Below are 71178 nucleotides of genomic sequence, written 5' to 3' on the forward strand. Positions count from 1 at the left end.
CAACCCACCTGCTTCTCCATTGGTCTTCACATGGCTAAAAGAACTCTAGATAAATTGAACTTCAATAAAAACAAATAAAACAACAACAACAACAAAAGAGGGCTAGATAGGTCCTTTAGTCTTTTCTTATAAGGGCACTGATCCCATTCCTGAGGACTCCACCCTCATGACCTAATTACCTCCTAAATACAATTGCCCTGGGATTAGCATTTCAATATAAGAATTTGGTGGGGGTGGAACACAAATATTCAGCCTATTAGGTTTATAAGATTTAGAGATTTAAAAAAAAAAAGACTTGTTTAGAGGTTTAGAGTACTTTTGTTTGTCAATTTTCTTCTTTCATCTTTTTAAAAATTGAATGGAAGGGGTGCCTGGGTGGCTCAGTGGTTGAGTGTCTGCCTTCAGCTCAGGTTGTGATCCCAGGATCCTGGGATCAAGTCCCGCATTGGGCTCCCCACAGGGAGCCTACTTCTCCCTTTGCCTCTGTCTGACTCTCTCTCTGTGTCTCTCATGAATATATAAATAAAAATCTTAAAGAATAAAAAAAATTAAAGAAATTGATGTGAAATTTACATAACACAAAATTAACCATGTTAAAGTGAACAATTCAGTAGCAGTATATTTGCAGTGTTGTACAACCACCACCTCTACCTAGTTCCAAAATGTTTTCATCATCCCTAAAGGAAAACCAGCACCCATTAGAATCTGCTCCCCACTCATCCCTGACAATCCCCAATCTGCATTCTATGTCCGAATTTACTCATTCTGAATATTTCAATATCAATGGGATTGTACAATGGTGTTATTCCATTTCAACTCCAACTGTTGCAACACTAACTGGTGTACTACAATTCAGTTTGATATTTAACACTCAGAGTTAGCATCAGAAACTAGAGGTTTATTTTTTTTAATTTTTATTTATTTATTCATGAGAGACACAGAGAGAAAGGCAGAGACATAGGCAGGGGGAGAAGCAGGCTTCATGCAAGGAGCCCGATTCAGGACTCAATCCCAGCACTCTGGGATCAGGCCCTGAGCCAAAGCCAGACGCTCAACCACTGAGCAACCCTAGTGTCCCAGAAACTAGAGGTTTAAAGGCATGGTTTCCACCAATATTGTTTCCACTTCAGACACCAGCCTCAGTATCTGGAGGTCTCCAGGCCACCTACACTCATGAACATGTGGCTACAAATGTAAGGGTTTCCATGATCCCTACATTTGATAATTCACAAGAATGACACAGAATTCAAGAAACCACTATAGTTGCAGTTCCATTTTTATTATAAAGAATGTAGGTAATGGGATGCCCAGTTGGCTCAGTCGATAAAGCATGTTACTCTTGATCTCAGGGTCCTGAGTTCAAGCCCCACATTGGGTCTAGAGATTACTTAAAACAATAAATAAATAAAAAGATGTAGGTCAGTAAGAGCCAAATAGGGAGATATAAAGGGGAAGGGTCCCCAACACAGAGCTGTGCTCTCACTTTTCAAGCACATAAATATATTTACCAACCAGGAAGCTCCATTAAGCTTCAGTCTAGAGGTGTTTTGTTTTGTTTTTAAAGATTTTATTTACTTATTTATGGGAGACACATAGAGAGAGGGGGGCAGAGGCCCAGGCAGAGTGAGAAGCAGGCTCCATGCTGGGAGCCCCATGTAGGACTTGATCCCAGGCCTGGGATTCCAGGATCACACCCTGAACCGAAGGCAGACACTAACTGCTGAGCCTCCCAGGCATCCCAGTCTAGAGTTTTTAATGGAAGTTTGATTATATGGGTTTAATTCATTAAACCACTGGCTACATGATTGGCTCCACTGCCAGCCTCCACCCACACTCCCCTCTTCTCAGGAGTAGGGTTGGCTCAAAGTACCAATTCTCTAATCATGTGGTTGCTCAGGAAATTCCAAGGGTTTTAGAAGTGCAATGTCAGGAACCTGGGACACTGACTAGATAAATTCTTTATTACATAGCAGCTGCCTTTTCATTTTTTAAATAATGTCCTTTAATGCACAAACATTTTTAATCTTGATGAAGTTCAATTTAACTGTTTTTTCTTTTGTTGCTAGTCCTTTTGGTGTCTTATCTAGGAATCCATTGCCAAATCCTAGGTCATAAAGATTTACCCTCATGTTTTTGTATAAGAGTTTTATGGTTTGGAATCTAATACTCAGGTCACTGATGCATTTGCAGTTAATTCTTTTCTGTATAGTATGAGGAAGGATTTCAACTTCATTATTTATTTATTTATTTTTACTTGTGGATATCCAGTTGTTACAACATGATTTGTTGAGGAGACTATTCTTTCTTCATTGAATACTCTTGGCCCTTGTGAAAAATCAGTTGCTTGTAAATGTATGGGTTTATTTCCAGACTTTCAACTCTATTCCATTGGTCTATAGGTCTATCTTTGGTCTAATGTTACAATCTATTGAGTACTATAGCTTTGTAGTAAGTTCTGGAATTAGGAAGTATGAGTCCTCCAAATTTGTTCTTATGTTTTAATACTATTTTTATTTGGGCCTCTTACAAATTCATATGAATTTGAGGATTGGCTTATTCATTTCTGCAAAAAAAGATCTTTGGAATTTTTATGGGGATTACATTGCATCCATAGATTGCTTTCAGTAATATTTCCATCTTAATTATATTAAGCTTTCCAATCCATGAACACCAGAGATTTGCTTGTGAGAATTATAAGTCTGCTGTCATAGATCTTTGCAATGTTTCAGAAAATTAAGCATATCAAGGGATCCCTGGGTGGCGTAGTGGTTTAGCGCCTGCCTTTGGCCCAGGGCGCAATCCTGGAGACCCAGGATTGAATCCCACATCGGGCTCCTGGTGCATGGAGCCTGCTTCTCCCTCTGCCTGTGTCTCTGCCTCTCTCTCTCTCACTGTGTGCCTATCATAAGTAAATAAAAATTAAAAAAAAAATTAAGCATATTAAATATACAAATGTTGCTGGATATATTTAAAGGAATTAAATCAGTCAAGTGTGTAAATAAGGTTGCTTAGGGAAATTCTGATTAACTTATTATTTTTTTACCTTCTCTCTCTTTTTTAAGATTTTATTGATCTTATTAAGAAGCATTAGATTTTTAGAAAATAAAATAACAATGATTGGGAGTTTTTAGCTTAACAATATTAAAAAACTGGATTCAAGAATTTGAAACTTAATAATTTAATATTAAACAAAACACCAGAATCGATCATTATTCTTTTCCAGGCACAAGAGCCCCTCTCTTCTTCAAAAATAAAAAATCTGTTGTCATCTGGAATCTTCTATGTAGAGGAAGGGAAAGTCTCCAGGGTACACATACTTCTTTTTTATTTCTGGTGCATATACTTCTAACATAGCATTATAGCAGCTCTTAGCCCACCAGAGAGAAGTACAAGTACTCAATTAATTTGATAGACTGAATGAATGCAACTGATCTTTCTAAAAAAAATTTATATGAGTATAGTTGACACACAATATTACATTAGTTTCAGGTATACATTATAGTGATTCCACAAGCTTACACATTATGCTATGTTCACCCCCAACTGTAGCTACCATCTGCCACCATATGCTATTACAATATCATTGACTATATTCCTTATGCTGTGCTTTTTATTCCCATAACTTATTCATTCCATAACTGGAAACCTGTATCTCCAACTCTCATTCACCTATTTCACCCATTTCCTCACCTCCTTCCCTTTTGGCAACTACCAGTTCATTCTCTGTACTTACAGGTCTGATTTTTTTTTTTTTTTACAGGTCTGATTTTGCTTTTTATTTGTTTATTCATTTGAGTTTGTTTGTTTTAGATTCCACACATAAGTGAGATCATGTACTATTTGACTTTCTCAGTCTGACTTATTTCACTTAACATACATAATACTGTCTAGGTCCAATCAAGTTGTCACAAATGGCATGAACTCCTCTCCTATGGCTGCATAATATTTGTGACTGATTTACTTTGCCTTTTTTTTAAAGATTTTTATTAATTTATTTGAGAGAGAGAGCCTGTGTGCAAAAGAACATGAGCAAGGGAGAGGAGTAGTGGGAGAGGGAAAAGCAGACTCCCCACTGAGCATGGAGCCTGATGCAGGACTCCATCCCGGGAGTCTGGGATCATGACCTGAGTGGATGGGAGATGCTTAACCGACTGAGCCACCCAGGTGCCCTTACCTTGCTTCTTTGAAAGCACTTAATAGGCACTTGGTAAATACTTGTATATATATGAGTAAATACATGTATAAAATGAACATTTTACATACTAACAAGATTTCAAATATATTCCTCACTTTGTGCTGCAGCATACTGGATTTATCTTTTTAACTTTAGCTTTCTACAGGAACTTTATACATTCTGTACCCTCTTCCGGGAACATTCTTTCATTCTTCTTACAAGTTGTGGCTTCCTGCTTTTGCTCAATCATAACTTCTTTGGGAAGCCTTCTTTGGTTTATTTAATCAGGCCAATCTCTCCTATGATATATTCTTTTTTTCTCCTATGATATGTTCTTCTTCTTCTTCCTATTTTTTTTTTTTTTTTAAGATTTTACTTAGGGCACCTGGGTGGCTCAGATGGTTAAGCATCTGCCTTCAGCTCAGGTCATGATGGGATCAAGCCCCGAGTCAGGGGGGGAGGGGCTGGGGGTTGTCTCTGCTCAGCAGGGAGCCTACTTCTTCCTCTGCCCCTCTGCCTACTCATGCTCTCTCTCTCTCTCTCAATTAAATCTTAGAAAGAATAAAACTTAAAAAATATTTATTTATTTACTGGAGAGAGAGAGAACAAGTAGAGGAAGGAGAAGAGGGAGAGAGAGAATCTCAAACAGACTCCACGCTGAGCATAGAACCCAACATGTCCTTGATCTCACAATCCTGGGATCATGACCCGAACTGAAATCAAGAGTCAGGCACTAAATGGATTCAGCCACCCAGGTGCCCATCTTATAATATATCCTTAAGGAATCTTTTCCTTCCCCAAACCATTTTCAACATAAATAATTTTACAAACTGCTTGTGTCATTCTTTCTGTAATTCCCCCTATATTAGAACTTAGCCCAATGATGGCAGCAGTCTGAGGCTCTGTTTGGAATTATTATTTTTTCATCTAAATCCATCTCAGTGTTTAGAAAATAGAAGTTACCTAATAAATGCCTTTTAAAAATATTTTATTTATTTATTCATAAGAGACACACACACAGAGAGGCAGAGACACAGGCAGAGGGAGAAGCAGGCTCCATGCAGGGAGCCTGATGTGGGACTTGATCCGGGGACTCCAGGATCATGTGCTGAGCTGAAGCCAGACTCTTAACTGTTGAGCCACCCAGGCGTCCCTAATAAATGCTCTTTGAATGAATGAGTGATTGTTAGATATGTAATATGATCCAAAAAAAAAAAAAAAAAAACTGTTTCAGGGAATTACATTAGAAAAAAGCATGGAAAAGTTATCAAGCTATCAAAACAATTAGGTTTAAAAAAAGAAGCTTAGGGCAGCCCCGGTGGCTGGGCGGTTTAGCGCCGCCTTCAGCCCAGGGCAAGATCCTGGAGACACGGGATCGAGTCCCGCGTCAGGCTCCCTGCGTGGAGCTTGCTTCTCCCTCTGCCTGTGTCTCTCTCTCTCTTTCTCCCCTCTGTGTGTTCTAGTGAATAAATAAATAAATAAATCTTAAAAAAAAATAAAAAAAAGAAGCTTAAGGGGCTCCTGGGTGGCCCACTTAGTTAAGTGTCAGCCTTTGGCTCAGGTCATGATTTCGGGGTCCTATGATCAATTTCTGCATTGAGCTCCCTGTTCGCGGGGAGTCTGCTTCTTCCTCTCCCTCTGCCACTATGCTCACAGGTTCGCTCTCTTCTCAAATAAATAAATAATATATTTTTTTTAAAAATAAGCTTAAAATGACATAATTCCCAGAAACACTACTTTCATTTTTTAAAGATTTTATTTATTTATTCATGAGAGACACAGGAAAAAGGCAGAGACATAGGCAGAGGGAGAAGCAGACTCCCTGCTGAGCAGGGAGCTGGATGCAGGGCTTGATCCCAGGACTCTGGGATCATGATCCGAGGCAAAGGCAGACACTTAACCTTCTGAGCCATCCAGGCACTCCTAAAAATGTAATTTTAAATGTGCTGGTAGGCCCAGTTAAAAAGTATAAAGAGATGAAGTTAATTTTAATAATATCCTGTTTTTTTTTTTTTTTTTTAAGATTTATTTATGATAGACAGAGAGAGAGAGAGAGGCAGAGGGAGAAGCAGGCTCCATGCCGGGAGCCTGACGCAGGACTCAATCCTGGGACTCCAGGATCCCTGGGCCAAAGGCAGGTGCCAAACTGCTGAGCCACCCAGGGATCCCCAATAATATCCTGTTGTTAACCCAATACATGAAAAAATTATCATTTCAACATATCATCAATATAAAAATGAGATATTTTTTGTTTTTTAATATACTGTCTGGAATCTAGCATGTATTTTACAGTAACAGCACGTGTTAATTGGAACTCAAATAGCTATGTGTGTCCAGTGGCTGCTGAATTGGACAACACGGTCCTAAATCAGTTTTCTGGTTTTTCTCTGATCTGCTCTGTCCCCATGAGGCTGATTTTGACCTCTAAGCTTGCATCACTCTGCTCTCTTGCCCTTAGGTTTCCTGAGGGCTTTTGGGCAATAGAAGTCACTGTTAAAAGACCAATCTATGGGAAGAGACTAGTCCAGTTACTCCACTTCTAACCATCTGTCCTCTCCTCCCAGCTCCCCCACAAATTGGGTTGCTACACTTCCTCTACCTAAGGCCATAGTGGCCTCTATTCACAGCCATAGCATCTGGCTGCTTCTTGTAATTCTGCTCCCTTCCTTGCTTAGTTGAATCTAAGAGCTGCCACTGGGAGTAACCTCTTCCCAAGTGGGTTTCCTTAGCCCTGTACATAATTATCTCTTCAGTTAACTCTTTGTTGAATGTGCCATCTGCTAGTCCTGCCAGGACAGTCACTGAACCAAGTAGCTAATGAACTATTGTTATGGCCCATGCTCTGATGATTTTCCTTTATACTGGAAGTCAATCATAATATTTAAAGTATACATTTTTTTTTTTAAGATTTTATTTATTTGGGGATCCCTGGGTGGCACAGCGGTTTGGTGCCTGCCTTTGGCCCAGGGCGCGATCCTGGAGACCCGGGATCAAATCCCACGTCAGGCTCCCTGTGCATGGAGCCTGCTTCTCCCTCTGCCTGTGTCTCTGCCTCTCTCTCTCTCTCTCTCTCTCTCTGTGACTATCATAAATTAAATAAATAAATAAATAAATAAATAAATAAATAAATAAATAAATAAGATTTTATTTATTTGTTCATGAGAGACATAGAGAGAGGCAGAGACATAGGCAGAGGGAGAAGCGGGCTCCCTGTGGGGAGCCTGATCCAGAACTTGATCCTAGGACCCCAGGATCACTACCTGAGCCAAAGGCAGATGCTCAACCACTGAGCTACCAGATGCCCCTAAAGTATCCATTCCTAGGGCAGCTCTGGTGGCTCAGTGGTTTAGTGCCACCTTTAGCCCAGGGTGTGATCCTAGAGACTCAGGATCGAGTCCCACATCAGACTCCCTGCATGGGGCCTGCTTCTCCCTCTGCCTGTGTCTCTGCCTCTGTGTGTGTGTGTGTGTCTCTCATGAATAAATAAATAAAATCTTAAAAAATATTTTTTAAAAAAGTATCCATTCTTATACATAGATATTAATGCCTGCACAAAAAAAAAAAAAAAAAAAACCACCCCAAAAAACCCCAAAACAAAACAAAAACTCAGATATTAATGCCTGGCCATCAGTAATTTTTTTCCTAAAAAAAAAAAAAAGTAGTGAATTAGTAAGGAGTGAATTTCAGAATCAGAAGAAAACTCAGTGCCTTGATTCTCAACTTGAGATACTGAGAAGTCTGTTAGTCATTTCCGTATTTGGAATCTTTCTGTTTGCAAGTGACAAGGAAAAAAAAAAAAAAAAACTCCAGTGGCTTAGGCAAATTGGGTGAAGCATTAGGGAATGTATGTTAGGGAATTCCAGAAGTGGAACTGGGTTCAGGGCTTCTTAAATAAGAGTTCCAGGGCTCTTTATTCCCTGTCTTTCAGTTCTCCCCCTTCCTTTAAATTGGATCCACTGCAGGCTGCATCTTCCGTCCTGGAAACAGGTTGGTTGTCCTGGCTCACAAACCCACCAGTCAGAGGAAAGGACCACACCTCTGGTTGACCTAGTAGCAGGGTTATCATTAGCAGTTGACTGGTCTGATTGGATTATTCATCCGTTCCTGAACTAATTGGGGTGCAGGGGGTGCTAAGAACTGGAATGATTTAATTAAATCAGCCACACCTGAATCAATACCATGGTCTACTATGAGAAAGGTAGTTCTTCAAAGGAAATCAAGAGGTGTTTACTACAACACAGGATTCCCCATTCCCTGTCTCTACCAAGAAATACTGATATGGTCATTTTTTTTTTAATTTTTTTTTTTAAATTTATTTATGATAGTCACAGAGAGAGAGAGAGAGAGAGGCAGAGACACAGACAGAGGGAGAAGCAGGCTCCATGCACTGGGAGCCTGATGTGGGATTTGATCCCGGGTCTCCAGGATCGCGCCCTGGGCCAAAGGCAGGCGCCAAACCACTGCGCCACCCAGGGATCCCTGATATGGTCTTTTGAAGCTTCCTGTCATTCTAGGGTCTAGACAAGAGTGGTTGGTGGTTGAATAAATTTAAAGCAACATTAAAATAATCCATAATTTAAATGGATAATTCATTTTGCATGCTATTACCAGAAGATGGAAAGTATGTGTGGATGGCCATAGGAGGTTCAAAATGTATTCTGGAATATACTTGAAGGGATTAAGAGTGCTCCATTGAAGAAAAAAAAGAGTGCTGCATTGAAAGAGGCATGCTATGAATTAACATTATACATACAAACTAAAAAAACAGGAAAAATGGTGGGGAAGAATAGGATACTCTTTGAAAGCAGAATTTTTTGAATAGAGATTGTGAGGTGATTTACATACATACTTTTTTTTAAGTCATTAAATAATTAAACAAATATGTTTCCGTGCTGTATGCCAGATTTGTTTCTAGGCCCCAAGGAGGCAGGAGTGACCACCATAGAGAAAAGCTGAAGTTCCTGTGGGAGGAGACAACACATAATGACCCTGCAAGGCTAGTATTATTATCCCATTTTACAGAAGAAAATAATTCTGAGACAGTTTAAGAGATTTTTCTCAAGACACTTTAGTATTAAGTAGAGGGACTGTGGTAGTCCAAATCCAGGATTGTCTGCCTTCAAAGCCTCTGCTTTGACAGAAGAAGATAACATTTATTTATTTTTATTATTTAAAAAATAATTGTTGAGCCTCAGGGCCTGATCCTGGGGACCTGGATCAAGTCCCACATCAAGTCCCGCATCAAGTCCTGCATCCAGCTCCCTGTGAGGAGCTCTACCCTGCTTCTCCTTCTGCCTATGTCTCTGCCTCTCTCTCATGAATAAATAATAAATAAATAAAATCTTTAAATCCCTGGACCCTGGGATCATGACCCAGCCTAAGGCAGACACTTAACCAACTGAGGCACCCAGGAGCTCCAGAAAATAAAATTTAAAAGAAGAGAAAAGCTTACACAGAGGAGGGGATCAAATCAAGGCAATATACATGAGCCAGAAGAGAAACACATTTACAGGGATCCCTGGGTGGCCCAGTGGTTTGGCGCCTGCCTTTGGCCCAGGGCGCGATCCTGGAGACCCGGGATCGAATCCCACGTCGGGCTCCCGGTGCATGGAGCCTGCTTCTCCCTCTGCCTGTGTCTCTGCCTCTCTCTCTCTCTGTGACTATCATAAATAAATTAAAAAAAAAATAAGAAACACATTTACAGAAGGAAAAAAAAAACGTGAGAAGAGAAAGCGTTTGCTAAAATCCCCCCTCACCTGGGGAAAAAACCCCAGGTAAAGCCAGCACAGATCTTGGCTCAAGAACTGTAGTTCCCATTCCCTCTCTTTCTTTGCCTTTTTTTTTTTTTTTTTTTTTTTTAGATCTTATTTATTTATTCATGAGAGACAGAGAGAGAGGCAGAGACACAGGCAGAGGGAGAAGCGCACTTCATGGAGGGATTCCGACGTGGGACTCAATCCGGGACTCGATCCGGACTCGACTCGCGACTCCAGGGTCGCGCCCTGGGCCGAAGGCAGGTGCCCAACAGCTGAGCCACCCAGGCGTCCCCCCTTTTCCCAGTCTTATGAAATTCCTATTTTCCAGTGAGAAAACTGATGCTCAGAGCGATTACACCTTTTTATTCACCGCTCCCCCCCCCACACACACAGATAAATCTTTTAGAGCCACACTAGGAGATAAGGTTTCTAAAGAAAATATCTGGGAACATTATGTAAATAAATGGCGTATCTTTCACCTTGTGACTGAAAATACAAGGTTGTATTATTATTTTTATTTTTCTTGAGAGACGAAAACTTTAGCAATACGTCAGACAGCACTGAAAGAGGATGGGGGAGTAGGTTTCAGGACACAAAACTTCCCAGCTTAACTGTGTGGCCGAGAGGGAGATCTTCACCGTTTACCCCGAGCCCGGCTGAGCGATTTCCCTCCCGGTAGTTACTTATCCTTGTTCCTAGGGGGAAGCGCAGAACAAAGGAAGGGGTGAGTGGTCTAAGGACCCGAGCTCCCCCCACTCCTCAAGGCACCAACCGCAGCAGCCGGGTGGATGAGAAAGGCTGGAGGTGCGCTTCCAGGCATTTTGTTTGGGGGGCCCAGGATTTAAAGTAATTCTTCAGGAAGTGCCTTTTACTGTTATTTGCTAAAGGTGGGTGTGCAGGGGGCACCTGGGTGGCTCAGCGGTAGAGCCTCGGCCTTCAGCTCAGGGCGTGACCCCGGGGTCCCGGGATGGAGTCCCACATCCGGCTCCCTGCGTGGAGCCTGCTTCCCCCTCTGCCTGGGTCTCTGCCTGTGTGTGTGTGTGTGCGCGCGCGCGCCTCTCATGAATAAATAAAATCTTTAAAAAGTAAATAAAGGTGAGCGTCCAGATAGCCTGACCAGTCTCATTCACCTTTGAGTTTCTATTAGACATGTTGAGTCCGAGCTAAGGACGCCGCCCTTCTGGGCCACATCCCGAGGCTTGGGCGAGAGGCGGGAAAGCAGCCGGGGTAGGCCGACCTCGCAGGATCGGGCTTTTCCACAGTACGGGACGTGGACGAGCAGTGGTGGCAGCCTGGTCACACGCCGCGCGGTGACCTTGGGAGACACTCTGGGCACGTCCGTAAGCGCGAGGGTCTTAGCTCCGGTCTAACCGTTTTCCGGGATGAAGTAATTCATGAATTCAGCTACTATCTAAACCTCATTTGGAGCAAAAGGGCTGTATCGTGCTTGGGAGGGACGACAGTGTAATATGAAAAAGACGAGGGGGAGGCGACTGAGGGGAACTCGTAAGTCAGCCCCGCGTGAACGGACACCCGAGGAAGCCCCGGGCCGCGGGCCCGGGAGGCCGGAGCGCCGCGACGTACGTCCCCGCGCCGCGAGCTGCACCACCGAAGCGCGCTCCCAGCGACCGCGATTCTCGTTTCGTTTGTAGCCGCAACGTCACGATCTCCTCCGCTTCTCATTGGACGAGCCCATTCAATCATGTGACTTCGGCGTAGCGTATAAATACAGGCGAGGAGAAGGCGGTGGTCCGCCATTTCGTGGACGCCAGGTCAGCGAGAGCATCTGCGGGAGCCGGGCGGGAGGGGAGCGGGAAGCGGGAAGCCCCATCCGAGAGTGTGTGGATTTGAGCGTCCGCTTTCTAACCCAAGATCTCGGTAAGCGACTGGCGACTGAAGGAGTGTAGGGGGAAATGGCATTTCAGAGTTGCGCGGTGGGACCGGGCCCAATGGCGGCGCCAGATTGAGACAAAGAGACGCCGCCGCCATTTTGTGACGTTCAGCATGGGGCGGTGGCGGGGGCCCTTGGCCCATGAGAGAACGTACCTCGGCCTCGAAGTGGAGGTGTTAATAATTTTTCCGGGGCGGGAGGTGAATTGAGAAGTGGGATTACCCGAAAATTGAGTGGGGTGGGGGGGGGAGCCGCTAACCGAATTGTACTCCGGGCCGCGGCCTTTCAATTTATGGCGCCTTTTTACCGCCCTCCCCCCACCTCTCCCACGTTTTCTTTGAAAGCTTCAGAAATTATTTTTCCAGTCATTGATCGAGATCGGACCTTTCGATTCATATTACGTGGTTTTTGTAGTCGTCTGTATTTTAATCTTATTTTAATTTTTTACGCATCGGTTTTTTTTTTTTTTAACCGAAGGATCTTCCTTGAGTAGCATTGTTCTTGTAGCAGCTTCCCGTTGGTAGTTAACTCTGAAACTGCTTACGGCTAAGTTTTTTTAAAAACCTATCTCCCGCGATGATTTGGCCTCAGAACTTCTGGGTATAGGGTGGAGTCATGCAGATAGGATGTGTCGAGACTAGATTATTTTAGTTGAGTAAGCCCTGAGTGAGAAAAACGTGCTGTTTATGAGGAGCCCTTAAGCCGGGTTACTGGATTGGCTGTTCTTTGGGATTGAAATTGGTCTACAAGTTGATTAAATCATCCGACTTTTTGAAGATTATCGAATTAAGCCCCTGAAGTGCAGTAAATACGTGCGCTAAGAACCCCACCCGCATCCCCCGTGAAATGAACAGGAGTTTCCTTTATTAAAGAGTGCGACTCCGTGGTATTTAGTACATTCCCAGTGCTATATAACCATCCTGTCTAGTTCCAAAACATTTTTTGTTGCTCCCTGTGGAGACCTGTACCCATTAGGCGGCTGTTCCCCATTTCCCCTGCTCTCCCCTGGACCCTGGGAACCAATTCTCTGTCTTTGGGTTTACCTGTCGGATATTTCATATACGTAGATTATTGATATGAGTGCTTATCTAGAATGTTTTCAGTACTCCTGTTTGAAGCATTTATCAGCACTTTATTCTGAATAATATTCCATTGTATGGGTAATATATTCTGCTTGTCCAGTTTTTCATTTGGCTACTGAGAATAGTGCTGCGGTGAGGTACATTTTTCTAAAAAAAAAAAACTAATATTTGCCTGCTTGAGCAAAGCTAGTTAAGTTTTTGCTTATGGAGACCTATTAGTACCACTTCTCAAGCGGCTCTGCCTTAACTACTTTCTGGTTTTGAGCATTCTCATTTGTTTCTTGTGTCTCCAGGATTTGCTTCTGAGCAAGTTACCCTGCTTTTCTAAGTGATTTATTTTTGAGATTAATTGTAATACTAGATAAAGTCCCTAGTTCAGTGCCCAGATCATAGTAAATGGTCCTAGAGTGTCTCCCCTCCCTTAGCTTTTCAGGGAGGCATTTTTTTTTCCTTAATGTAATTTATGGTGGATTCCTGGTGGATATCAGTGTAGATTAGAGAAATGGGTGGTTTGAGGGTAGTACTTGTTTCATCATCATTTCTTAAGGATCTGTATTTCACTGTGTAGATTATTGACATAAATGATTAATGTTTGGGGTATTTTTATGTTACAGAAATGCATCGTGATTCCTGTCCATTGGACTGCAAGGTTTATGTAGGTAATCTTGGAAACAATGGTAACAAGACTGAATTGGAACGAGCTTTTGGCTATTATGGACCACTCCGAAGTGTGTGGGTTGCTAGAAACCCTCCCGGCTTTGCTTTTGTTGAATTTGAAGATCCCCGAGATGCAGCGGATGCTGTCCGAGAGCTAGATGGAAGGTAATTTGATGACTAATTTATACTGATAAATAACGTGGTTTGTGTTTTTAATGTATAAAGTTCTTAGGATTTGTGGCTTTTAGATGGGTGCTTGCCTGTCGGAAGTTTGTCGTTAGAGACATAAGTCTTTGCTGTAACGAAAAAGCACAACAGTTTTATTCAGGTGACCAGTGAGGTTTAATGGTCAATTCTTGGTGGGTGGGTTTTTGTATCCAAAATGTGATTAAAGCATTTTAATCTATACCTTCCACATGGTGTCCTCTTTTGAATTTTCTCTGAAACCATTGGAAATCAGATATTCAAATAATAATGACCACAAACTTGGCAGCTGGGTGGCTCAGCGGTTTAGCGCCACCTCCAGCCCAGGGCCTGATAATGGAGACCCAGGATCAAGTCCCACATCAGGCTCCCTGCAGGGAGCCTGCTTCTCCCTCTGCCTGTGTCTCATGAATAAATAAATAAATAAAATCTTTTTTAAAATGGCCACAAACTGACGGTTGTAAGTGGATGGTTACATTGGGGTTTATTATAACCTCTTTAATAAATGTGTTTGAAATACTTAGTAAGTGTGGAATATGTAGTTATTTCATTTTGTGTCCTATTACTGGCTGATGAGTAACTCTTAGAGGAACCAGGTGGCTGCCCTTATCCCCCTCCTTCCTGGTCTTTGAAAAACACTGGATTTCATGAGACCAAGGGAAATGATGGATCTTAATCTTTAAGATCCAAAAAGTTAAAGGGTTTAGGATTGGCTTTAAAATTGTATGAAAGGTCATTTATCCAGGCAGGGCAGATCATAGAGACCCATTTTTCCAGGACTCCACTTTTTCCAAATCACTGTCCAAATAATAGTGGTTTATCTAAACAGATGTGTAACAATGAAGAGGTGAGGGAGAACTTTCCCAACTATTCTCAGCTGTAGTTTCCTGTCAATTATTGTGGCCGTTGAAAGGAGATGGTGATGTAAAATGGCCATAATGCTTTGGTTCCCTGCTGTTGCTTGGAGAGAGAGAGAGGAGAAAGACAAGCAAATACAGTTTAAGATTAATAAAAAAGTGGTGGGATCATGAAGTCCCAGCAGGATGTACAGATGAGCTAGTTCTTGGAGTCCAGGGGTTTTCACACTTGAAATGTTGACAACACTGAATTCTGATTAAGACTAACAAAGCATTAAAATGTAAAGAAGTTTTTCTTTATTAGAAATACTTGTTTTGCTGTTAGGATTTTACAGACATTCGTAAGTGTACTTTGCAAAGAAGCTATAAGTAGAAACACTTTGCTTTAATACACCTCTTAGTCTGGCTCTTTTAAGTTTAATATTTCTTTTATTCTTAGAACGCTGTGTGGCTGCCGAGTAAGAGTGGAACTCTCGAATGGTGAAAAGAGAAGTCGAAATCGTGGCCCACCTCCTTCTTGGGGTCGTCGCCCTCGAGATGATTATCGGAGAAGGAGTCCTCCACCTCGGCGCAGGTACTTGAGAGCGTGCTTAGAGGTATTGGTGTAATGGAGTAGCTAATGGGAGCAGGTATTTCTCTTAAAGTTTGTTGGTGGGTTTTAAACTTGGAAGATTGGAGATTTTTACGAAACATTTGCTGGGTGTAGTTTGGGGTATGTGAGTTGTGCTGAGTGTTGGCTTTTGTCTTTAGGTCACTGTTCATGTTGGTAGTCAGTAACTTCTATCTTGGATCTATCTTCTAGTTCATCTTCTAGTTGCATCTTTCCAAGTCTTCCCTTATACTTCAATTAGGCCTTTTTCCATTTCTTGACTCCATAATGACAAACATTACATTCAACTAGCTCTTCACAAAAATGTGTTTTCTACTATTAGCACGATTGTAGTATTTATCAAGCAGGCAGCTGTTGTAATGTTACAACTGGTAAAGTAGAAATCATTCTGAAACTAAAGTCACTGACCGATAAAGGGGGCTACAGAAGTAATCCCAGTCATCTGTTCTTCAAACCCAAATAGGAGAGATTTCAGTTTTTTTGTAATTGAAAAATGGCATCATTCTTGGACCAGGCAGTATTGTCTGGATGCTAACTCCACATCTCCTCAAACCTCCAAAAATAGTTTCTATAAGGACTGAATTTTACCTCTTACAGGTGAGTGAAGTCCTTCTAGGAGATAGGAGTTCAAAATCTTGCCCCTTTTGCTATTTTGAAAAACAAAACAACACACTGTTGCCCATCATAATAAAGAGTATTTGTTAGCTAAATAGATGGTTGTACTGATGGCTTGTTTTTCATTTTTTTTTTGTGCTTTTTGGTCCATCTATTAATAAAAATGAACCCCGTTACAGAGTCACCATCATGTCTCTTCTCACCACCCTCTGAGTCTGCATTAGCCAGTCAACTAGCCCTTTCAGCGTCATGTGACCAGCGCGCCCCATTCAGCTTGGCTGGTGTCGTTTCACATGACCCAGGCATGGCCAGTCGTCAGGTTGCACCGCCCTTTGGTTCCCGAGCATGCTGTTTTCTCTCAGCCTTCTCTCCAACCTTAACCAAATCGGCAGCAGCCACCTCGACCGCCCACACATTCCTGGCCAATCAGCTCAGCTGTTTATTTACCAAATGTCTTCACAACAACTACAGCAGCAGCCTTCGGCTAACAAAAAAGCAGGAAAAATCCACAACACCCCCTTCGCCAACCAACTAAATCCAACGCAACATCTGGCAAAACCTTTTCAGCAAATTCTTCCTGGCCGTCAGTCCGGCAGCCTCACCTCACCATTTCTAGCTTGTTGAAACCCAAAACTAGTAAGTTTTTCCTGCTTATACAGTTTACTGCTGGTTAAAATAAGGAGTAAGCGGCTTAAAGTAATTCTTTTTTCTGGATCAAAGGCTGGCTGTGCATAATTGAATGGTAACGTACATATATATTGCTTGAATAAAACTTTTAAGGGTGATAGGGAACTCATAATGTAACTAGACCTTCAAGTGAAACTTATTTGCATGTGTGAGATGCCAAACTAAAAATTTTAATAACTCTAACAGATTTAGCTTTCCTTTCTAGCAAAAATTTGTTGAATCCTATCACCTTTAAATGGTTTTACTAACAGTTTTCAAAATTTAAATTTTGGGGGTAAAGTGGGCCAAGCTAAGGTAATTTTTATGAACCTAAACACACTCTTAAATGTGACGATCACAAATGCAGTTCTAATGTAGCACTTAATGGCATCAGTATTTACACCTAGCGCGTTTTCACAAAATTACACTATCCACCTGGTACCTAAGTCTTGTCATGGACTTATAGGTTTGCATGGGTTCCAAATACTGGTTTATGGTACTGTTTTTGGAACTACTTGTGGGACTATATTTTGGCGTGGTGTTTGGGTAGTGAAGTTAGTTTGACATGAAGTTTTGCATTGGACAGATCTGCTGTGAAGCATTCTTTGTTAAAGTGAGTCCATGGTTGGAATACCTGCTTTTCACTTGAGCTTTTGGTTCCTTAATCCTTCTGTGCCTTTTTTCTTTTCTGTTTTTTTTCCTGTTTTTTTTTTTAATTTGGTTTTGTTTTATTTTGTTTTTTTGGACGATGGGTGCCAGTTCTTCGGCACGTTCACTGGGCCCAACAGTGAGATTGAAAAGTTGGGAAATGCCTCACGCCATAAATACTAATTGACAATTAGCCTAATTTTCCTGTTTCTGCTTTTAGATCTCCAAGACGGAGAAGCTTCTCCCGCAGCCGGAGCAGGTAAATAGCTCTTTTTTTTTTTTTTTTTTGGCCGTGTTCTCAGAAGTGACAGCATTTCCTGTTCTTAAACTGTTTTCTAAATGGCATGGTTAGTGGTAAAAAAAAAAAAAAAAAAAAAAAACTTTAGCTTTAGTAATGAATCAAGTGGTCTACAGAGTGAGCCAGTGTTGTAGGAATGAGCCAACTTTTAGTTTTTGAAGAGTTCTTAAGAGAGGTTTGTTGTGTATAATTCTAAGTGGGTCCTATTTTTCTTCTGGTTTTAGGTCCCTTTCTAGAGATAGGAGGAGAGAGAGATCACTGTCCCGGGAGAGAAATCACAAGCCGTCCCGATCCTTCTCTAGGTCTCGTAGGTAAGACCTTTAATGACTTAGACTGTTTATAAACTATTAAAAACAGGAATTGGTTATCTTAAACCATTTTGATTATTTTTATTATTTTTCAAAAACAAAAGTCCGATACAGTTGTATTACTGAGTTATGTATGAAACTTTCCTTTTTTTTTTTTTTCTTTTTAGCCGATCTAGGTCAAATGAAAGGAAGTAGAAGACCAGATTACAAGAGGATTGGTGTACAGGAAATAACTTCATTTGACAGGAGTATGTACAGAAAATTCAAGTTTTGTTTGAGACTTCATAAGCTTGGTGCATTTTTAAGATGTTTTAGCTGTTCACATTTGTTTGTCTCTTGGAACAGTGACACATAAAGATGTATTTCTCTATGATTTGAATGGATCATATGAGGCATGTAATACCAAGAATTGTTACTTTACAATGTTCCCTTAAGCAAAATTGAATTTGTTTTGAAGTTCAGTCTTACATTGACTGATAATAAACCTCTAACTCTGCCCAGCTAAAGCTTGACATTTAATATTATGAAAACAAAGCCGGCAGAAATTGAAAGAAGAGTCTCTCACATAGCTGGGCTATATTCTGCAGCTGGAGTTGAAGAAGCAGTCTTTAAAAGCTGGTATGAGCACAAGCCAGCAGGTAAAAATTTAAGCTGCACTGTTAAGCTAGATTAGAGGTTTAAAGAAAAACTAGTTTTCATACTGGGCAGGCGTTGTCCAGTTGGTGTAGAATTGGAAGTTTCAAGAAAGTTAGTTTACCTTTGCTTTTAGGTCATAAGTTTCTTATGTGATTGCTGTATGTGAACACACAGCTCTTTGTAACATTCTCTATTTGGTGATTTGAAACTACTCAAGATACCAGTGTCCTGCCAGTTTAAGGGTACATTGTAGAGCTGAACTTTGAGTTACTGTGCAAGATTTTTTTCATGCTGTCATTTGTAATATGTTTGTGAAAATCCTTGGGATTAAAGTTTTGGTTACAAATTGTTGTTTAACCTGAAAGCCTATTTTTCCTTGCAAAACTAAAATCTGTGAGCTTGGTATCAAGTCCAGGTATAACATTCCTATTGGAAGCCATACTTATATTTTCTTGTAAAGTGCTTTTGAATTAATAAAATATTAGCATAATTGTGTAATAGTCAAACCCACTATTACCATAGTTCTTGTCCCACGGAAATCAGTTGGTTACACAGATCTTAGAAGAAACAATTGAGGCTGAAGGGAATTTTTGGTTGTCACCTAAGTGACTATTCATACTTAACCATATTTTAGGAGTAGGAGCCAGTTCAAAGACCATGATACTCTGTGACCAACATTTTTAAAGTAGAGCAACCCTGGTACATTATAACTGAAAGTGACCCATTAAAAACTTTTATCATTAGCATGAGACTTTTCCACAAAGCTTTAAAAATTGCTTCCATTTTATATAATTTGAGGTGTTGCATGGGAATTCTAAATTGATCCATCATGATGTAAAATTCACTATATGGTTCAAATGTAACAGTGCAGAATTGAACATGGAGGCATGCATAACCTTCCTCTTAGAAATCCAGAGGAGTTGTAATTTCAAATTCTTGTGCAATTAGATTAAATCATAATGCAACAGTCTTGTGGCTTAGTTTCCTTAAATGTTGCTACTTAAAGGTAGTTTTGGATTATGGTGTACTAAGTTTCTTTAATATGAAAGATGAGTCATTGCATTGAGTTCAGTCTAAAGATTTCTAAGGTGTAGGTTCTAAAGAAATTATTTCCAGTGGTCCTTCTTAACCTTTCATGCAGATACCAACAAAGGAGAGTCATTGGTGTCACAAAGTAGAATTATCAGGTTCAATATGAGTGAGCCTTCGAGAAGACATTTTTTAAAGACTGTTGATGTCCTGGGAGCTCTGGCTTTTTGGGCCTTTTTGCTTTTTGGTGGTCTCTCATAGCCTAAAACTATTGTTCAGAACAAGGCTAAAGAGGTCATGGAAGTAATATGCTATATCCATAATCCTACTGTTCTTATAAATGGACATTCATATGAGTGTTTCTGCCAGTATACAACTTGCAGAGTCTTTAAGTTGAAAGGGTTTCTGTGAAAAGATTAGTAGGTTATGGGTATAATGTGGCTTTATGTAGAATTTAAGATAAAGTTGACCTCAGGGAGTTATTCTGAATTACATGCCAAATTTATAATCACTTTAGTAACCAGAAGCCCTAGCAGATTTTTATGACTTGTAAAAAAAAAAAAAAAAGGCTAGAAACTATTAAAATCTTGCACTGCACATTTAGTTTGTGGCTATTAAAAGTTGTGGCTACTGCAGTTTCTAAATTTGTTTCATTAGCCACCTGTCCCTGGATCTCTGAGTTGAGAAGAATACTGAAAGGTCAGTCAAAAACCTGTAGTGTAGTGACTACAGGTAGGTGTTCACTTAGAGATCACTATTAACGCTGGCTGATAATTTTAAGAAAACCGGATTACAGTTTCTGTGCTTTTCCAGAGTAATTCTCTGGTTCTCACTTCATTGTGGGTTACTTCTGACCTTCGTGTCTTAAGCAGAAAGGTTAAGATAAATTAGGGAAAATTATCTACTGTTTATATACTTTCACAGTTCAGTAGATAGCATCTCCCCTTTTAGACTCAGCCATATCTGGATGGGAAGTCCTGAATCCTTATTATAGAGTTAATATGGTTCATATTAGTACAGTGCTTCTTTATCAGGAATGGTATTGATCATAGAAGTTTTTCAAAATATACACAGCCTGATTCCAGGCCTGTGTACCTTAAAAAGTTAACAAGCACTGTTCTATAAAGTTCTTTGGAAGAGTTCTAGGTGATAAACATCCCTGATTAAATAAGACCACTGGTTTAGTACTTTGTTTTAATTTGCTTTTATTTTCAGTCTTGAACATGATTTAGTTGTCAGATCTAGTTGATGGTAATGTCTTCCAGTTATGTATTTTTGTACTAGACTGTTGCCTTCTGGGTTTTTTTTCTTGAGAACATGGAAGATTTTTATAATTAAAGTAGCTGAAGAAAAACTGGGTTGGAGTATATTTCTATCAAAATCTGGTAGTGTTAATCAGTTTTCTATGCCCACACAAATGCTCTTCATCTTATACTAAAGATTCTTTGGAATAATTCAAAGGAATTCAGCTATGCAGCACACTTGTGAGGTTCTGAGGAGATAATTGAAAATTTCTTTTGATAAACCTAATATAACTGGTTGATTTTCGTTTTTTGCTTTATTGGGATTGCAGAAAATCAGGATAATATCAAGATTCATTTAGTATTCTATTTCCTTCAGGTTATTTAGAACACATGACAACAGCCAAAACATTTCCCAGAATAACATGAAATACATGTATGTAGCACTAGAATTTTATGTAGGTCACAGAAAATAGAAGAAAAACTAAACATTGAGTAGTTAACAGGTATGTATTTAGTCTTGAAGTGAAACTTTCTGGAAACATTGTTACTTTCCTAGTCATTTTGAGAGGGCCGGATATGGAGAATATTTATTTACAGAGCAAAAGTTGAGCTTTCCAGAAAAATCTTCTGTATGTGACATTCCCTGCTTTCTATTTTTTAAGTACTCTCTACACCCAACATGAGGCCTCTCAGCCTGGAGTCCACTGGCATGCTCTACCCACTGAGCCAGCCAGGTGCACCTGATTTTCCCTGCTTTAAAAGTTCTATTCACTTGTAAATGGCACCTTTGTTTTTTCGTTATGTATCTCATTCACATTTCATATGGGGCAAGTTAGGATCCTTTAGGGGGTGGTTTTTACTGAACCTGCCCCAAAACTGCAAAGCCAAAGGGGAAAGTTGTTTAATGCTACCCTTTTTTTGGGTGTTAACTATTTGTATTGATCATTTGATTTTTTTTTTTTTTTGGGGTTTTCTTTTTTAGATTTTATTTATTCAGAGAGACACAGAGAGAGAGAGAGGCAGAGACAGGCAGAGGGAGAAGCAGGCTCCATGCAGAGAGCCTGACGCGGGACTCGATCCAGGGTCTCCAGGATCGCGCCCTGGGCCAAAGGCAGGCGCTAAACCGCTGCGCCACCAGGGCTGCCCTGTATTGATCATTTGAAAAAGGGAATGGAAATGATTAATAAAAGAAACTAAGTTAAAAACAGTTTTAAAAGTTCTTGAAAGAATTTTCAGAACTAATTCTTATTTCTTTTAAGCACCTGGTAACTCTTATTCCAACTGGCTCTCTGCCACCAGAATTTCTTTATATAGTTTAAGTTAAAAACCATATTAAGTTTCACTGAGTGGGCTTTATTAATAAGCATTTAAGTAAATTGGAATGTTGATCTGTCATTTGTCACTTTCTCACATGGGTAGTTCATGACACACGGACTTAGTGGAATGAGGTACAGGGATGCACATCACCAGCTTGGTATCTAGAAAATGTAATATTTTGAGTTCAAGTTCAGGACATTGAAACCTAAACCTCACTACTTTCTTCGTGTTCCATCCATTTTAGGTTAGGGTTATTTAAGTGGTGTTAGATGGAGGGCTTTACATCCCATCAGAAAGATTCTTGGACCTGCCTCTGGCCAAGTTATCTCCAGGTCCTGGGATCCAGCCCCACCGCAGGCTCCCTGCTCAGCTGGGATCTGCTTCTCCCTCTACCTCCCGCCCGCCCCCAGCTGTGTGCTCACTCAAAAATTATTTATGCTTTAGACCAAGCTAATAGGGGCAGAGGGGGAATCTCAAGTAGATTCCACATAGCACAGAGCCCGACCCCAAGATGCGGACTCCAGCTGAAATCTGTCACTCAACCCTGAGCCACATAAGTGCCCTTCATAAAATTTTACAAAGTACCGTAATTAGAGAAGTTGAGAGAGCAGTTGAGTGTGTCCCCACACTATAAGGGCTTGGAGGTAAAGCTATGAAGGATTCCTCAAGAATTGGGAGTGGTTGCAGTTGGGATTTTTTTTTTTTTAACTTCAGTTGTACACCAAATAAGTAGGTGTGGGATAACTTGTTTGGCATTAGCCCTGGCAGGACTCCCAGAAGCTGGATGTACCAGATGGCACTAACACCTGGCTCTTGGGTTCCTAGCTGTTTGAAGGGGACAAGAAATTTGGCTGGGCTTGGCAGTCTTGCTTGGACTTGAGTTGGCAGTGGTATAGAACTGTCTATCTGATGTGAAACTGGCTCCCAGGAGTGAGCTTAGGAGGAGAAGCCTGCTCTTTTGTAAGAAGTAGATGGACGCTGATCATTGGAGGCTAGAACTGAAGCTTTGACAGAAGTTGCCTTTTGGAGTGCTGAAAGCTTCAGTGAAGACAGTTGGAGTGGTTAGGAAAGGAAGTTTTGTCTTTGAGCACCAGTCTGCCAAACATTGCAGGGCCTTTTTTCTTATGTGATGTTTAACCACTTGAGAGGTGAATAAACACTGTTAGGGCAGACTCCTCCTACTAAACAAGTAGTGTATTCATAACGCAGGCCAGCCTGGACTCCAAAAGCCTTGTTCTCTGTTTACTACGCTTCAGCTTTCTCAACCCCATCCAAGATGCTATTTCATTGTCATTAAATGATTATCAGGATTTGGGGCCTTTTAATTTTTGTTAAGAAATTTTAATTTTCGTTTTTAAAGTAGGTTCTGGGCAACCCTGGGTGGCTCGGCAGTTTAGTGCCACCTTTAGCCGTGCTGTGATCTGGAGACCCAGGATTGAGTCCCATGTCAGGCTCCGTGGAGGGAGCCTGTATCTCCCTTTGCCTGTGTGTCTGCCTCTCATGTGTGTGTCTGCCTCTCATGTGTGTGTCTCATGAATAAATAAAATCTTAAAAAAAAAAAAAAAAAAGGTTCCTTGCCCAACATGGGGCTTGAACTTAGAATCTCCAGCCTTTTTAGAGGAATTTGTTAAAGTGTTTTTCTAGAAAATTAGGTATGTGTGATGAGCAAGTATTTGCTAGAAATGGTAACCACATGTCCCATTTTTTCATTTTTCCACACCTGGAGGTCTATATACAAAACAGTACATGCTGTCATCTAGGCAGGTACCACCAGCAGTAAGGTAAGACATTTCTTGGCAAAGGCCAGTGTTGTCAGTAGAAGACAAAGCTGTGCTATTGTGGATGGGTTGACATTCTGTATCTGTGTTTATGATTAACCTTGTGAACATGCTTTGGCTACTCCAGTCTCCTGGTCTTAATATCTCTAATTTTAACACAGGAATGTGAGCAACATTGGTGAGTATGGCATTTTAGACAAGAACCAGTAAACTTTGCGGGGGTTTTAGCGAGCTGTTAATAGAGTAAAATGCACACACAATTCCTTTTTTTTTTTTTTTTTAATGGGGTCTTACAGGGAGCTCTGTAGAATTCTGTGGCTAGACAAGGCTGTTGTAAGCTCATGAGAGCACCTTTCTGGTTTGAAGACCAGGTGGCTCAAGTTAGGAGCTTATCCTGCAACTCCTGTTAGTTGCTTGGGAAACAAAGCAGGTATATGTGAGTGATCACTTAGGTTTTGACAGGACTTGCTGATTAAAGCTGTTCATCCCCCAGGAGCTGCAGTCTATTGACCTGGAAGAATGCTCCATTCCTTTCCTCAGATGATTTTGATGAATTCTCAGTAGGTGGATGAAAGGAAAGGTTTTTTACGTACTCTTCACATGCATCATCCAAGACTGGTTCCTGAACCAGGGTCAACTTTTTGGATTGGATAGCAGTCGACAGGAAGAAAATGATTAATGTTAGTTATAGGGGGAATGTGATCATCTTGCTTTATTGAGGGGGAAATCGAAGTACAGAGAAGGCTAGGCAAGTTGAACTAGAATGATGTAACTCAGGTTGCAGGGCCAGGTGTTGGTTCACAGGAAGGGGTCTTAGCATCCCTAGTCCTGGTCCTGTGTAGAAGTGAGAAGGTGGATTTGCCTGAGGTCACAAGGATCCTTTTGGCAGTATGGATATGAGGACTGCTGCAACAGCTGGCTAGTTTTAGGGAGCAGTGTGATGTTAAGGTCTGCAAGGTTCTTGAAGCTTGTAGCCAGGGTCTTAATCCTGGTTTCCTTGCCTCTAGCTCGTGATTTCAGATGAGCTGCATCATCCCTAAGGTTTCATTTTCTCATCTGTAAAACAGGGCTAGCAACAGAAAACACTTCCTGTTAATATCTTGAGACTAGTAATGCAGTGTTACTGTGGTAGGCTCACACTTGCATGCAGTAAATACTCAAGGAATGGCTTTTAAGTGAAATTGATTCCTTTTGGTGCCAGGCAGGTAAGAGTGCCCCCCAATTCAAAAATAAAAGCAAAGCAGTTTTATATTTATTTCTGTATGAAAGTGTCCTGTATGACTGTTAGAAGCCATAAGAAGTCAAATGCTTGAACCTGCTTGAAGCCATTTCATACTTGTCCTACAGGAATTAAGAATGAAGGCCCATGTAGAATTAAGAATGAAGGGACATGTAGATACCAGGATAAAAACTAGAGCCAGGAAGTGATAATAGATCAGACTTAACTTGAATATGGTGAGAGGGGGAAATCACCTTAGTTGAAGTAGCAAAAACGTGCCAAGACAACAGGCTGCTGAACTGGAGAAAGAGGAAGTACAGTGTTCTCACAGATACACTGGGCCTGAACAATAATGTCAAAAATAACTTCCCTATTAGAAGACATGGAGCCGGAGGAGGGGAGTAAATGAGTGCCTGTCACGTGGGGTTATGAGGTTTTAAGTGAATTAATACATGAAATGTGTTCTAAACAGTTCCTGGCACTGAAATACTGTGTATTAAATAGTACATATCCTTTGATAGAAGGAATAAGTGGCTTAAGAAAAATTGAGCAGTCTGAACGCACAGGGCATTCAGTTATTTCTAGACAATGTCTTTATTTAATCATTCTTTCTATAAGGGCCTTATGTGAGCACTTTTAATACTGCATACCTGCAGTCGGCTCAGTCCCACAGACATGGGCAATCCTTTGTGTGCCAGACATCTAGTATGCCTGTCCCCGTACTCTAAAGCCGGTTATGTTCCATGGCTGGTGTGACCGGCATAAAAGCATCAATTCCCCCCAAATCCACTAGGAGGCAGTGCTGGGTCAAATTCTTTGCCTGAGGTCACACATTTACTGCTTAGAATTAGGTCTCCACTGGGACATCTGGGTGGCTCCGTGGTTGAGCATCTGCCTTTGGCTCAGGTCGTGATCCCCGGGCCCTAGGATCGAGTCCCACATCGGGCTCCCTACAGGGAGCCTTCTTCCCCATCTGCCTATGTCTCTGCCTCTCTGTCTCTCATGAATAAATCAAATCTTTGTTAAAAAACAAATTAGGTCTCCATGGACTCCAAAGTCCCTTCAACTGTAACAATATTGACCATAATAAAGATTATAGAATAGTTAGCATCTTTGAACTCGTGTGTCAGCATTTTGCTAAGTGTTTTTAGATAGACCTACCACCAGCTCCCTTAAACCTCCTCACTTGAGGGAGGTGCTGCTGTCTCATTTTGCAGATGAAACAGGCTTAGGTCCAAGACCCCTGTGAAATGTGTAGATGAGGTTGTTTGTACTTGAGCTAAGTGCTGAAGAGTGGGATTTGGACATAACTGGCTTATAAAGAAAGCCTCATGCATAAAAGCAAAAGGAAATTTCAAGGTTGTATGTGGATTGGCAAGTTTAAGACCCTATGAATCAGTTCAGGGTTAGAATGGGAGATTAGTGGAAAGTCAGCTAGAGGAGAGTTTAGAGGTTATCGGGGATGGTGATTTTCAAAGTTGAAAACTAGCCAAACCTATTTTGGGGATGAAATCTGAGGAAATACATAAAACAATTTAAATGGCATTACTATAAGAAGTTCTAGGGATGCCTGGGTGGCTCAGTGGTTGGTCCCCAGGGTCCTGGGATCAAGTCCCACATCGGGCTCCCTGCGTGGGGAACCTGCTTCTGCCTCTGTGTGTGTCTCTCATGAATAAAAAAAAAGCTAATTTCTAGTAGATAATAATAGCTCATAAAGTTAGGAAAAATGTTTGATAAATGCAGCCTTAGATTGACCTTCAACCCAATTTTTCCCTTATTTTCTTTGTAGAGAAGTAAATGCAAATGGTTACATTCTTTAATGCCTCATGTTGCAGTTCCAGAAGTGACAGGATAGGAAGGTCTACACTAACATAACCTAAGAACCCAGATTTAATACGCATATGATTGAATGGGTTATTATGTTTAAAAAAGTAAGTTGTTTAACATGTATATATTTTAAGCACACGTCCGCGACTCCTGCAGCACAGCTGAGGCTTCCTTGTGCGCCCACAGCCTGACTCTGCAGATGAAGAGCCCCAAGTGAAGGTTTGGGGGAGCACTGGTCACTCCGATTCACGGAGCTCAGCTGGAGCCATCTCCTGCACTCAGCCTCCTGACACGTGGCCCAGGGCTCCTCAGAGTGACCAGTCATGACGTCTTGTGTGGCAGGGTGCCGCAGCCTGGCTGTTGAACTCCTGCCCCAAGAGGGCTCTGGCCGCTCGCCCATCTCCCTGGCAGATAAGCCTCAGACGGAGAGCAAACAGTATGCGGCTCCAGGAGTCCCTGCAGATCTGATTCAGCCGTGGTTTGTGCCCCTGCCGGCCCCACGGCTGTCCTCTGCTCCTCTGTTCTTTTGTATCACTTCCCTTGCTGTGGCCAGATTGGAACTCTTTTTTTTTTTTTTTTTTTTCCTTTTTTTCCAAGCTTATATTTAGTACTCTAAACCCAACATGGGGTTCCAACCACAACTCCATGATCAAGAGCACCCATTCTAACTGGGTCAGCCAGGCACCCCCAGATTGGAAGTCTGGAGCAACAGGCAGACACCTGTGTGAGAATGGTGCCAGCTCTTTGAAGGAGGGTTTTTCGGGCCACAGAGGCCTTGTTGGCTCTGTTCCTCTGGGCGGCTCAGGGCACGGCCCCATCAGCCTTGGTTTCAGTATCAGGGTGGGGCAGCGTGAAGGGTGGGGCACTGTGTTACCAGGGCGCAGACACCCTGGCAACAGGTGGTGGCTCGGAAGCTCGGGAGAACAGGTGGGCAGCCTTTTGGGGTTTCAAAAACACCATTTATCAGTATTTGCCTTTTATTTATTTTTTAAGATTTTATTTATGAGAGGCACAGACACAGACGGAGGAAGAAGCAGCCTCCATGCAGGGAGCCCGACGTGGGACTCGATCCCAGGACTCCAGCATCACACCCTGGGCTGAAGGCAGGTGCTAAACCGCCGAACGACCGGGGATCTCAGTATTTGACTTTTAAAAGAAGCAGTCTGCTTAGAAATGGCAGGACGTTTAGAGATTTAACTTGCTCTTTTTTTTTTTTTTTTTCCAGAAAAACATGCATATTAAACGATTATAAGGAGAGGGTTTCTTTTTATTTTTTTTAGAGAGGGAGAGAGGAAGGGGAGGGGCAGAGGGAGAGAATCTTCAGCAGGCTCCACACTCCACACAGACGGGGCACGACACTGGGCTTGGTCCCATGACCCTGAGATGATTTGTGTTGAAATCAAGAGTTGGACACTAAACTGCCTGAGCCACTCAGGCGCCCCTTAGGAGATGTTTGTTTCTTTTTTTTTTTTTTTTCCATTTTTTAAAAAATTTATTTATTTATGATAGCACACACAGAGAGAGAGAGGCAGAGACACAGGCAGAGGGAGAAGCAGGCTCCATGCACCGGGAGCCCGATGTGGGACTCGATCCCGGGACTCCAGGATCACGCCCTGGGCCAAAGGCAGGCACCAAACCGCTGCGCCACCCAGGGATCCCGGAGATGTTTCTTAACACAGTATAATTAACATTTTTGTTATTGCAGTGAATGCAGTGTTATTGCACTGCAGAGAATGCAGTGTTAGTCCTGAAGAGAGGGAGAATACAATATGCAAGCAGTGTTTTTATGCAGAAGCAAATATTTTAGCAGTAAATTCCCACGCAGAAGCCTTTGATGGAGCATGAGGCTGTTACTTAATCTGGTCTTAACAGGGAGCAGGGCCCCAGAAGTGGGTTTCCAGAGTGTCGCTCTGATGGGGAGGGCTTTTCACACAGGTTCTGTGGTCATGTTGCAGGAGAGGGAGAAGGTTCTGCTTTTCCCAGAGCTGGAGGTCTGACCTTGATAATACTGTCGCACATTTGAACACTCACTCCTGGGGCGCGCCACCGGGGCCTCATGACGGCCAAACCTTTGACTGCGTGGGGAACCCAGTCTTTGCAGCTGAGAAGGGGAAGCCACAGGGCTTCCATTCCAGGCGTGTTGAGACAAACCTGAGGTAACCACGTGTAAAGCATCAAGTGTGCCTGGTGCAGAGGCTCCGAAAGTTGCCAAACTCAGCATTTTCCTTCACTTCGGCTCTCTTCTGTCCTCTTTAATTACATTTAATTCAAAGGTAACCCATGACCATGGTAGAAAAATTAGAGAACACATATAAACAACAAAAAAAAGTGAACCCAAAAGCTTCTGGTTTTTATAATTTTTTTTAATCCTGTTTTATTTTGTGTGCCTGGAGTGGGAAGTTTCTTCATTTGTGTTTAGAGAGGTGATAATCATGGCCCCACTTTGCAAATGAGGAAACTGAATTCCAGAAAGAGGAAGTGCTCTCCCCAAGGTCACGAAGATATAGGAAGGTTAAGCTGATTTTTGTAACTCTGGGCTTCTGAGTCCAAGCCCAGCACTTGTGTGTCTGGACCAGGAGGGGCCTCGGAGGTGGCTCTCAGATACCTGTGCCCAAACTCTCATGTGTGAGGGGAGCTGTGTCCTTGACAACACATTTCCCTTGGGACCACTTGAGGCACTTAACATTCCCCACTGGAGACAAACTCCTGATTCTTGGCCCCTAGAGTCCCAGGAATGGGTGGGTTGTTAAAACCCAATTACGTGGGGTTTTTAGGCCTCCATTTTGCTTTCCCACGTTTTGCATTGTCCTCAGGCCTGCTAGCACGAAAGTGCTGTCCTGAGCTTCTCCCTCACTTTATTATTTTTTAAAAAGATTTTATTTATTCATGAGAGACACAGAGAAGCAGAGACATAGGCAGAGGGAGAAAGAAGCAGGCTTGCTGGGGGGAGCCTGATGCCGGACTCCATCCCAGGACCTCGGGATCATGACCTGAGCCAAAGACGCTCAACCACTGAGCCACCCAGGTGCCCCTGTCTCTCACTTTAAAGGGTGCTCTGTACTCTGTGTTTGCTTTTTTCTGGCCTTCTTTTCTAGTTGGCAGTCTTGGGGTTCCCAGTAAATATTTCCATTGTTTGCTAAGGGAAACAGACACTGTTTTAATGGCTGAGGTAACAAATATGCATTGTTTCAATGGTTAAAATTGTGCATTGAGGTGGAGGTCAAGTGGAATGCGGGCATATTGGTTCCTGAAGCCCACTATCATAATGCTCAAGAATGCCAAAAAGATAAAGACATCACCCCATGAACCCCAATTGCGTGATGATTCTATGTTATCACCTGTGCCATAGGCCCTGCCCTTACGCTGATCCGAATCAGATTGAGGAGCCCTGAGGGTCAGGTGAAGGATGACAAGAGCCCTTTATATACTCGGTTTGCCCATCTGTAGGAGAGGGCAGTTGGGCTAGAGGCAGCATTTACCTCACGTGGTGGCCTGCGCCCCCTTGATGCCTACCTGGGAGCAGAAGGACCACACTGTTGTTCATCTGAGCTCTGACTCAGCCTCATCCACTGCTTCAGGCAGAGGTGGTGCTTGATGGGTTGCCACAATAGGACCAGCAGGCAGCCCACAAGGTCCTGTCCAGCATTCACATCCTAGGATCTGGGAACTCCAAAAAAAAAGAATAAGGTGGTTTCTTTGTAAGGATGGCAGGTCAAGGCAGTCATCTTCCTGGAGGGGGAAGAAAAATGTTAAATGCATATAGTGGGTGACAATTCAACCAAGGCCACATCAGGCTATAACAAGGATTTTGTTCTATGAGGATAAAGCAACTGTTAGTATTTGGTCAAGATTGAAGAGTCTCTTAAAACTTAGTCCTCATACAACCTTGTTAAGATTTACTGTACCCATTGTACAGATCCATGGAAGTGCAAGCTCAGAAAAGGGATACAATTTAGCCTAGAGGAAATGGCACAGCCAGAACTAGAACCCAGGGCCTGACTCCTCAGACCTGTGCTCTTCCAGCACATTTCAGCCAACGGGGGAAGCAGGCCTGATATTGGGATTCAGGGGGGCTCAGAGGCCTCTTGGCTAATGTGAATGCCCCTGAAAACCCCAGAGGGAAGCATGTTCTTACTCAGAGAGGGTCACGGTGTCGGAGAAGGATGCCGATGAAGGCCGAAGACCACCAGGGCCAGCAGTTGTCTCCACAGTGGCCCCTAGGTCACCTCGCATCACTCAGGTCAGTAGCAAGAAAGTTTTACATAACACCCTCAGTTTGCACATTGGGGATTGACGACCTGCGGCTGCCTGTGGTGGGAAGGGCACAGCATTCAGAGTCTGGAGATCTCAGTTTGGCTCCTGGCAATACTATTATGCAAGCCTGGGCAAATTACTTTGCTCCTTGAACCTTGGTCTTGTCATCTGTAAAATGGAACTAATTATACCACTTCATAGGGTTATTATAGGGTTTAAATAAAAAGAGCAATAATTTGCTGAACGCTTAGTAGGTGCCAGGCACTGTTCACCTGTATTAAACTCACTGAATCTTCACAGCAAATCTCAGAGAGGAGATGCTATTACTACCTCCAGTTTAGGAACGAAAAGTAATTTGCCCAATGTTGCATAGCAAGTAAGGAAGCTGGAATTGGAACATAGATACTCTGGCTGCAGAAGTGTAGGTGTTCAGTAGGGATCTTTTTTTTTTTTTTAAGATTTTATTTATTCATAAGAGACACAGAGACAGAGGCAGAGACACAGGCAGAGGGAGAAGCAGGCTCCGTGCAGGGAGCCCGATGTGGGGCTTGATCCCTAGTCTCCAGGATCAGGCCCTGGGCTGAAGGCAGCACTAAACCTCTGACCTACCTGGGCTGCCCCTCAGTAGGGATCTTTGATAAATACATTCTATGGCTGGTGAATCCTGGACAACAGCTTTTGTTTCCTCTTCTTTTTAAAAATTATTTGAGAGGAGTGCGTGAGCACAAGTTGGGTGGGGAGGGGCAGAGGGAGAGGGAGAAGCAGACTCCCCACCGAGCAGGAAGCCCGATGCGGGGCTTGATCCCAGGACCCTGAGATCATGATCTAAGCCAAAGACAGATGTTTAACCAACTGAGCCACCCAGGCACCCCTGGACAATAGCTTTCAAAGACTATTTAAGGTAGATGGAACATTAGAAGAGCCCTAGGTTACCCTGTTTATTCAATGTGGAACCCAGGGGTCAGAGAGTGAAAAACCTGCCAAAAGTCTGGTAGGTCTGGCAGACGCGAGTGAGGCCCCAGGCCTCCTGACAGCCATGCCTAATCAGGGGGCCTATGGCTCACAGTCCTGACGTTCTGTTTTAGGAAACACAACTCAGAAAGTGCATTCACTTCCACTATCATTAATGCAGAGTCTCAATGAACTCTTAAGGTGCCACCACCCTCCCACACCATGTGTCCATTAACCCTGTCCCAGGACACATGAAATAACACATGTCTCAAATGGTAGTAAAAGAATACGGCACTATGCAGTGCTCAGTGGTAATGGCTACAGAACCCTGCATTCTAGAACACATACACCTAGAAAGATACTAGAATGACTGCCTATGGGGCAGGGGACTGGGAGGGACCCACAGGGTACAGGGGAACACATAAAACCAGGGGACTATCCAGGACCAATGTTGACTGTGTGGCATAGCCTAGGGAATAGTTAACTCATCCCACTGCACCAAAGGGCCAAAAATCAAACTGAGTAGAACTAAGAAACCTAATGAAATCACTTTGCCCGAAACATGTCAGCTCTGGGCTCAAGGAGGTAAGGTGGGGACACCTCCTGGGCTGCCTCACACAGGCAGAGGCCTGGAAGAGTGTCAAAGGGAGAGTCAGTCACACCTACCTCTGAGGCAGAACGTCCACAACCCCACGGAAGGAGTGAAGAGCAGCACGTTAGTGTCAGAGGTCACATGGTCACCTGCCATCTCACCTTCCTCACCGAGGTTTAGCCAGATCCAGATTCACTGTTAGGATGGTTCTGAGGATGTCAGGAAGACGTGGATCTAAGCCAACAATCCCCTGATTGTCTGACGACTGTAGTCTCTGCTGCCATAGGGTCCTGCTGCACACCTACCTGTCTCCTGTGCCAACGGAGTGTGCCTGTGAGCATCAGGCGAAGGAAGAGGCAGGTTTCACCGCTCAGCTTGCCCATCTGTAGTCGGGGGACAGTTGGATGGAGACCTCCCTTAAGAGCCCACCTGGCTCCCTCTCTGCCTGTGGCTCTGCCTCTCTCTGTCTCTCATGAATAAAAAAAAAAAAAATTTTTTTTAAGGGACGCCTTTGGCTCAGGGTGTGATCCTGGGATCCCGGGATCGAGTCCCACATCGGGCTCCCTACGTGGGGCCTGCTTCTCCCTCTGCCCGTGTATCTGCTTCTCTCTGTCTCTCATGAATAAATAAATAAAATCTTTTAAAAAGAAAAAACAGAGCCCACCTGGCTGCGGGCACCTACCTATAGGGAGAGCTGGGGGCTCCCTCCCCACCCCAGCCTCCGCGCGGAGCCTGCGGTTCCGGGATCAGGCCGCCAGGTGGCAGCATGGGGGAAGAAAGCGGGGTCCCGACTCCCCGCTGAGGACGCCCGCGTCTGCCCGCGGACCCAAGGAGGGTCCACCGAGGTCCTTCGAGAGTGGCTCATTGTCACACATGAACTGACTTTCTAGAAAGTAAATCACTAACCACCGCCGAGGGGGTGACTGCGCGCGCGTCTACGTGGGAAGGTCTGGATGCGGATGCGTGTTGTGCGCGTGAGGGTGACAGGAGACTTGGTGGACGTGAGCGAAGGTGCGGGAAGGGGGAAGCAGCAGCTCAGGTGTCGCCAGCCAGGCGGGGAGGAAGCCATAAAACCTGGGCGATGTCCTCCTTATCGGAGAGCCCTGCTCCTGGATGGAGAAGGGGAGAGTGCAAAGTTCACAGAGATAGTAGCGACCGGCTAATGGAGGCGTGGGCGTGGAGCAGGCCCGTGGTGCTGCAGGGGGGAGGTGGCGAGAGCCACCAGCGGGCCGGAGGGGCTGCCGCAGCCAGGGACTCCGGGGGGGACTCTGGGCCCAGCAGGATCACGTTCCAACCAGCCCAGCTTTTTTTTTTTTTTTTTTTTTAATTCATGAGAGACCCAGAGAAAGGCAAGCAGACACAGGCAGAGGGAGAAGCAGGCTCCACGCAGGGAGCCCGACCCGGGGCTCGATCCCGGGACCCCAGGATCACACCCCGGGCTGAAGGCGGCGCTAAGCCGCTGCGCCACCCCGGCTGCGTAGCCCAGCTCTTTTCCAGTTCCCCAAGAGAGCCCAGCCTCTTGCACAGAGACAGTCTGTCCTGCCTTCCTGGCCGGGTGTGAGGATTAAGAGAGCCGTGGGTGTGATGCACGTAGAAGGCCCCCGTACGCGTTGAGCGTGTGTCTTTTGGTTGTGGAGAAAACCCGAGAGCATGCTCATCAAGAAGGCCCTTGTAGGGCCCGGCCCCTACCTGCCCCTCGTAAGGTCGGGCCCCTGTCCTCCGCCCATCCCAGCCCCCCAGACACGACCTTTCTCATGGTGGAATGGGCCTCGTTAGAAAGTGGTTGCAAGTGCCTGTCTCTGGGGAAGGGGAGTTTTCAGGGTCAAGCCTGCCTGGAGGCGACGGTTAGGCCAACACCTTCCAGATCAAACCTCAGCTCTGACACTGCCCCCTCCAGGCACCTTAGAGTACTGACTCACGCTTAGTCTTGTTCAAGTTGGCCCTTGTTTTCTCTCCTCTTTATTAAGGACTGGGTGGGGAGCATCTGGTGTCATCAGGGATTACTTTGAAACTACCGCCTCACTTTGGGAAACTGGCTTGAGTCAACTGGTCACCATGGAATTTCTTTTTTTAGTGCATAAACAGCCAAGTTCGAAGCAGCTGTTACCCCATCCAGGGCGGAAAGCAGCCTGTTGGTGTGGAGCTGCCTGGCTCATATTTCTTGGGCAAACAGATGCCATGTCTCTCAACTCACCAGTTAGGAAGCCCAGAAACTGTGGTTTGGAGACCACATGTCTAGTTATGTCTAGTTATTCAGGTGGCTTCACCCGGGAAGCCCTCTCTGAATGTCAAAGCTACAAGATAAAGGACATGTATAGCAGCTGGGTGCTTCCCTTCCTAGGGGCCACCCCAGGAGGCAGTGAGTGCTAAGTGCCAAGTCAGTGAGGAAACTTTGTTTTGGAGCCAAAGCATAAAAAGCCCCCAACCGCAAACCACTGAGCTTTTTGGTGAGTGCTTATTTTGTGCAGGTTCTGAGCCCAGGGAGGGCCTCTGAGGGGAGAGGAACCAGGAGCTGGAAATTCAAAGTAGTAGGAAGAATTACACTGGATGGGTAAGGCCCTTCAAGAGGTGGGAACAGCATGAACAAAGGCATGGAAATAGGAATGTGTATATATATATATATATATACATATATATATATATACACATGTGTAATGAAGAGTTTGCTGGAACAAAGTTTACAACAATAAAGATTTATTTACTTATTTTAGAGAAGGGGGAGGGGCAGAGGACGAAGAAGAGATTCCTCAAGCAGACTCCCTGCTGAGCAAGGAGGTAGAGGCTCAATCCCAGGACCCTGAGATCATGACCTGAGCCTAAACCAGGAGCTGGTTGCTTAACTGACAGAGCCACCCAGGCGCCCCAGCAAGAAATAAACCCAACACACATTAACTGGGTGTCTTCTGTGTGCTCACAACTATTCAAATCACCAGGATGAAGTCGGTGAACAAAAGTCCCTCCTCTGTGGACTAGTATAACAGATATACATAATAAATATTATTTGTTATAATAATAAATGCAAACGATAAATATAAATAACAATGTAAATAATGATGGCTCACATTTATTGAGAGTTTACTACATGCCCTTTCTGTTTTGTTTTTTAAAGGATTTTATTTATTCATGAGAGACACACAGAGAAAGAGAGGCAGAGACATAGGCAGAGGGAGAAGCAGGCTCCCTGGGGGGAGCCCAATGTGGGACTCGATCCCGGGATCGGGGGATCATGACTTGAGCCAAAGGCAGATGCTCAACCACTGAGCCACCCAGGTGCCCTGCACTGTGCTGTTTTGAGTACCTTATATTTATTTATTCATTTTTAAAATTTTTATTTATTTGAGAGAGAGACAGAGACAGAGAGCATGAGCAGGGGGGGAGAAGAAGGCTCCCCACTAAGCAAGGAGCCTCATATGGGGCTTGATCCCAAGACCCCCAGGATCATAAGGCAGATTCTCAAACTGACTGAGCCAGTGAGGCATGCCTTATTTACTCATTTAATCCTCAAAACACCCACATAAAGGAAGCCTGGGTCTTGTCTCTAGTCCATGGATGAGGAAGCTTAGGCACAGAGCTGTAAGGGCGGAATTCAAACGCAGAGCTGGGGCTCTGACTGTCACACAGCACTACTCTGGTAGTCTCAGTAAGAAGGGGTGAAAGGTCAGGTTGCCAAGTAATGTGGACTGGTCTGGAGGGTGGCAAAGGCCAGGCAGGGGAGTGGGGATCCAATGCTTTCAGAAGATTAATCTGGGGGTGTGTGTGGAGTCAATTGGGGTTCAGAAAGCAGCACAACCTCCTGGCCTTACTGAAGAGCGGGGGAGGAGTGAAGAGAGGAATCAGATAGGGCTTGGAGCATTCTTCAGGCCTCACCTTGCCTGGAATTAATGAACTTGGCAGATCCCTCCCCATCCCAGGACTGATTGACAGTTTACCGTGGATTATTTTTATTAGTATTAATTGCAATTCATGAGGGAGGAGAGGTCCATTGTGGTGGGTGGAGCCCTGAGCACACAAGGAGGAGCTCCAAAGGTCTCCCAGGCTGGGCCTGAAGACTGGATGATTTGCAGCATCCAGACTCCTTCCCAGCAAATTCCCATCAGCCAATCCCCAAGCTCAGTGTTCAGGTGAGGGGCGGACCGGCTCCCACTCCCCGCATCTGTGCTGCCCTCCCAGCCCTGCCCTGCAGGACCCCTCTAGTTTCTTCATCCGAACACCGGCCCCATACTGGTGGGCAGCCTGTTGGTCCTGTGCATACTGGGACCCCCGCTTCCGTCGGGGGTGCCCTCCTGCTCTTGTCTTGCTTCCTGCCCACTCCGGACTCGGAAAGCACAAGCCAGCTCCCTGTTTCAACCTCTTCCAGTTTTGTTGTTGTTGTTGTTGTTTTTAGATTTTATTTATTTATTCATGAGAGACACACAGAGGCAGAGACACAGGCAGAGGGAGAAGCAGGCTCCTCGCAGGGAGCCCGATGTGGGACTCGATCCCGGGACCCCAGGATCATGCCCTGAGCCGAAGGCCTATCCTCCACCGCTGAGCCCCCCAGGCGCCCCCAATCCCTTCGAGTTTCATCCACGTTTCCTCGGCAAGATCCCACTGTGGCTTCAGTAAAGGCAGCCAGCTTGAGTCCCTGGCTGCCAGCGCCCCTGCCCACAGCTGCGAGGGCGCCCCGTTGGCCAGGGGCGGCGCCAAGCCTTCCCCTCGCTGTCTTCAGCCCCAGGGAAAGGCCCTTCTCCTGAAACCCCAGAGGGGCTTGGACTCTCAGGCACTGGCCCCCTGCACAGCGGGGTCCCTGTCCTCTCACGGTAGTGTCCCTCTTGCCCCTACCTTCTCCCTCCCTAACTTTCCTCACACCCTCGGCACCCTCAAAGCCAAGGCCCACAAGGCCCACATGCCCCCGAGGGCGGTAGGGGCCAGGCCTCAGGTCTCCCCTGCCCCGGCAGCCTTGTTAGGAACGCACCTTAGGATCGCCCTTTAAGAACGTCCTGGGCCTGGCAGGGCCCTTGAGGGCTGGGGATTCCCGCCCGGGAATTTCTCCAATATCCTACCAGCTGTTTCTGCTCTTTCAGTGGTTTTATTATTTTCCTTTCTGTTCCAACCTCTCCTTTCGCTTTCAGTACGGCAGGTCAGGCCAAATGGCGGTGGAGGGTGGGGACCTGGCATCTGCGGAGGCCGGAGCTGTGGCCGGGCCAGCTGTGCCAAGGGAGGGGATGGGATGAAGAAGGAAACAGGGAAGTGAGAGCAGCAGCAGGGCGGCCTCCTGTCTTCCTGGGGATCTGCACGTCACTGAGCTCTGGGCACACGGCCTCGTCTTCTTCTGGCCCCCAGTGAAAATGCACATCTGCCCTTTGGGACAGTGACACATTAACCCAGTGACACCAATCCGCCAGTCAGATGTGCTCGCTGCTGCCTGGGGAGGAGCATCCAAGGAGAGGGGCGCGCAGGACACATGGTTGTGAAGAGGGTAGGAAGGGCCGGGGACTTGAGCACGTGCCTGGGGATGTGCCTTGGCACCTCTGAGCAGCAAGGAGGTGCCAGGCAGCCAGGGATTCGGGCAATAGCCGTGTACCCCTGCCTAGGAGGACTTTTTTTTTCCCCACTGCATGATTAGACTCTAAGAGGGTGGGATCGGGTGACTAGGGTCCCTTGGCGAGCTCATTTCCCTGGTGTGATGTTGGCAGCACATCGCAGTACCTGCCCGTGTCATTGGATCTCCATGGGTCCACCGGGCAACTTCCTGATGGGACAGGCCTCCCGCTTCAGATAAGGATGAAACTCAGCTGCGTGTAACAGAAGATTGAACCAAGTGGCTTAAATAAGAGAAGCTTTCTTTTCCTGTCATGCAATGGAACTGTGGAGGCAGATGATCCTGAGCATTTTAAAAGCAAGACTAAAGGAATAGATAGCCAGGTACCCGTCATCTTCCTGACTCTACTTCTAGGCATTTTCCCAAGCAGGCAGCTCATTCCACTTGGAGCTTGATTGATGCACCCAGTGTGGGCTTCCTTCCCTCCCTGTCTCACGTCCCCATGGTCCCACGAGTCTCCTGAGCTCCCCTTCCAAGTCCTTGTTTTGGGGTCTGCATCTGCAGGGACCCCAGCCAGAATACTAAATTTTTGAGTGCTTACTGCATGTGAGGCATTCTCTCATTTCCTCCTCAACCCTAAGTGATGGGATTCAATGGTTAAGCCCGATTTTAGGGATGAAGTCATAACTTGCCCAGGGTCACTGACCATTGGGGCCAAGACTCAAAACAGGCTGATCTTTTTTTTTTTTTTAAGATTTTATTTATTTACTTGAGAGACAGAAGGAACCAGGGGAGGAGCAGAGGGAGAGGGAGAAGCAGACTCCCTGCTGAGTAAGGAGCCCAATGTGGACTCGATCCCAGGACCCTGAGATCATGACCTGAACTGAAGGCTGGAGCTTAACTGACTGAGCCACCTAGGCACCCCAGGCCAATCATTTTGTGCTTATTTCCTTGGGATGGGTTCCTCAACCAGAATCATGGGTCAGAGAGTGCACATTTTCAGGCTTTTGACCTGTTTTGCCAAACTGCCTCTGACTAAAGTCAAGTCCAAGTGCTCCTCTCAACCAGCAGTGTGGGGATCCCTCACTTCTCATGTCCTCACTGCCAAGGGCTCCCGAGTCTTTCCAACCCAGCTCCTGTGAGGGCATTCCTCCCACATTTGACTTTTTTTTTTTTTTCAATTCAGAAGGATTAAGTTTTTTAAGAGTGGGAGAGAGAGTAAGAGAGAGGCGGGGGGAGGGGCGGAGGGAGAGGGAGAGAGACTCTTAAGCAGGTTCCACGTACTTCGGGGAGCCCCATGTGGGGCTCGATCTCACAATCCCAAGACGATGACCTGAGCCAAAATCAAGAGTCTATGGCTTCACTGACTCAGCCACCCAGGTGCCCCTAGAAAGCATTAATATTAACAAGCCTGTTAGCCTTATGCTAACAGACAGGCAGCATGTGTCTGTGAGTTGAACTGAAAAGGGATGGAGCCAAGTTCCTGACCCGAGCAGAAGAGTCGCTTCCTGCCTGCCCCTCAGCTTTCCTGGGAGGGCAGGTTATGCCCATCTCCCCGCCCTGGAGCCTAGAGCCGGTGGGCGGAGGTGTGCGGGTGGGCATACAGGAAGAAGAGGGAAGGATCGAGGAGGGAAGGGCCCCTGGGGAGGGAGTCTTTGATTGCACAGCCTTGGACTCCTCCAGAACATTCCTTTTCTTAACAGAAATACTGGTGAGCGGAGGGTGGCAGTACCCCAGCCCCCATCTCATCCCCTTAGATGTTTGAAGAGCCAACCAGCCACTCCCCAACCTAGGCGTGCCAAATGCCTGAGGGTGGCAGGCAGGCATGCAGGCAGCTGGAGGGAGACACAGGAATCCCTCCCTCCCCAGCGTGTGAACACGGTTCAGATGTCCTCGCTTGGCTCTAGTTTCGGGCTGTGCCTGCCTGACCTCTTTCCAATAAAACTCTCCTACTGGGCTTTATAGTATCCCAAACACGTTCACATCGGGGAACTCCTTTGATCCTTCCACTACCTTAAAATTATCCCCATTTTACAGATGGGGAAGCTGAGGCTCTGATTAAAATGATGGTTCAAAGTAGTACGCTATCGCTCAAGATTTCTGTCGCCTTACCGACTAATGGTCACAAAATAGTAGTGATGACAATGTCCATTCAAAATTATCACACGCAGGTACTGTGTGAGGCTCTTTGCCTTAGGAAGGTTGTTTTCCGGTCTTCACAAAACCCTCTCAGGTGAGTAGTCACCTGCCTCTGGCAGAGCTGGGATTTGAACCTGCGATGTCCAACTCCAGAGCCAGGGCTTCTCAAAGTGTGGTCCCCAGACCAGGATCTTGTAAGACATGCGCATTCTCAGGCCCCATCCCAGACCTATGTTCTGGATCCTGGGCCGGAGCCTGGCAGGCTTGGGTTTAACATGCCCTCCAGGTAATTCTGATGCACTCTCATATTTGAGAATTGCCGTCCTAATACATTCCTTTAACTCAGTGCATTTCAACCCTGACTGCACAGTAGAATCACTTGGGAACTTTAATAAATACCAATGCTGTGCCAGACCAGAATCTCTGGGGTGGGGCTCCGGCATGAGTATTATTAGAAGCTCCCCATGTGCACTCCTCAGCCTTTGATATGTGCCGGGGTAGGTGGGCCCTGGGAGGCTCCACATTTTACCAGAAGGTTCTAGAGTAGAGTTAACAGGGCAGCCTGTTCCAGAAAATCCTGGAGGGAATGAAGGAAGACTTGGAGTCCAGGAAGGAGAGACTTTGGGGGCTCAGCACCTCCTTCAGATGACTCCATGCAGGCCCAGGAAGCCTGCAGCCCTGCTGGGGCCCAGAGCGCCGCAACTGTTTGTCTTGGCCTTTGCCCAAGCAGGCGGTTCTGTGTGGAGCTGCAGCTCTTTTGTTTGTGTGGTTTAACTGTTGGCCCAGTTTTTCCAGGGCTGATTAGATATCCCTGTGAGCAGTATAACCACTCTGGGGGTCCACAGGATTCCCGAAAAGGGGCCAGAGTGGCAGTTTCCCCTTAGAGCCCAAGCAAGGTGGGGTCTGGGGAGCAGTCTCCTGCTTCTAACTATATGACTCTGAGCCTCAGGTTCAAGGATGCAAGAGTTTATCAGTCAGGGTCCATCCAGGAGACAGAAAACACACCAGTGCTTTTCCCAGAGAGAACCTAATATGAAAAATTATTAATTAGGTTCTGAGGGATTGAAAAGACAGAGAGAGAATGCTGGAGGGTCCCAGGGTCCCAAGCACAAGAAGCAGTAGGGTTTCCTTGGGGCCTGAGGAACAAAGAGAAAAGTTTGCAAACTTTAGCAGCATGGAGGACCTTTTCCAGAGCTGAAAGTCAGATGTCTGGGGAGGAGATGCAAGCTGGGAAACCATGAGGCTGGTTCCACAAGTGTTAGAGAAAAAGCAAAGCTGGAATTGGGCTCATCGCTCTTCTTGGAATGAACTGCTGTCATCAGGTGGAAAAAGCCTTGCTCGGGTCAGATGTTGGGGCAGCTGGGTTTCTGGTTGCCTAACTTCTCTCTACCTCTGTGGACCCTCCCTCTTCACCTCAGGCTCACTCTCTCATCTCTCAGTTTACTTCTTTTCAGGACCAATCCCAAACGTTGCTGATTCAAACAATGAACATTTACTGAACAGCTATTATGGCCCCGGATCTGTGGACTGGATGCCTGAGATGTAGCAATATTTAGTAATAGTAATAGCACCCACATTCACCGGAGTGCTTACCTGCCTGGCCCTGCTTTAAGCATCTCCCTCCCATACAGTAACTCATTTCTAGTGCCCTCATCTTACAGATGGGGAAACTGAGGCACAGAGCCACTTGGTAACTTGCCTAAGGTGATTATTTAGCTTGTGAGTGGCAGAGCCTGAATATGAATCCAGTCAGTGGGATTCCACTACCCGCATTCTTCACCAAGTCACCTCATCACCTCAAGTCCTAGAGAGCTAGACATGTGCAGTCAGCTGACTGCAGCACAGGTACAGAATGCCACATGGGGGGCCTCCCAGAGGTGGGAACTCATTTCACCCATTCATTCAAATAAATCTGTAGATTGGGGTGTAATGATGAGCAAAAACATTCTACCTGCTGTTGGGAAGCTTTTAGTGAACACACAGATGTTAATCAGATTTTCACACCCCAAAAAGTTAGCTCCCAAACACAGGTTCCCTTTGCTATAAAAATTGTAATCAGAGATTTGTTGCAAATGTAAAAATGAGAGGGCCACTTCATGGAGAATGTGATGATGGGGCTGGGGCAGAAAAGATGAATGGGAGTTAATCAGATAAAGAACAGAAAGAAGGGTGGTCCAGGCAGAGGGAACAGCATGTGCAAAGCCTCTGAGACATGGGGGCAGGGAGGAATACAAAGACAATGAGAACTGTAAGTCAGGCCCTTGAACTCTGACCAGCCGACCATGGCCAGCGCTCCCAGGCATGGAGCCCACCTGCTGGGACCCCCACCACTCCAGTTTGGGGTCCTATGGCCAACCCTTCCTGCATCACGCTGAAGGCTGGCCATCGCCCAGTTGTGTGGGTACCAGCCTCTGTCCACTTCAAGTAACAGGCTAGCCTCAGGGGCCTCTGGAGGGAGGTCTGAAAAAGCACCAAAGCTGGAAGTTGGTCAAGAAACCAACAGGGACAGTCCTGTTGGATAGGGAGGGGGCACATCCCCAGGGAGTCTGTGAAGAGTGAGTGAATGGGGGCGCCATCCATATAAATGACCTCTGTAAAAAGAAGCCTGGGCAGCTGGAGGCTCGAATGAAAGGTGATGGCTCCCTCCCACAGCCACCAGAGTCTCTACTGGGGGTCTTGGAGCACTCAGCTCATACCACTTAACTCCTACTCCTTGACTAGGTGGGGAGGCAATGATTAAGCCCATTTTATAGGGCAGCGTAAGAAAAGGCAAGGCCAGAGAGGAAGGAAAGCTTGAGCTTGGGGCTGCTTCTCAGCCTGACCCTTTCGGGAGGGAGCTGGGCCTTTAAGAATGAGATTCTGAGAAGCCATGCAGAGGTTTCAGGCGAGATCCAGAGGCTCTGGGATAAGCAGGCAAGACTCTAGCTCCCTAATGGGTCAGAAAGGGGGCCAGACAGACGAGAGCAGAGGGAGACACACTTCCTGTCCCCAGGGCCCTCTCTGCCCTGTTTACAGAAAACAAAGTGCCTTTGGCTGACTCTGGACTGGTTTCCCTGAAGCAATTAGAGCAACCACTGTTCCTGGTCCTCCTCCCCCTCCTGTGCCATCTGAGGGAGCGGCTGTCAGCCCAACTGGGGGCCCCATGCTGGCATCTGTTGGGATCTGCAGGCCTGGGACCCCCACAATCCTCCACCCCCACCCCAGGCAGCACTGAATGTTGCCTAAAGCCGTCCAAGTTTCCATGGGCCCAACCTAATAGAGACTAACTGAAGGCTGTGTCATCCTCATCTCTGGGAATATCTGATGGGAAGGCACATCATTGAATGGGCTCCTCTGGTTCCCAATAGGAAAGCAAGCCCCTCCCTTCCTGACTCCCCTTGCCTGCCTGAGGTAGGTCTTTCAGCAGAACCATCTGACCAGAGGCCCTGAACAAAGACAATTTGAATTCTCTGAGCCTCCCTTCAGGGCAAGGGTGAGGGCATATGCTGGAATCCCCCTGCTGTGCCTTGTTGGGTTGGGGGGCCCTACGGGATGGCACCACCCATCTGCCCTACAGACTAGGCCCTGAGGCTACTGGAAGACAGGGGAACCACCTGACAGCATGACAAGGGCCAGGGCCTAGGGTCTTGGGCAGAGGCTCATTTGCTAACAGAGGAGCAGCCCTCATTCATTTGTGAGGGTCCCCTGAACACCTGACATCATCTTTCCTACCAGCCTGATGTATTGCTTAGGTGGCAGAGGCGGCTTCTTTCTCCCTCCTCTACTTTGCTCCCACCAACTAGCAAGAGTCCGTTGTTAAATATTCAGGAATTCTGTGAGCTGATTGTTAAGCAGAGCCATTACTGAAAATTAAATTATGTAAACCAGTGTTTCTCAACCGTTTGCTCATTATTGCCTACTAAACAGCCTTTCCAGGCATTTCCCCCCTTAATATCCTACCACCCTACCCATAAAAATTTAATGTCACAGACAAGCTGTTTATGCACTGAATGTATAACTGTACTTTTATTTTATTTATTTATTTTTAAAGATTTTTATTTATCCATTTAAGAGAGAGAGAGTGAAAGAAAGCATGAGCAGTGGGGAGAGGGAGAAGCAGGCTCGACCCCAGGATCCTGGGATCATGACCTGAGCCAAAGGCAGACGCTCACCGACTGAGCCACCCAGATGCCCCTATCTATACTTTATACATAAAAAGAGTAAGATTGTTTCTGGCCTCCACCAAGAACCCATTTTCAACCCTGTTGTGAATGCAGGATATAAACTCACAATTAAAAAATTCATATTAAAAACAAAAGTAATATATACTCAAAACTCATCACTTCCTAGTTATTTTACTATAATTTTTAAATTTTTGATTCTCTCAAAGTTATTGATATATCTTTTTTTTTTTTTTTTTTTTTTTTTTTTTCCTGGAAAGCTGGTTGCTCAACATTTACCAGCAAACCACCAGGCAGGTCTTTTAGCAAAATAACAAACACTTCGAGAAGTGATCGATTTTAATTTTTTAAGATTATATTTATTTATTCATGAGAGACACAGAGACATAGGCAGAGGGAGAAGCAGGCTCCCTTCAAGAAGCCTGATGTGGGGCTTGATCCCAGGACCCCGGGATCACAACCTGAGCTGAAGGCAGAAGCTCAGTCACTGAGCCACCCAGGTGCCCCAGAGAGGTGATCGTTTTTAGTCTAAGAAAGATCAGTTTATCTAGAAAAACCTCACTTGAAGAATCATGGGAGGACCTGGAGAATTTAGTGGATGCCAGGAGAAGGGGGAGAGAAGCCCGAAGACGGAAACAAACCTCTGATGCTAACTCTATAGTGGCTGCAGTGTATGTCTGGGTGAAAAGTCTAAAAGGGAGGAAATGTGTGTGTAATCCACACCCTCAAGCTCCAGGAGTGTTTGTGATTAGCAATTGCTTGCTTCTACCTCAGGTGTGGTGCACACCTTGACCCCCTGTTAGAGGTCAGGGGCATAACCCTGAGCCTCCCCCGCCCCCCACTGTCCCATCTCCTCCCCATGTCCAGTCTAGAGTGTTCTGTAAATACCTGAATTGAATCTTGGCTCCAAGGGGAGCACCGAGAAAGCCACAGTGTGGCCTGGTCTGAGGACAGGGAGGACACGGGACATTCAGACACAGACGCACACGGTGCAAGCTTCACTCCCGTCCCCTCTGAGTGCCCTCGCCATGAAACAGGAGAACAGCCTGAGTTCTCAGGAGGGCCTTCCAGCTCAGCGCCTCAGCCTGGAAAGCCGTCTCCTCTCCCTCCCTCTGGACAAGGCTGCTAGGTCCCTCCCGCCCAGGCACTGCCTCTCGTCACCCTCCAGCCTCCTTCATCTCCCTTCTGATGCAGGCAGCCTTAGAATGCTCAGCCTGGCTCCATCTGCTTCTTGGAAGAAAGGCCACACATGAGAAGGTGGCCTGGGAACTCAATGCTCTGCCATTACTTGTCATCTGGCAGACCCCTGTCTCAACACCAGCTCCCTGTTTTTAACACAGTACAAGGGGTGCCTGGGTGGCTCAGTGGTTTAGCGCCTGCCTTTGGCCCAGGGCGTGATCCTGGAGACTCGAGATCGAGTCCTACGTCAGGCTCCCTGCATGGAGCCTGCTTCTCCCTCTGCCTGTGTCTCTGTCTCTCTCTCTCTCTCTGTGTCTCTCGTGAATAAATAAAATCTTTTTAAAAAAAAGAAGAAGAAAAGAAAGAAAGAGAAAAGCCAGGGGCAGCTTAGAGAGGGGTGGGGGTGGGGACTGGGCCCTCAGGGGAGGACCTGAGTGAGCAGAGTCACTTTGCCAGGCCAATGGCCTTTGGCTCCCTTGGGTTCTTTCCTGTCTGCGTCCTGGAACAAGTGACATGACTGCGCGGGGCCTCTGTTTCCCCAACTAACCAAACTCACAGGTGCTGCGGAGATTACCAGGGAACCAAAGAACCTGCAGGTACACACCCACTGAGGTAAGAGGCAGTTTCTTACTTTATCATTTCATTCTGGTCTGTCTGCCGGAGTAGGCAGATTGTTTCTTTGTCTGCTATACGTCAGGAGAAAGGAATGAGGAATGCCCGTGCCCCTCAGCCCGCGGGAATCCCTGGCTGGGGGTGGGCCAGGGGCTGGGGGTGGGGGACATCCAGAAAGGCATTTCAGAAGCTAAATCCCAAGGAGAGCCTCTCTTCAGGATTTTATGCAGATAAAGCCAAATTCTGGTAAACTCTTAAGAGTTTCCAAAGGTGAGTCAGTGTCCCCAGAGGTCAGGAGGAGTAGCCTGACAGAGGGGTCTGGCCCTCCCTACTCTGGCTGGGTTCCCGGGAACATGGCCTGCAAGTCCTGAGTCACTGCTAGTGGCCATCCTGGGCCCCCAGGAGCGTGGGCTGGGACAGAACTCCCCTCCCCGCCAGGCAGTCCCGTCCCTCAGCCAGGCCCCTTCTCTGCGCAGCACACCTCTCTTCTCTGGGCCAATACCTTTCTGAAATGCATGTTGGCAAACCTACTTCCAAGCAGAAAACTTGGACGTGAGTGGAATATCTGGAATTCCTGGAGGATTTATAGCCCAGCAACTGGGACACGTGTGGGTAGTTGACCCCAGCCCTTCCCCAGCTCTGACCCTGCCTCCAGCTCTGGCAGCCGGCTCCCTTCTCTGGCCCCAGAGCCCCATGTCGGTCACCTGGCCTGCATCCCCCGGTTCAGAGCAGACAGTGCTGGATGCACTTCCTCCCTCCGCAGCTCTGCCTCAAACTCTCTGTGCGACCGCGGACAGTCCACCTCCCCTCTCCAGACCTCGGCTTTCTCACCGTAAAACAGACAGGCTAATCAGAGGCGGGTTACTGCTAGACTGTTCGGGAAGAGTCAGACCTTCCCCTGTTGTCTGTCTAAAATTCTAGGAAACGGAGACCGTGCTGGTTTTCTCCCTAAACAGAGATGAGCCCCTGTGTTCCTGGGGATAGAGCGGGAGCTTCTGAACTGTCAGACCAGCTTCCGGGGCTGGGAATCTTCTGTGGGACAGGAGGCAGCATCCCCCTGCGCCCCCACCAGCAGGGCGCGGGCTCCGGGCTGCACAGGGTGTGCTCAAGGCCAGGGCCCAGAGGAGGGAACTTCTGCCTCGGGCTGTCCTCCCTGGCTATACTCCTTTCTCCTCCTCCACCTCCGTGCAGACACCCCTCCCTTGTGCTGGGGATGTCCACTATCCTGGGCTGATCGGAGGGACCCCCAACCTTTACCCACTCAGATCTGTCCCCAGAAAGTTGCTGTCACCCGCCACTCCCACTCCCCCCGCCCCCCGCAGCCTGTCACCCACCTGGCCAGCTGTCCTTTGTGAGTCAGGAGACCAACAGATATTCAGGCCCTGTGGCTTGGAATTTTACTTGGTAAAATTAATCCGCGGGACACCGGGGTGGCCCAGGGCCTGATCCTGGAGTCCTGGGATAGAGTCCCACGTTGGGCTCCCTGCAGGGAGCCTGCTTCTCCCTCTGCCTGTGTTTCTGCCTCTCTCTCTGTGTCCCTCGTGAATAAATAAATAAATAAATAAATAAATAAATAAATAAATAAACAAAATCTTAAAAAAAAAAAATTTTCAAAAGAGTTGCCCTCAAATGTTCTTCCTCCTCTGTGAAACCTGTCCTGCCCACTGCCCCGGTTCCCATGCCTCTCCCCACTTCCTCCAACAGCAGACATTCAATTACTTAATCATTTACCCATTCAAGTGCATTGAGTGCCAGCTACCTCCCTGGTGCTCTGCTGGGTGCTGGGGATGAGGAGAGCAAAACCAGACCCAGCTCCCCCTCTGTGGGGGTTTAGGGGCCACTGGGCATGGGCAAGGGCTCTTCTTACATATTCCTTCCTCTTGCCCCGCCCCAGCCCTGCCTGTAGCCCCAGCCCAGCTCCCCAGGACAGCACCCTGTCTCACACATCTCTGTAGCTCAGCACCCAGCAAGTGCCCAACATCTAACAGGCCTTCTGTATATTGCAGATTACATTTGAGTACCCTGAAGGGAGATTGGTTTGTCCCTGAAGTTGGTCCTGACTCTGTTATTTAGGGATAACAGAGGATAGGGAAAGTAATTAAGACTAGACACTGGGTTAAATCATATGTTGCCTGCTGCCCAGAGGGTGCAGTTTGGCTACAGCTATCAAAACTAGAAAATGCATCTACTTTTGGGCTCAGCAGTTCCACTGCACCGAGCTTATTGGACAGATGGATGCTCACACATGAGAAATCATACAGATACAGTGTCTGCCCCTGAAGTATTGTTTGCAACAGATTGGCCACAACTTAAATGTTCATCACCTGCTTGATACATTGTGTTAAGCCCATATGGAGCACAATCCTATGCAGTGTGGGAAAAAAGAAAAAAAAAGAATAAAGAGGCTGACTCTATTTTCTTATTTAATTTTTAAATAAGCTCTACACCCAGAGTGGGTCTCGAATTCACAGCCCTGAAATCAAGGGTTGCATGCTCTACTGACTGAGCCAGCCAGGTGCCCTGAAGAGCTTTCTCTGGATATAAATAGGAAGACCTGAGAAAGGTGTAGAAAGCTGAGAAAGAGTTTAGTAGTTTATTTAGTGTAAAAGCTGGAGTGATGGGGAAGGAATGCATTTAAATATACATATTTTGGGAGGCACCTGGGTGGCTCAGTGGTTGAGGGTCTGCCTTCGGCTCAGGGTGTGATCCCGGGGTCCTGGGTTGGAGTCCCACATCGGGCTCCCCACAGGGAGCCTCCTTCTCCCTCTGCCTATGTCTCTGCCTCTCTGTGTCTCTCATGATTAAATAAGTAAAATCTTTAATATATATATATATATATACACATATTTTTTCAATATACATCGAAGGGTCCTCAGGCAGGAGTCATAGGAAACAGGTAACAGCGAGCACCATGGCAGGGAAAATAGGCAAGTGGGGAACAAGATGGGAAGAGATCTTTCCACTGATTAGTCTTCAAATCCTTTTTTATAAAGATTTTATTAATTTATTTGAGAGAAAGCATGCATGCATGCACTACTGGGGGGAGGGGCAGAAGAAGAGGGGCAGATGGAGAGAGGGAAGGAGAAGGAGAGAATCTCAAATAGGCTCTCTGCTGAGCCCCTGTAGTAGGGCCTGATCTAATCACCTTGAGGTCATGACCTGAGCTGAAACCAAGAGCTGGACACTCAACCCACTGAGCCAACCAGGCACCCCTGCCTTTGAATCTTTTGAATATTGTACTATCTAAATATGTGACCTGTTAAAAATTAAAATACATTATAAAGACTATAAGGTAACATGGAAAAAAAGTTTGTAGGACAGGTGGGAAAAAAGCTAAAGAAAACTCCCAAGCCCTATATTCAGTAGGGTTATAAATGGGTGGTAAAATAAATGCAGGTTAAAATTCCCATCTGTAGGGATGCGTGGGTGGCTCAGCGGTTGAGCGTCTGCCTTTGGCTCAGGGCGTGATCCCCGGTCCTGGGATCGAGTCCTGCATCGGGCTCCTTGCAAGGAGCCTTCTCCCTCTGCCTGTGTCTCTGCCTCTCTCTGTGTATCTCTCGTGAATAAATTAATAAAATCTTAAAAAATTTTTTCCATCCATAGAAGAAACAGTCTGGGTAATTTTTATTTCCTTCCTTTTTTTTTTTGGAATTTTCCTCACAAATTTCTATAATAAACATATCTTGTTTTATTATTAGAAAAAAAAACTGAAAAAAAAGAAGAAAAACCTGTGACAAAAGAAAATAGATATTTGCTAAGAGAATTGTGAATTCTGTATAATCTCAATTATGGAAACAAGGTTGAAAGAAACTGGAAGGAAATATGCAAAATGTTCACAGTGGTTGTCATGAGATATTAGGTAATTTTTAAACATGATAATATTTTTGTATTATTTTCATGACGAAAGGAATTTAGGAAGGAAGTGAGGGAGGGAGGGAGAGAGGAAGGGTATCTAGTGGAAGAGAGTTCTTCAAAATAACAGTTGTGTTAGGGTAGTAAGATTATGAGTCATTTTTGTTGTTTTGTTCAGTTTTCCAAACTTTTCATTATGTGGTTTTGTTGTTATTTTAGCAGGAACGGAACCCTCATTGCTGTAGAGTGGGATTTTCCTCCCCAAGGCCCTGCTGACTTGTGCTAAGGGGCTAGAGTTTTCTAATTGCTTGCTATTCACCCCAAGTCACAAAGCAAGGGTTTGCTCTGGATGGTGGGAGATTGCTACCGGTGGACATGTTGCTGGGGGGGGGGGGGGGGGGGGGGAAGAGAGAGAGAAAGAGAGAGAGAGAATCAGAGCACCTTGCACCTTTGGATCCTTTAAATATCTTAGTTGGCAAACATTTAAGGAACTCTGACTGCTAGGCTTGGTGCTGGGAGTATAGGGTACCAACACCCAGTCCCTTGCCCTTCCTGGGCTCTAGGCTCTTTATGGCATCCAGGATGTTTCAGGCAGATAGAACAGGGGTCCTCAAGAAGAACCTCCTCTGATCTTACCAGGCCTTGTAGGCAGTATCAGACTTGGACAATGGACAAAATTAGGCCTACAATTAGTCCTGATCAAGGGTTGGACCCTCACTAGTCCTAAACTGCCTTGCCACAGTGAGACACTTGTCTTCGCAGAATCTTATAATCTACTAGACATGATAAAGCAAACTGCCCAGCAAAGATTGTGGTAATCCAAACTGGAGAGACCTGGATTCTGATTCTGGGTCTGCTGTCAACCAGCTATGGGATCTTGGGTGGGTAATTTCACTTTATGAGCCTCAGTGTCCTTATCTGCAAAACGGGGAGAATCATAATAATAATGAATAGTACCTGCCCTGACTACCTCCCAGAGTTCTTGTGAGGATCAAGTGACATAATGTATATAAAAGCACTTAAGGGGGCAGCCCCGGTGGCACAGCGGTTTAGCGCCGCCTGCAGCTCAGGGTGTGATCCTGGAGACCCTGGATCGAGTCCCACGTCAGGCTCTCTTCATGGAGCCTGCTTCTCCCTCTGCCTGTGTCTGCCTCTCTCTCTCTCTCTCTCTGTCTCTATGAATAAATAAATAAAATATTTTAAAAAAAAAAAAAAAAAAAAAAGCACTTAAGGGCAGCCCGGGTGGCTCAGTGGTTTTGCGCTGCCTTCGGCCCAGGGCATGATCCTGGAGTCCTGGGATCGAGTCCCACGTCGGGCTCCCTGCATGGAGCCTGCTTCTCCCTCTGCCTGTGTCTCTGCCTCTCTCTCTGTGTCTCTCATGAATAAATAAATAATTTTTTTTTAAAAAGCACTTTAAAAGTATAAAGGTTGGGGGTGCCTGGGTGGCTCAGTTAGTTGAGTGTCTGCCTTCAGCTTGGGTCAGGTTCCTGGGGTCTGGGGATCAAGCCCCATGTCAGGCTTCCTGCTCAGCGGGGAGTCTGCTTCTTCTTCTTCCTCTGCCCCTCCCCTGCCTGTGTTTTCTCTCTCTGTGTCCCTCTCAAATAAGTAAAGTCTTTAAAAAAAAATAAAGTATAAAGGATGTCCACTGATGAATGGATACACAAAATATGGAATAGCGATACAACAGAATACTATTCAATCTTAAAAATTACCAAAGTACTGATACATGACAACATGGATGAACCTCAAAAACACTATGCTCTGAGGCACCTGAGTAGCTCAGTCAGTTGAGTGTCTGACTCTTGGTTTGGCTCAGTTTATGATCTCAGGGTATGTGCTCAGCAGGGAGTCTGCTTGAAGATTCTCTCCTTCTGCCTTGCCCCCCACTCATGACACACAAGCATGTGCACTCCTGATCTCTCTCTCTCTCAAATAAATACAAAAATCTTGGGGAAAAAAAAACCCCACATATCATGCTCAGTGAAAGAAGCCAGACACTAAAGGCCACATATTATATAATTCCACTTATGTGAAATATCCACAATAAGCAAATACACAGAGAAAGAAAGATTAATCGTTGCCAGTGGCTGGGGGAGGGAGTGGTGTAGAGTGTCTGCTTGTTTTTTTTTTTTTTTTTAAGATTTTATTTATTTATTCAGGAGAGACACAGAGGGAGGCAGAGACACAGGCAGAGGGAGAAGCAGGCTCCATGCAGAGAACCCAATGCGGGATTTGATCCCAGGTCCTCAGGATCATGCCCTGAGCCAAAGGCAGACACTCAATCACTGAGCCACTCAGGTGTCCCAAGAGTGCCTACTTAATGGGTACAGGGTGTCCTTCTGAAAAGATGAAAATGTTCTGGAACTAGGTAGAGGTGATGGTTGCACAACACCGTGAATGTACTAAATGCCACTGAATCATACACTTAAGTGCCTCAAACAGTAAATTTTATGTTACAATTATTTTACCACAGTTTTTTAAAACTTAAAAATGGGGGGGGGGGCACCTGGGTGGCTCAGAGGTTGAGCATCTGCCTTCATGCCCGGAACATGATCCTGGAGTCTCAGGATCGAGTCCCGCATTGGTCCCGCATTGGGCTCCTGCAAGGAGCCTGCTTCTCCTTTTTTTTTTTTTTTTTTAATTTGTATTTATTTATGATAGTCACAGAGAGAGAGAGAGAGAGAGAGAGAGAGAGGCAGAGACACAGGCAGAGCGAGAAGCAGGCTTCATGCACCGGGAGCCCGACGTGGGATTCGATCCCGGGTCTCCAGGATCGCGCCCTGGGCCAAAGGCAGGCGCCCGCTGCGCCACCCAGGGATCCCCCTTGCTTCTCCTTCTGCCTATGTCTCTGCCTCTCTCTCTGTGTTTCTCTCATGAATAAATAAATAAATATCTTTATAAAACCCTTAAAAGCTGTATAAACGATTCAAATCTGAATTTATCATAGTTATTATTTTCATAATTAGTAATCAAACAGATTTGATGTCCCGAATTTCAGAGTTTTGCATCTGAACCAGAGTAGGGTGAGAAGCGACTAGAAAAAACAAAAAGAAAAAAAGGAAACCCCCTTCGCATTGTGCAGAGCCTCAGGGACATGAACCATTCAGTCCAGGAGTGGTATGACCAGCGGGGAAACCCAGAATGCCAAGGCCAGAGGAGCACAATGATCTGGGAATTTCAAAATCCATCTGCGTGGGCTCAGCCTTTAATTTGGTGGCTGTGCTGTCACTGAGGAAAGATTTATCCCAGCCTCCTGCACCCCAAACTGTTTCCCAGCCAGACTGGAAGAGTGCATTCTGGTTCCTGCTCTGAGGACCAAGGGCAGCTTCCCGGAGGTAAAGGGGCCCAAACCTGGCTTAGTGCCCAAGGGACCCCAGATCCGCAGGCTGAAAGCCTGAGAGACTGTCCGGAGAAGACTTCTTGATGACATCGATGTGACACTTTGACGATGTGATGTGTTGTTAACAAGCACAACGATTCACTGATGGGACACTCAGATGTGCAAACACTCAGATGTGTTTCTTTTTTTGTTGTTACTGATTTAATCGGCCTCAGAAGCCCCACCTCAGGGAATGGGGGGCAGCCAGCAAGGGAGGGGACACCTTGCCAGTTAGGCACCTTGGTCTGCTTCCATTTAAACAGCACCTAACAGATATATATTCAGTCTCCTCATTAACAGGGGCACTTCTGCTCTCCTTCCACCCCCCCCACCCTGCCCCATGCCACCTTGGGAAAGGGTCAGCAGGCACACAGGAAACCCACTGCTTCTCCTGCCCCTTTGCTTCTCCTCCCCCCACAATGCACTGGAGTTCCAGGGGCAGACACACTCTCTCTGCCAGGGGTTCCCGAGTTTCTCTGACAAGAACCGGTACTTGGGTACTGGTTTAAAATGCCCATTCTGGGGATCCCTGGGTGGCGCAGCGGTTTGGCGCCTGCCTTTGGCCCAGGGCGCGATCCTGGAGACCCGGGATCGAATCCCACATCGGGCTTCCGGTGCATGGAGCCTGCTTCTCCCTCTGCCTGTGTCTCTGCCTCTCTCTCTCACTGTGTGCCTATCATAAATAAAAAAAAAAAAAAAAAAAAAAAAAAAAAACTTAAAAAAAAATAAAATAAAATGCCCATTCTGGGGATGCCTGGGTGGCTCAGCTGTTGGGTGCCTGCCTTCGGCCTGGTGCGTGATCTGGGGGTCCATGGATCCAGTCCTGCATGGGGCTCCCTGCATGGAGCCTGTTTCTCCCTCTGCCTGTGCCTCTGCCTCTCTCTGGGTGTCACTCATGAATAAATAAAATCTTTAGGAAAAAAGTCTCCCGGGATCCCTGGGTGGCGCAGCGGTTTGGCACCTGCCTTTGGCCCAGGGCGCGATCCTGGAGACCCGGGATCGAATCCCACATCGGGCTCCTGGTGCATGGAGCCTGCTTCTCCCTCTGCCTGTGTCTCTGCGCCTCTCTCTCTCTCTGTGACTATCATAAATAAATAAAAATTAAAAAAAAAAAAAAAGGAAAAAAGTCTCCCAAGCCTTGCTTTCAAGATTATTGTCTTGCAAGGAGCCCCCTTGCCCTTTCCAAATCCATTGATAAAGGGAACTTGTTAGTTGAAAGAAAGCAAATGTGCCTTTGCCATACAAACTGGTATCTGCTCCTCTTTTGCCAGTCCAGAAATCCGTGGATTCTGACCTGGAGAACCCCAGAGGTCAACATGATTAATGGAACTGTGCTTCTTCTTTATTTAATATTTTATTTATTTGAGGGAGAGAGAGAAAGAGAGAGAGAGAACACAAACAGGGAGGAGGTGAAGAGGGATAAGGAGAAGCAGACTCCCTGCTGAGCAGGGAGCCTGGTGTGGGGCTCGATCCCAGGACCCGGGGATCACACCCTGAGCCCAAGGCAGACACGCAACCGCGGAGCCACCCAGTCATCCCTTATTTTTAATTTTTAAAGATTTTATTTATTTATTCATGAGACACACAGAGAGAGACAGAGACATAGGCAGAGGAGAGGCAGGCTCCCTGTGGGGAACCTGATGCGGGACTCAATCCCAGGACCCTGGGATCACGCCCTGAGCCAAAGGCAGATACTCCACCACTGAGCCACCCAAGTGCCCCTGTAAGGGTTTTTTTAATGGCTAAGATACCCCTTCCCTCCTTGAGTTTGAGGCTTCTTGGAAATCACCTAGTCCAATGTTCTATCTGGTAGGTGTGGAGACGGAGGCTTGGAGAGTGAATGACTTGTCTAAGGTCACACAGCTCATCAGTGGGGCTGGGAATGGACCCCAGGCCTGGGACTCCCGATCCGGGGCTGCTCCCCACCACTCAGTGCCAGCATTTGATGTGCGATGTTCGACATTCAGCTGCTGTATAGAGATGCTGCTGCACTTCCTGAGGACCACGGGTCTTCAGGGGACGGAGATCTGCCCAATGGTTTCATAATTTCACTGAGTGCTGAAAATGAGAGGGGCTCACCCAAAAGCCCTGCTTCAGTGTTGTGCATCATAAATTTCTATTCATTGATTTCTACCCTGCATGGTTTTTGGTTATGACTCCAAAGCATTTGCAGCCTAATTGTTCTGCAGACTTTTAGGCATCAAAAAAACAGTGAGGCTGGTAGCCCGATAGGGGGTGGGGGGCATCTCCAGACCCATGCAGGCTTGTTTCACTTTTGCAAGGTGTTAAGCCCTGAGGCAGGGAACTCCTTTGTGGGAGGTGAGTAATGGAGGTGAGAAGCCTTTTGACCGCCAGTCACAGGATCTTTGTCCCAGCACATTTCACAAACTGGAAGGGGAACTCCAACTCCAACAGGGAGGAAGAAAGGAAGAACACGTTTAGTGAGCAGCTGTGATAAGCCAGACCCTGTGTTAAATACTTAACAGATGTAATTTAATCCCCACCGTTGCCCTGCAAGGCTGGTACGATTATCCCCATTTTACAGATGAAGAAATCAAGGCTTAGAGAGGATAAGGGTAATTTGCCTGAAGTCTGACAGGTTTTAAATGAGCTGACATGGAATTTGAACGAAGTCTGCTCGACTCCAGAGACTTTGTATATAGGAGGCCACAGAGCCTTCAAGGGGGGAAATGCCACTTGCAGACTTTACCAAAGCTGGCAGCTCCCATCATCTGCTCCCAGACACAGTTCCTCTTCCTCCTTCCCTCGTTCCTGATCCTCCCCTGGGCTGGCAGTTCCTTTTTTTTTTTTGGTCAACAGTTATAATTGTTTTTTTTTTTTCTTTATTTGAAGAATAAATAAATGACAAATAGGTTAAGAAATCTCATGAAGCGTTCCTATATGCCAATGGTTATATCACACTGTTTATCTACAGGAAAAAATCCTGTTACTGCTTTTCCTCAATGTTAAATATTGTAGGAATTCTCATCTTTAAAGCTCCTGAGTGTAGCACTGGACAGCTATCAACAACAGGACAAAAGTATTCTTTTCCTGGTGGACCCTCCACCCAATGGAAATGTTCCTAAAGCTCCCCTCTTGGCCTCATTCCGCAGGCTGCAGATAACAGGGTGGAGTGTTGGGGGCCTCACTGTGTAAAAGATAGATATCACAAGGGCAAAAGCTGGGGAGATGCTGAAGTTGGCTTTAGAAACTAAAAAATGGGGATCCCTGGGTGGCTTAGCGGTTTAGCACCTGCCTTCAGCCCAGGGCGTGGTCCTGGAGATCCGGGATCAAGACCCACTTCGGGCTCCCTGCATGGAGCCTGCTTCTCCCTCTGCCTGTGTCTCTGCCTCTCTCTGTGTGTGTCTCTCATGAATAAATAAATAAAATAAAATAAAACAGAAACTCAAAAATGCCTGTGTTGAGAAGGAATGACATAAGAGAAAGGCAGGGCAGGCAGGTGGAGGTGACGCTGGAGAGGCCAGTGGAATTGAAGCGGGGAGATGCGATCAGTGACACGAAGGCCACCACCCCATTACTCCAAGGTAATCATTGGAGCAGGAGAGCTCTGTCAACGGGGGGGACGTCTGGGCAGGCAGCTCCTGATTATGTGCTGCTCTCGTCTGGAGCTTATGCTTGTGCCCAGTCTCAGCCTTCATCTTCTGGCCGGAATGAGTGAACAGCCTTATTGAGGAGGTGTTCTAGAGACGTCATGCACCGCATGACCCACAGCCTTGGGAGGGTGGGACTTCCCTGAAAACCTGCCCTCCAGGATCCCAGCTGATTGCTCCAAGACACACACCCGACCAAGGTCAGCTCAGCGGTGATGAGCCCAGCTGCTTATACTTTGTGGGACCTTGCTGAGTAAAGGGAGCTACTTCAATCAGACGCCTTTTCAAGAACTGGGAACTGAGAATTCCAAGAATGGCCACTGAATCAGTCACAGCACCTGAATTACAAAGCTCGTGGTGTAGATAGGGACTAGGAAGTGGGAAGAGGTGATGAAACATTTCTGAACTGATGAGTAAATAAACCAAGCCTACGGAATGAGAAAAGAGTAGAGTATGTGTGCAGGGTGGTGGAGAAACCACAGATACCTATATATGGCAGTCGCAGTTTCCACAAGGCCGAGCTGTGCAGTTCCTGTTCTTGGATTCCCATAAGCTTGCTGTATCCTTTCATTAAAACCCCCTTTTCCTGAGGTAAACTGAATGGGTTCCTTCTTTCTTGAAACCAAAGAAGCTTTGTCTAGAGCAGGAGGAAATAACTTCTAACGTCTGAACTTCCTGACAATCGGCAAAGGACGCCTTTGGGGTAAGGCTCCCAGAGAGCTCCAACCAACGCTTGGAGCAGCTCTTAAGCAGTGAATAAAAAGTAATCACAGTTATCTATTGCTGTGACCACCAGTCCAAACTGAGAGGCTTAAAACAACCATTATTTATCTTGCTCGTGAATCCATAATTGGGCCAGGGTTCGGCAGGGACGACTTGTTTCCGCTCCCCTTGGCATCAGCTGGGACTGGGATCACCTGAGGGCTCACTCGCTCATTCAGGTGGAGATTGGTGCTGGCTGTTGAATGGGGCTCAGCTGCCTGCCACACACCCATACGTGGCCTCCCTGTGTGTTTGCCCCTTCCTTGCGGCATGGTGGTTAGGGTACAAGGACCAGCACTCTAAGACGACTGAGTGGCAGCGGTATCATCTTTTACGACCTTGTAAGTCACCCTGCATCATAGACGCACTCAGATTCAAGGGGCGAGAGCATACACAATGGGTGGAATGACAACATTACGTTTTAAGGAGAACATGTCACATGTGCTATGTTGTGGTGCCCATTTCTGGAATGCTTTGTCACACAGTGCCATAGAGTGAGCTATAGACATTAAGAAGATAGAGAAAGCCCCTGACCCGTATTCAAACAAATGCATATTCAGTGCAGCAACTGAAAGGCTCAACAAAACTGTTGTAGTGACACAGACTTATAAAAAGCGTAGAGAAGGGATCCCCGGGTGGCTCAGCGGTTTGGCGCCTGCCTTTGGCCCAGGGCATGATCCTGGAGACCCGGGATCGAGTCCCACGTCGGGCTCCCTGCCTGAGCCTGCTTCTCTCTCTGCCTCTCTCTCTCTCTCTGTGCGTCTGTCATGAATAAATAAATAAAATCTTAAAAAAAAAAAAAAAGCGTAGAGAAGTATAAAGCACAGCTGTGTAGGGCCGTTTAGTGCAGGCACAAACTAGCAGACCTCAGTAACTCCTAGGAGTCTAAGAGCACACTAATGTTGAATGTGAACCTTCTGTTAAGAAGTGAAGGATGGGGTGAAATACTTTGGAATGAGTTCTGTCTGAAATTTTTTAAGATTTATTTATTTTAGAGAGAAAGGCAGCTCATGTGCGATAGTGGGGGAGAGGCAGAGGGACAGAATCTTTAAGCAGACTCCCTGCTGAGCATGGACCCCAATGGGGCATGATCTCACAACCCATGAGGTCATGACTTGAGCCGAAACCAAGAGTCAGATGCTCAACTGACTGAGCCACCCAGGTGACGTTTTAGTTTTTAAATGGATGATAACATTCAATAACACATTAACTTTCTCTCATGATGACATAAGTATTACTATAGTATCCTGTAATCATTTTAGGAGCAACCTGCCTTAGAATTCCCTTGCAGGGACGTCTGGGTGGCTCAGTGGTTGGGCATCAGCCTTTGGCTCAGAGCATGATCCTGGGGTCCTGGGATCAAGTCCCACATTGGGCTCCCTGAAGGGAGCCTGCTTCTTCCTATGCCTGTGTCTCTACCTCTCTGTGTGTGTGTCTCTCATGAATAAATAAAAATCTTAAAAAAAAAATTCTCTTGGAGATATCATTCCATTATCTTCCCGCCTCCATTGCTACTGAAGATAAGTCTGCTGACAATCTATTTTAGTACCTTTGTAAGTTATCTGTCTTATCTCCCCGGCTGCATTTAAGATTTTTTCTTTGTCTTTGGTGTACTGCATTTGCTCTTACATCTATGCCTACCTGTGGAATTAAAAAAAACTCTATTTGGGACACCTGGCTGGCTCAACTGGAAGAGCATGCAACTCTTGATCTTGGAGTCGTGAGTTCAAGCCCCACCTTGTCTGTGGAGATTACTAAAAAAATAAGTGTAAAAAAAATTCTGTTTGGGGTTTATTTATTTTGTTTTAAAAGATTTTATTTATTTATTAATGAGAGAGAGGGAGGGAGCAGAGAGAGAAGCAGGCTCCATGCCAGGAGCCCGATGCAGAACTCGATCCTGGGTCTCCAGGATCATGCCCTGGGCTGAAGGTGGTGCTAAACCGTTGAGCCACCTAGGCTGCCCTGTTTGGGGTTTAATAGGAATCTTTAAACTGATGACACATGTTATATAATAAAAAAAAATTTGTCTTTGTCCTAGGTTCCTGGAAGGGAGCTTCTAAACACTTCCTAATTTTCCCAGCAGAGCATCTTTGCTAATCATGGTGGGGTCCTTAGACCACATCTGAGTTTATGTTAATGAGTGACTCAGGATGGGGGCTGGTCACACCAGAAAGACTAACCATGTGATTAGAGGGTTGGGTTTTTGAGCCACATGGTATCAGCCCAACTCCCTCTCAGGGGGGAGGGGACTGGAGACTCAGTTCAATCAGTGATGTGCATATAATGAAATCCCAACAAAAACTGTGGACACCCTAAACTTGGGTGAGCCACCTAGCTGGTAAATGCATCAATGTGCTGGGAAAGTGGCACATCTTGATTCTACAGGGATGGGGCATGGATAGTCTATGTTTTGGGACCCTCCCAGACCTCACCTATGTGTCTATTTGCTGGTTCTGATTTACATACTTTATAAAAAAAAACTGTTATTAAGTATAGCCCTTTTTTGAGTTCTATAAATCATTACAGCAAATTATGGAACCTGAGGGAAGGTCATGAGAACCTCTGATTTTGTAGCCAACTGGTCAGAAGTGAGGATGGCCTGGGGACCCTTTGAAAGGGCAGCTGGGGTCTGAGTAGGGCAATCTTATTTGGACACTGAGCTCTTAACCTATGGCTGTGCTAACTCTGAGTGATTACTACCAGAATAGCTTTGTAGTACTGCACACATTTTTCTTCACTCTAGAAAGATTTCAGTGTTAGAAACCTGTAGTTTCTGGCTTATGAAAAATCACTGGCTTATGAAAAATCAGTAATGACTATCCATTGCCTATTGTTCCAATCAAAGCAAACTGTGGACCCTCTCTGCCTGGCGTCAAAGGAATGCCACTAAACATAGGAGAAACAATGTCGTGCCTTTGATGTAAAAATAAAACAGTGTAAAGTAGAGGCAGTGTGGCAGGTGGCATTAATGTTTCTTTTTTAAATTTATTTTATTTATTTATTTTATTTTTTGGCATTAATGTTTCTTTAGCAGACATTACTGGTGCTCTGCCCAGATCTTCTCAGATCTCTTTTCGGGTTCTGGTCTTCCTCCTAATTTCTGTGTGATCTTGTTTCTAAGATCCACACATGTATGCTTCTTTTTAAGGACTGCTCCAGGGCTACTGGAGTTGCTTCACCCAGGTTTGGAAAGCCAAAGCTGTTCCACTGCTTACGCTCTCCTGGAGCAGCCCTTAGCCAATGACTGACAGCTGTGGAAATAAGAAAGCCTAGCTCCCTTGCCTTGAGCTGGGTAGACTCTGAGGTATAATTAACACTCCAGAATCCCCTACAGGGTGAGGCTCAGCCCAGGACTCTGCTTGATATTATACCCTTACTTAGCTTTGTCTCATTCCCTGTTCTGTTCACCTACTCCTTTTCTGGATTCTCCCAGGAACACTTCCTTAGTAAATCACTTATCCACAAATCCTTGACTCAGAGTCTACTTCTGGGGAACCTAACCTAAAATAGCTCCCAATTATTCACTGCTGAGAATGCTGCCATGTGACTTGCAATGCGTGAGAGGGAGGGAAATCTATTTTTCTTCCCCCATTGAGCCAGGCTTGGCCATATGATGTGTCCTGACCAATGGAATGTGACAAGAAGTAATGTATGCTACATGTTATTTGAACCTTAAGAATCGTCACTTACTAGAATTGTTCTTTTCTTTGGGGAAGGGCCAGAATAGGGCTGCTCCTTCAGCCTGGGTCCTAGAACCAGAGCTGACACACAGCCAACATGGAACATGAGCAAGAATAAACCTTTATTATTAGAAGACAATGAGATTTGGGAAGTTTTACTGCAGCATAATTTAGCAGATATAACACAGAGGATATGTCCTAAACAGCCTAGGGTCAAAGCCAAGCTCTACTGCTATCTATATAACCTTGGCCAAGTTGCTTAGCCTCTGTGAACCTCAGTTTGTAAAATAGAGATATTAATGATATCCACTTCATAAAGTCATTGTGGGGATCAAATGAGTTAACACATATAAAGTGTGTCAAACAGTGCTTGGCACATGATAAATGCTTGATAAATATTAACTAAAGTGAACTATAATTAGGAACTGTGAAAAAAAAAAAAAAAAAAGGAACTGTGATAGCTCATCCTCAAGTTTTCTGTTTTCTCCCACAACCACTGAGTTTATTGGCTGTCTCCCCAGCATCCATTCCACTCTTCCCACAGTCTTGATTTCAATTGGAGGATCTATCTGGTCCTGGGGAAGCGGATTTCACTGTGACTTCACTTGGCCCAAGATAAGCCAGACAGCCAATAGTGTGTTGGTAAACTGGATCCCAGAAGGATGGGGAGGGAAGGCAATTTCCATGGTGTACACACTCTCTACACGACGAATTTCAAGCTACCAATGGTTTAACAATTGGCTTGCAGAATTCCTGAATATTTAACAGTCACCTGAGGAGCCAGTACCAGCTGGCTCCAGTCCATTGGAGGCCACGTTTCTAGTCCTAATACCTAAATTCAAGCTGCTGCAATCTGTGAGAATCTCAGGATTCCTGCAACTCTAATCAAATGCGAACAATTCCCCTGCATGTTGTAAAATAGAAAAGAACTTTCCAAAATACATCATTAGGTCGAACATACAAAATTGCAAGTTTTGATCTCCATAAGGAGCAATTACATATGATTCAACTTAATAGACCAAATACACAGGATACTATGGAAGAAGAGCAAGGAATGAGGAACGATGGGGGGGGGGGGGGGCGGGGAGGAGAAGGTGGAGGAGGAAGTAGGTCCACCAAAAGCAGATGTGAGCTATAACCATGTGGAGTTTAAGATTTTTTTGTTATTTAATTATTTATTCATGAGACACAGGCAGAGGGAGAAGCAGGCTCCCTGCGGGGAGCCCGATGTGGGACTCGATCCTGATCCCCGGACCCCAGGATCACGACCTGAGCGGAAGGCAGAGGCTCAGCTGCTGATCCACCCAGTGCCCTGACCATGCGGAGTTGAAGAAGAGATGTTGATTCTTCACTCCACAATGGGTTGCAAACCTAATTCTGGACAATCAGCTTCCTTATTCCTGGACTACATCCACTCTGGGAAGTATCATATTTTACCCTACGAGCTTATCCAACATCTTCATGCTTCCCGCTTTGCTTGATGGTCCTAAACCCAGACTCCCTTTCCATCCTGGACTAGAAATTCTGGAAGGTCTTAGAGATTTTGGCCAGCACCTCGCGACAGGTTTTTGGAGACACTCAGGGTCACGCTCGCTGTCCAGAGAGTCCCACTTCCCTATGGCGTTCTTCTCGCTTTAAGATCACTCGCAGCGAGCTGGGGCGGGAGGGACTCGAGTGCGCCGGGGTCCCTCACCTCTCGGAGCTTCAGGTCATTCACCTGTGCCGTGGGGGCTGCTCCCCTCGGTAGGGGGCCTGAGAACTAACCCGGGACACGCACGCGGGGGCACGGCGCCCGACCGCCAGCCGTCATCAAGCGTGCCCGCGCGGGGGGACGTTAAACACCCCGGGGCTGCGGCTGCGCCCGCGCCCACGCCCACGCCCGGCAGGTGCCGAGACGAGCGCCCAGCCGCGCGCACTCGCAGCTCCCCCGCCCCGCCCCCGCCGCGTCCCGGCGGCCCCTGCGGCGGGCGCGGCCCCGCCTCCCAGAATCCCCTGCGGGCCTCCCCGGAGCGCGGCCGCGGCGGCGTGAAGTCGGCCCGGAGCGTCCCGGCCGTGGGAGCCCGGCCCCGCCCCCGGCCCCTCCGCCGAGGTCCCCGTTTCCTACCACGCACCCCACCCGAGCTGCGCGTACTCCCGGCACAGCTAGCGCCGGCCCACCCCTCCGCGCGCGACCCCACGCTCTGCTTCCCGCCCGCAAAGGACGCACCTCCCCCACGCCGAGCCAAGTCCGTGGCTCGCGGCCCTCGGGGCATGCGCAGACTCGCGGCCCTCGGGGCATGCGCAGACCGCAGCTGCGGGCATCTGCTCGGCCCGGCGCTCGGCGCTCGCCGCGTGCGCCCCGCTCGCCCAGGACCTAGGCCCGCGACGCGGCACGTGCAGCACACACCTTGGTGCACCGCCTGCGCCGCCGCCGCTGCAAACCCCATGTATTTTGTAGCGATTACTCCAATCGCTCACATCCACAACGCGCAGTCGCTCCTCACACAGATGACACGCGTGACACAGTGTTCCACACTACACCGGACACAGAGCGTGCGCTTAAGCCTCTGACGAAAAAGGAAAAGCCACATTACACACAAACGACACGCATGCGTTACCCACACCACACTAAATACAACACATTATGCAAGCCCTACACACACCCATAGCACATCTTCACAGGCTCAGCAACATGACCCCACACACAACACCCAAATGTACCAGTGAGTCCCCCACTAACACCCACTGCACAAACATGAATAATCACACACACTCTCTGGGGGCAGAGAGATAGGGGGCTGCAGAAACCCAGAGCTAAGGGGACTCGGGTGTGGCTTTCTGAGCACTAAGTTCCATCCTCTGACTCGTCTGTAGGAGGAAATGCAGCTAGGGAGAAAATGCCTAAAAAATGAAGTTGCTGGGACACCTGGGTGGCTCAGTGGTCGAGCGTCTGTCTGCCTTTGGCTCAGGTGGTGATCCGGAGGTCCTGGCATTGAGTCCTGCATCCGGAGCCTGCTTCTCTCTCTGCCTATGTCTCTGCCTCTCTCTGTGTGTCTCTCATGAATAAATAAATAAAATCTTTTTAAAAAATGAAGTTGCTGTCTGCGCCTTGAAGAAAAAAAGAGAGAAGCCTAACTACACCTGACTCTGGGGTTTTACCCTTGGCAAAACACTTTTACTGGAGTTATCTCATCTCACAAAACCTGTGAGGTAGGTAGCGTACGTACTATTATGACACTAGAATCATTGCTGGAGAAGCACAGGCACCTGCCTGAAGTCACAGAGCATAGGTCAGGCCAAGCAGGTCTGGAAGCAGTCCCATCTCCTGGATCACCCCACCCAGGCTTCCCCCTCCTGCCAGCTGTCTGCACAGCCCCCCTTCTTCCCCCATCCTGGCTGAGACACTGTGGCTACAATCAAGAAGCCACCTGTCTTGAGCCACCACCTTCAAAAGCCTTTCATTCCGTCCTAATGGGGCAAGGCGCCCAGGCCGCCCCACCCTTAGGGTGGATTAGGCCTCCGCCTCCCTGTTCCCTGTTGGAGTTTAAAATACATCAAAAGAGCTCCCTGCACCAAAAGAGCTCTCACAGGCCCTGTCTGGTAGCTTGAAATCACACCACCAGAGATCTCTTTTAGGTAAAGGCATTGGGCTCGGAAGGCCTCTGCTCAAAATGCACCTGTGTCCCTGAGACAGACTCCCACGCTGCAGCTTCCAGCTGTTGTCTTTCCTGTCACTCTGTGCATTGCAACAGACATTGCCTAATGCCAGCTTGCTGGTGGAGTTGGATTGTTATAGCAAGTTCTGTGGGAATGGGGCACAGGATGGGGAAGTTTGATCGTGGCTGAGGGAAGATATGAAAAACGTGTAGAGTGACCCGGAGAGGGGGAAGCAGGATCATGCGAACAGGATTGAGAACGATGGGGATACACCCTGGGTAGAGGTGGAGGAGACCCTGAGTCCAAGAGAGAATGCCATGAACTTTCCAGAGAGGCAGGGAGGTACAGAGGATCAAATGTATATGGTGGGCTTATGTGGTGGTGGTGGTGGTGGGGTTGGTGGGAGAGAGCTGTTTGTGGGGGACGTTCTGGCTCCTTGCTGGCAGCATCCCGATCAGGACACTTGAGCAATCACAGATTATTTCTCTCTGGAAGTTGCCGAAGAAAATGTAAGGTCGTGGGAAAGTGTTAGCGATGTATTGATAAGTGGGAAAAAAGGTTTCAAAACAGAACATAGAATGGGATCCCTATTTTGTAATGCTGGCTGGAAAGATATCAAAATGTTAGCCGTGGTTATCCTTGCTGTACGGAGGATGACTTTGCATTTCCTCTTGGAGCCTTTCTGTATTTTCCAGATTTTCTTTTTTTTTTTTTTAAAGATTTTATTTATTTATTCATGAAACACACACAGAGAGAGACACACAGGCAGAGACACAGGCAGAGGGAGAAGCAGGCTCCATTCAGGGAGCCCGATGTGGGACTTGATCCCGGGTCTCCAGGATCACACCTTGGGCTGCAGGCGGCGCTAAACCGCTGTGCCACCGGGGCTGCCCCCATATTTTCTATAATGAACTTGGTTGGAGCATGATTGTCATACCTATCAGAAAGTTATTTTATTTTATTTTTATTTTTTTAATTTTATTTATTTATGATAGTCACACACACAGAGAGAGAGGCAGAGACATAGGCAGAGGGTGAAGCAGGCTCCATGCACCGGGAGCCCGACGTTGGATTTGATCCCGAGTCTCCAGGATCGCGCCCTGGGCCAAAGGCAGGCGCTAAACCGCTGCGCCACCCAGGGATCCCAGAAAGAGTTATATTAGATAAAGACTCATTGAACACTTCCAGAGTGCCCATCAAATTCTACAGTGTTGGCACTACACATAATGCAGAGAAATGTAAGCCATAACTGCTGCTCTAAGATTACCCTTAAATCCAGTCATCCCACAGGGGTTCCACTCTGTGCACAACAATGTGGCTCTGGAATTGAAACACCTGGGTTCAAATTCCTCTTTTGCAGCTTCCTAGCTGTGTGACCTGGGTGAGTGCCTTGACCTTTCTGTGCATTGGTTGCCTTATCTATAAAATGGAGTAATAATAATACCTGTAAGAATTAGTTGAGCTGATACAGCTGAACACTTAGAAGTCATCACCATGTAACTGTTGGCTTTACTGCTATTAGTGGGTAAGAGCTTTGCCTCTGGGGCCAGCCTGTCTGGGTTCAGATCCTTGTTCTCTTTCTGTTTGCCTTGGGCAGATGATTTCATCTGTTTCTACTTCAGTTTTCTAATCTTGAAAGTGGGGATGAAACTAATGGTGCTTCATAGGGTTGTTAGGAAAATTAGAGTAGCTATGGATAAAGTACTTAAAATAGTGCCGGGCACATAGAAAGTGCCCATTGTCAGCTGTTAGAGTACTAATTGTTGTTGGTGGTGGTATTCTTATTACCACTGGGTGAGGCAGGGATTGGGGCACCACCCACCAGAGCGCCCCAGGTAGAGCCCACTGGGGGGTCCAGAATACGTGAGATGGGCTGAGCTGAGCACTGCAGGACGGCCCCACGCACTCTGTCTGGCTTCTCTTGCATTCTCCTCTAGCCCACATTCTTCTGGTCCTTTAAGTTTTATTTCTTATTTTTTAAAGATATTATTTATTTATTTTTGCGAGGAGGGGCTGGGGGAAGGGCAGATGCTCGAGTCTGAGCAGGCGGAGGGGCAGAGGGAGAAGCAGAGTCCTCGCTGAGCAGGGAGCCCGATCCAGGACTTGATCCCAGGACCCTGGGATCATGACCTGAGCCAAAGGCCAAAGGCAGATGCTTAACTGACTAAGCCACCCAGGCACCTTGGTTATTTATTTATTTATTTATTTATTTATTTATTTATTTATTTATAAAAGATTTATGTATTTATTTATTCATGAGAGACACAGAGAAAGAGGCAGAGACATAGGCAGAGGGAGAAGCAGGCTCCCACACAGGAGCCCGACGTGGGACTTGATCTTGAAACTCTGAGATCACACCCTGAGCTGAAGGCAGAAAGGCAGACACTCAACCCAACCACTGAGCCACCCTAGGCATCCCACCTTGGTTGTTTAAATTTTAAAACTGTAGCTCCCGAGGTTTCAGTCCTTGCACCTACACCACTACTTCCTTGATCTTTATTTAGCTATAAACACTGTAGATTTCTGAAACTAATGGAAGGAGCCTTCCAGGACTTATTTGCATGGGAAGTGCCTGGCCATATTATTTTTATAATTGTGTGTTCTTTTCTTTCTATCATTCCATAAATTTCAGCCCCACCTGGGTCCTCCCTTAATTTTAGGAAGGGGGGCTCCTAATTGAGACTTCTGATAAAATCTAGCCCCTTTCTCTAACTCAGTCTGGTCACTGAGATCTATCCAGGTGGGATTTTTGACCATGTGAACCTGTTTTCCTTTGTTCCTGTGCATAGTACTTATCTCTTCTTCTTTTTTTTTTTTTTTAATGAAGTCTTTTTTTTTAATTTTTTTTTTAATTTATTTATTTATGATAGTCACAGAGAGAGAAAGAGAGAGGCAGAGACACAGGCAGAGGGAGAAGTAGGCTCCATGCACCGGGAGCCCGATGTGGGATTCGATCCTGGGTCTCCAGGATCGCGCCCTGGGCCAAAGGCAGGCGCCAAACCGCTGCGCCACCCAGGGATCCCAGTACTTATCTCTTCTTGCAGCCAAAGCCTCTACCTGTGGTAATGTCATGAATGAATGAATCAATGAATGAATCAATGAATGGGTGAATGACTACACTCTGGATCTGCTTTGTTCTCAAGGTAAACCAGCAGAAAAATGGCTTAGTTCTTGGAGCAAAGCCCTTGGCAGACAGAAACTGGAAGGCCTTTTGAATCTATGTGGAACAACAAGCTTCTGAAATCCCAGAGTGGTTGGCAGCTTAGGAACTTGACTATAGGACTAGTTGGGAAAATGTGTTAAGTCTGGAGACTTCCAGAAGCTGAAACTGATGAATAGTCACAGATCAGGGAGAGAGGATTCCTATCATACCTGTGTTCTTTATTGAGAGCTGTGCTCTCCTTATATGTAGGCTTTATTAATGCTGCTCTGCTGGTCCACTTTATTAAAGATTTATGTTCTTATTTAAAAATGAGCAAAATTAACAGGAGAGCAAGCTTGCTTGTTTCAGAGTTAGGCATGACCTTCCATTGTATCTCTGGCTTTCTCAACTGTTTTTGAGGGTACTTTATCAGGCTGTGCTCAGAACCTTGCAATTTATCCCACGCTAGATGCTTCATACTCTTTGTGATTGTTTCATGTTCCCCAGTTTTGTCTTCTCTGGGACTATTAACTCTGGGAAGTTTCACATCCCATCCCTGACAGACACTCAAAGCTAAAGAGTTGGGGTATTGGGTATGATATTTATTTTTTTTCAACTCAATATGTAGTTTGGTCAAACATCAGTCTAGAGTTGCTAAGTAGGTATCTTTTAGATGTGATTAACATCTGGGGCACCTGGGGGGCTCAGTGGGTAAAGCGTCTGACTCTTGACTTCAGCTCAGGTCATGATCTCAGGGCTGTGAGATGGAGCCCCATGGCTCTGGGCTCAGTGGGGACTCTGCTTAAGAGTCTCTTTCCCTCTGCCTGTGCCCCTCCCCCTGCTTAGTCTCTCTCTCTCTCTCTCTCTCTCTCTCAAACAAATAAAATCTTCAGATGTGATTCACATATAAATCAAGAGACTTTGAGTAAAAATGATTACCTGCCTTAATGTTGTTGGGCCTCATCCAGTCAGTTGAAGGCTTAAGAGAAAAGATTGAGGCTCCCACCCCCACTCCAAGAAAGAAAGGAATTCGGCCTCTGGAGGACCTTCCAACTCAAGACTACAACTCTTGCTGAAATTGCCAGCCTGCCCTACATTATGGACTTGTCGGCCCCACCCCCTCTAAAAGCACAAAACCCCAATACCTTACAATAAACCTCTCTATCTCTGTCTGCCTGTGTCTGTACATATATACACAGAAATTAGAGTGTTCCTATGAAAACTTAAAAGTTGAAATGGTGTAAAGTGAAGAAGCACTTGCCATTAACTTATATGGAAATGCTTTTTAGTGTTCCCAGGCCCCAAATAAACCTCTCTTAGGCTTTTCAGATATGTTAGGACACATCTTGCTAATGGATGCACCAAATAAACCGAGACAAAGCCTGGATGTTCACGGTTCAAAGCTATGGCGGCTTGATGCTGAGATGCTGAGTGTAGTTCCCAGAGACGGAGCTTGGTGGCGCCACTCTCACTGCTCCGTTTGGCCACCTCTGTAACAGCTGGTTACAGATCAAACACCAGAAGGCTATTTTCACTTTTAGCCTCTTTTCTGTAAAAGTGACAGTCCTCTTCAGATTTCCTTTAGTTAGCAAAAACAGGCACGAATGTAGGTCTTTCATAAAAACAAAGCGTGGTAGCACAAGCTTTTGAAAAGCAAGGGGTACCTGTATATATATATACACACAAATATATATATACATATATACAAATTTCATATATATATATAATATATATGTATATGAAATTTGGTTCTGTTTCTCAGAGAACCCTAGTACAGTAGTAATGTATTTTCTTTCCTTGCTTGGAACAAAATCATTCTTAATGCCTTTTCATGACATTAAGTGGTTGGACAGGTGCAGGAGGTCTGAGAGACCTCAGCAGGTCTGGTCTCTCACCTCATTCTTGAGCAGACTTGTACTTAAACTTTTGGTCACAAAGAATCATTTGAAATGAAAACCAAGGGGCAACTGGGTGGCTCAGTTTGTTAAGTGTCTGCCTTCTGCTCAGGTCATGATCTCCAGGTCTCCAGGTCCTGGGATTGAGCCCTGAATCATCAGGCTTCCTGCTCAGCAAGAGGTCTGCTTGGGATTCTCTCTCTCCCTCTGCCCCCCCCCCCCGCTGTTCTCTCTCTCTTTCTCTCTCAAATAAATAAATAAAAATCTTTAATAAAAACATAAGTGAAGATCAATTCTTCCTCTGCTATCTACCATGTTAGCTACATCTAAAATTATGTGCATTTGTAGGGTGCCTGGGTGGCTCAGTAGGTTAAGCACCTGCCTTTGGCTCAGGTCATGATCCCAAGGTCCTGGGATTGAGCCCCGCATAGGGCTCCCTGCTCAGCGGGGAGACTGCCTCTTCCTTTCCCTCTGTGTTCTTTCTCTCAAATAAATCTTTAAAAAAATAAAAATAAACAAAACTACATGCACTTGTAATAACAAAAGACTGGAGACAGCCAAAATGTTCATCCATATGATGGAGTACCATGTAGTGGTCATGGAATTGGAGATAAACTGAGTGGTAAAAAGCAAGGTGCCCCACACTGTGCTTCCATTTGGGCGGGTGATAGGAATATATGCACATTTGCTTACAGGTCTCCAGTCCCTTGTCCATAATCCCCAAATCCAAAAAAACATCTGAAAACCAATCTTTCTTTTGGTTTGTGGCAAACTTATGTGGTAGCAAAACAAGAGATAAAAAGGTGTGAAGACACTTGCAGTTGGTACTTATCCTTATTAGTGTGAATACCTTATACTGACTTACAGGTGACCTGCAGCCTGTCTGCCTGGGATTGACAGGGTTCCTTGAGTCTGGATGGAACTTCCAGGGCTCAGATCCGGGCGATGAGTCATCCTACACAGAACCTACAGGGGGTCGGGGGAGGAGGTGTTACTA

General features: G+C 46.0%; 1 protein-coding gene and 1 long non-coding RNA gene across 2 annotated transcripts; one reads left to right on the top strand and one right to left on the bottom strand.

Annotated features, from left to right (window-relative positions):
* Window positions 1-11653: 11653 nt before the first annotated feature.
* On the top strand, window positions 11654-20034 carry SRSF3 (serine and arginine rich splicing factor 3). The gene is made up of 6 exons (XM_038553884.1): window positions 11654-11808; window positions 13518-13725; window positions 15061-15195; window positions 17381-17419; window positions 17683-17769; window positions 17934-20034. The coding sequence occupies exons 2-6, from the start codon at window positions 13520-13522 to the stop codon at window positions 17959-17961; spliced, it is 495 nt and encodes a 164-aa protein (XP_038409812.1). The 5' UTR covers window positions 11654-11808; window positions 13518-13519; the 3' UTR covers window positions 17962-20034.
* Window positions 20035-24078: 4044 nt separating this feature from the next.
* LOC111098236 lies at window positions 24079-33069 on the bottom strand. The gene is made up of 3 exons (XR_005367620.1): window positions 32688-33069; window positions 30330-30483; window positions 24079-24839 (listed from the first exon to the last, which is right to left on the bottom strand). It is a non-coding gene; the product is annotated as an uncharacterized LOC111098236 (long non-coding RNA).
* Window positions 33070-71178: the final 38109 nt, after the last annotated feature.

Source organism: Canis lupus, chromosome 12 (genome assembly GCF_011100685.1).
Source record: "Canis lupus familiaris isolate Mischka breed German Shepherd chromosome 12, alternate assembly UU_Cfam_GSD_1.0, whole genome shotgun sequence".
Lineage (NCBI taxonomy): Eukaryota > Metazoa > Chordata > Mammalia > Carnivora > Canidae > Canis > Canis lupus.

Coding starts and splice junctions, on each gene's coding strand:
- SRSF3 (XM_038553884.1), top strand. CDS start 13,520: ATGCATCGTGATTCCTGTCCATTGGACTGCAAGGTTTATGTAGGTAAT. Junction 13,726..15,060: donor GTCCGAGAGCTAGATGGAAG/GTAATTTGATGA, acceptor TTTTATTCTTAG/AACGCTGTGTGGCTGCCGAG. Junction 15,196..17,380: donor AGTCCTCCACCTCGGCGCAG/GTACTTGAGAGC, acceptor TTCTGCTTTTAG/ATCTCCAAGACGGAGAAGCT.